Here is a 72,089-nt window from a genome sequence, read left to right as displayed (position 1 = left end):
GGGGCTTTTCGGTTCCCCATATGCGCCAGTTCTGTTTATTGACAAAGCCGTCCAGGTAAAAATAAGCTTCGTCAGTAAACCAAATGCTGCCCACATGCATATCGCCGTCATCAGTCCTGTGCACTATATCGTTAGCGAATGTCTCTCGTGCAGCAATGGTAGCGGCGCTGAGGGGTTGCCGCGTTTGAATTTTGTATGGATAGAGGTGTAAATTCTGGCGCATGAGACGATACGTGGACGTTGGCGTCATTTGGACCGCAGCTGCAACACGGCGAACGGAAACCCGTGGTCTCTGTTGGATCACCTGCTGCACTAGCTGCGCCTTGCCCTCTGTGGTTGCCGTACGCGGTCGCCCTACCTTTCCAGCACGTTCATCCATCACGTTCCCAGTCCGTTGAAATTTTTCAAACAAATCCTTTATTGTATCACTTTTCGGTCCTTTGGTTACATTAAACCTCCGTTGAAAACTTCGTCTTGTTGCAACAACACTGTGTTCTAGGCGGTGGAATTCCAACACCAGAAAAATCCTCTGTTCTAAGGAATAAACCATGTTGTCCACAGCACACTTGCACGTTGTGAACAGCACACGCTTACAGCAGAAAGACGACGTACAGAATGGCGCACACACAGACTGCGTTGTCTTCTATATCTTTCACATCACTTGCAGCGCCATCTGTTGTTGAAAATTGTAACTACTGTAATTTGGAAAGTTTGTCCGCCTGAAAATGTACTGTTGTCCCAAGCATATTGCAACAAACGGTTTATTTCTATCGCTGCTCGTTTAGCTTTTATTGCCGTTTCAAATAAACCGGTCATTTTTGAAACACCCTGTACTTTGTTAATTAAACGACTGTGGTGAACTGTATCGAACGCCTTGAGGAAGTCAAGAAACACGGCATCTACCTGGGAACCCGTGTCTATGGCTCTCTGAGTCTCGTGGACGAATATCGCGAGCTGGGTTTCACACGACCGTCTTTTTCGAAACCCATGCTGATTCCTATAGAGTAGATTTCTGGTCTTCAGAAAACCGGTACACCGCTGCAAGAAGGGGGGCAAGTTCTTTCGCGTACTCTGTGTAAAATCGAACTGGTATCCCATCAGGTCCAGCGGCCTTTCCTCTATTGAGTGATTTTAATTGTTTCTCTATCCCTCTGTCGTCTATTTCGATATCTACCATTTTGTCATCTGTGCGACAATCTAGAGAAGGAACTACAGTGCAGTCTTCCTCTGTGAAACAGCTTTGGAAAAACACATTTAGTATTTCGGCCAGTGCAGTCTTCCTCTGTGAAACAGCTTTGGAAAAATACATTTAGTATTTCGGCCTTTAGTCTGTCATCCTCTGTTTCAGTGCCATTTTGGTCACTGAATGTCTGGACATTTTGTTTTGATCCACCTACCGCTTTGACATAAGACCAAAATTTCTTAGGATTTTCTGCCAAGTCAGTACATAGAACTTTACTTTCGAATTCATTGAACGCCTCTCGCATAGTCCTCCTCACACTACATTTCGCTTCGCGTAATTTTTATTTGTTTGCAAGGCTTTGACTACGTTTATGTTTGCTGGGAAGTTCCCTTTGCTTCCGTAGCAGTTTCCTAACTCGGTTGTTGTACCACGGTGGCTCTTTTCCATCTCTTACGATCTTGTTTGGCACATACTCATCTAACGCATATTTTACGATGGTTTTGAACTTTGTCCACTGATCCTCAACACTATCTGTACTTGAAACAAAACTTTTGTGTTGAGCCGTCAGGTACTCTGTAATCTGCTCTTTGTCACTTTTGCTAAACAGAAAAATCTTCCTGCCTTTTTTAATATTTCTATTTACGGCTGAAATCATCGATGCAGTAACCGATTTATGATCGCTGATTCCCTGTTCGGCGTTAACTGTTCAAATTGTTCGGGTTTGTTTTTCACCAGAAGGTCTAATATGTTATCTCCACGAGATGGTTCTCTGTTTAACTGCTCAAGGTAGTTTTCAGATACAGCGCTTAAAAAAAAAGTGCACCAGCGGAAATTTCTGCCTTGTGGCCGTTAGTGTTCTGGTTACTTGCACTGCCGTTAACGTAGTTTTTAGGCAGTGTCTTTTCCTCACCTGTTGTTGCTGCCCAACGTGGTGTGTAGTTTTGGCAGCTCAGTTCACATAAGCGTTTGTTTGTTTGTTTGTTTGTGGTACTGATACTTGTAAGTTTTTTTTTTTGTTTTGGAAGGGGGGGGGGGTGGGTGGGCTTGAATTCTCGTGTACTCCGTCGTGGCAAGCAAGCGGTTGGTCGGTCGGTCCGTGACTGTGCCGTTGTTGGGTTCGCACGAATTAAGTGGAGTTGGACTCACCGCGTGTCTCGCCTAAGTGAACGAGGGCAGACCGATCCACTGGAGACTCCTAAGTGCCGTTGTCTTCATTATACTTTTAGCAGTGTTAATGTTGTAATTTAGCTGTATTTTATATTTTTAATTTGGCAATTTTAGTTGTGGGCCTTCATCCCTGGAAACATCAGAGTTTCCTTCAAGTCCAAACATTATCGCTGTCTGCTCTTGAAAGGTCATTGTAATTCCTCTGAATGATTTTACATGTTATTGTGGGTCTTCTGCCGTTGGTGTTGCAGAAAGGAAATTTAAAAAAATGTTCAAATGTGTGTGAAATCTTATGGGACTTAACTGCTAAGGTCGTCAATCCCTAAGCTTACACACTACTTAACCTAAATTATGCTAAGGACAAACACACACACCCACGCCCGAGGGAGGACTCGAACCTCCGCCGGGACCAGCCGCACAGCCCATGACTTCAGTCCTTTCACCGCTCGGCTAATCCTGCGCGGGAAGGAAATTTTAAACTTAATGTATTGTTTTACCGATTGTTGCAATACATATTTCCTTAATTTGCAGAATTTAACTTTGCGGCCTTCATCCATCTTATTTCGTTAGTTTATCTCCTTCTGTGCACCTTGTGGGCCACAACTCTGTTAGTATCTTAAAACATTATGGCCTTCTGCCTTCAGTAATGATCATAGTATATTTGGAATTTTGAAGATTTAATCAGCCGGCCTTCAGCCGTTCCGCATGCTGATCTCATATATGTATTAGATTTATCATATTCGTAAATTTAACTGTGTGTCATGTCTTTTCAACTTATTCTAAAGCATCTGTTTAGAGGCTTCAGCCGCGAAGCAAATTTAATTCTTTCAAAAGTGTATTTGTGAACTAAATCATAATAAATTACAATTGTGAAATGAATCCGACCGCAACTTACTTGGCCCTTTCCACAATCCTAATTACCTGTTAGCCCTACGTGGTTTAGTGGGCGGTTCATTGTCTATATTGCACATCCCCAGGTTCACGCAACAGGAGGTAGCGAAAAATAAAGGCCGAAGAAGCATAAACACCATTCGATGCTTCGGATCAAGTTCAAAGTTCGTCGAATGGTTTTGAACGGTCCTCGTGGTTCCACTTTGTGGTCGCACTACATTCCAAAGCAGTCTGATCACGTTCAGTGGGCTTGCAGCCCCGTGGTGTCCGCCCCTATAGCTGAGTGATTTATGCCGACACGGTAGCTCAGCGTGTTCGGTCAGAGAGCCGGGTGGCCTCTGTAATAACAAAACTGAGTGGAAGGATCGACCACCGAACTTGAACAGGATGTCTTGCGACGTCCGCAACGAGCAAACACAACGATAAAAAAAAGTGGTCAGCGCGAAGGAATGCCATGCAAAGGGGCCCGGGTTCGATTCCCTGCTGGGTCGGATATTTTCTGTTCTCAGGGGCTGGATGTTGTGTTGTCTTCATCTCGTCCCCATCGACTCGCAAGTTGTCGAAGTGGTGTCAACTAAAAAGACGTGCACCAGGCGACCGGTCTATTGGGCATGAGGTCCTCGACACACGACATTTCAGCCCCACGGTGTCCTTAAGAGTCTATTGAATCATGCGGGGTATATCAGCAGTGTCGAACGTTATCAGGGACTTCATCGTGTTTCGTTAATAGCACTGTGAACTGTCGTCTTCGTCAGCGGGATGTGTGGTAATCAACAATCGAAGGGAAAGAGTGATTTTATTGGCACCCGTTATGCCACATCCTGACGGTTTTTCGTTTCGTGCGGTGGTGGTCCTAATCCTGGGTCACCCGTAAGAAAGTCGCGTGATTTCAAAACCGGCTGTCGCGCTTCTGACTTCCATCGCAGGGGCGTCAAAACAAAGGGATAAACGTAATGTGTTCACGGTAGCATCGTGCAGAATTGGGGTGAACTTTGGTGCGAATGTGATTTCATTAACCCACCTTACTTCTCACATAAACTTATGAGCTGAGGCCTGTTTTTCGCATGTGCCAACACTTGCTGTTTGGAACGTCACCGTTTCCCATGGTGGCGTCGCGGGCGCCATGCTTTCGCACGATTACAGAGAGCACTTGTAGCAGGCACCTTTCAGCAAAATTTCAAACTCATGCGTAGCAATGGGTGGAGGGGGGGGGGGGTGATTACCGGGTTTCTAGAGTCCCGGATGGCTGTATGAGGAGGTAAAAGGCAGTGTGGGGAAGGATGCTTCTCAGCCTCTCCTTCTCAAGTGCCCTTACCTGCCTTCTTGAGGTGGAGCTGTTAAGCCTTCGGGCAACTGAAAGGTATGGGCGCGACAGTGTGCTGTACAACTTGTACACTGGTTCTGATGGCTGCATTTGCTGTGGTGGGATCCTGCCCCAAGTGGGCGAAGGCCATTCGCCTTGTCTTGGACTCCAAGGCATGCTCTGCCAAGCCGTGGCGTGGTGACATGTCCTCGGTCAGGTTAGATGGGTCCAGACCCCCGAACGTCTGGGGGACCGGCCCGGCACCTGAGTAGGACCGGGTCCCTGGCCTTTGGTGGGAACCTGGCCTAGTAGGGGGCGAAGGACGGAGAGTGAATCCGCTCTCCCGGAATGCGGGTGGCATTCGCCGATAAGGGAGCGGGTGAAAACTGCGGTGGTGTGGCTGTTGAGGAGGACTAGTGCGCTGTACCCACGGCGTGCTAAACCTGGCAGCTCAGTTACTGATAGCTCTTGGTCAAGGGGCGGGACCGGTGAGCGGGCTGCATATAGCCTCCCCCCATGCCAGAGAGGCCGGTCCGGGGTAAGAGACGGGCCTCCACTTTTTCACTCTCTAAATCTTCAATTATGGCTGAAACTATGGAGAGTGTTAATGCGTTGGTTACTGGCGTAATTTCGAGCCTAGATAATGTATCTGTCGCTGAGCGCCACGCGAAATTTCTTCGTTTACTGGATAACAGCATAAAAAATGGCAAAATAGGCAATTATGCTATAAATAATATTAGGGACTTTGTAGCCAACTGGGCAATCGCCCACTCTCAGTTAGAGGGTAGGGTAACTGAGTGAGAGAAAGAAAATCAAAGACTCAGAGGTCAACCGGTCCGGACTTATGCTGCGGTTGCAAGAGCCCCAGTGGCCAAAGCACCGACTATACAGGACAATATCAAAAAAGTTACTCCCACAGTATTCCTAAAACCTAAACCAGGCAATGACATTAAAGCTGTTAAGTCAGTCTTTGAGAAGTGCATTGATCCTAAGAAGGATAAGATAAAAATTAACAATGTACGTACAGCAAAGAATGTACTGATAATAGAAACAGCCTCACAAGAGGACTGTCAAAAGATCTTAAGAAATGAACAACTAAGTAATAAAGTGAAGTGTGAACCTCCTCGCAAGCGTCGACCTTTGATGTGTCTGTATGATGTGCCTACATTCATGACAACAGACAGTCTGGTGGACGCAGTATATACACAAAACTTTGAGGGAGAAATGTCAAGGGGAGAATTCGATGAACCCTTCAAGCTGCGATTGAAAGTAGGACCACGTGAGAAGTTGACAGTACACCACGTGGTAGAAGTCTCGCCAGGTTTACGGAAATCACTAACGAGAATGGGTCGGTTGTATGTTGGCTACTCTGCATTGAACATAAAAGATTATCTGGCGGTGCCACGATGCACCAAATGCCAGGATATAAACCACACTAATAAGTATTGCACTGAACCAGAAGTCATATGCGGCCATTGTGGCCTATCCGGACATGTTAAGACAGGTTGCCCTAATAAGGACAAAGCAGGAGTATGCGTACCGTGCAGAAGACGAGGCCGTAAGTGCGGTGGAACCAAAGATTGTCCAACCCACAAGATGTTCTTAGACAGACTTATTCAAAGAACAGATTACGGCGATGTATAAGGTTTTACAAGTAAACGCAATGCGCAGCCAGATGGTTGCGCATGAGCTGAGGAAATTAGCGGAAGAAGATGGAATAGATGTTCTTCTGATACAAGAACCGAACTCCTGTGCGAGTCGAGTCCCTGGCTTTCCTGCAACAGCATAAGTGGTTTCCTCGGGTGGGAACCCTATGAGCGCAATTATAATATTGAACAAAACAATAAAAACTACGATATTAAGCCAATTCTGTACCGAGCATATTACAGTTGTACAACTTAATTTGTTGTCTTACAGTATGTACGTTGTTAACGTCTACTGTCAATTCAGACATGACATAGAGATCTATCTTGATCAGTTGCATTGGATACTAAGAGTTTTAGCTGCGCAGGCTATAATTGTAGCTCTGGATGCCAATGCTAAATCTCCACTCTGGCACTGTGATGTACAGGACGGTAGGGGTGCGCAGCTTGTTGATCTGATAATGGAAACGCACATGCATGTGCTAAACTTGCCTGGGTACCCCCCGACCTATTCAGGGAGGGCGGGTGCAACATCAAATATTGATGTCACACTTGCAAGCGAGAGGGCAGCACCCTACGTCCATAACTGGCAAGTAAGGGAACACCTAACTGTCAGTGATCATAACTGTATCACATCTGAAATAGCGACAACCATCACGGATGTGCCAGGCTAGTGGGTGGAACGATTCAACTATGCTCGGACAGACTGGGACCGCCTCGTGCAGGTGTTCGGTCCTCCAGAGTTCGGGGAGGACACAGGTAACATTGATGAAGCTGTGGAGGAGCTGGTAAGCTCCGTGCAAACAGCTATCACACTGGCTGTACCTCGGATAGCGAGATACATCTGCAGGGAGTCCACCCCATGGACCCCTGAATTGACTGTGCTTAAACGGTCGGTCAGAAGGGCGCGAAGCAACTATCAAAGAAGCTTTTCCCACGACGAACGACAATACCACCTAGGTATCTATCGTCGTCTGAAGCAGAGATACAAGGATCAGTTGGACATCACAAGACGCCAATCCTGGGAAAGATTTGTTAACGATCAGTTGGGAATAGACCCTTGGGGAGTTCCCTACAAAATCGTTCGAGGAAAAATAAGGTCGCCCATGATGTTGTCTACACTACATGCTGGGGATGGTGGCATGACCAAGAATTGGGTAGAAACAGCAAGACTTCTGTTGGATACACTACTACCAGATGACAACGACGACCAGGATACGCAAGAGCAGCGAGAAATACGTCAGGCGCTCTCGAATCCGTATCTTAACGATACGAACGTGAGCCCTTTCTCTGCAGAGGAGGTGGAAGCAACCATCTACATCTTTGCAAGGAAGAAGGCACCTGGTCCTGATGGGATCCCTGTGGAGATATTACAGGGACTCGCGCACTTGGTCGCCCCAGCACTAAGTCGTATTTACAATGTATGTTTACAGACGGGCTATTATCCACAGAGGTGGAAAACAGCAGAAGTTGTAATCATCAGGAAAGGCCCTGATAAGGATCCAACGATGCCGAAATCCTATCGGCCTAACTGTCTGCTAGATGTAATGGGCAAAGCATTTGAGAAGCTGCTGGCTGACCGACTTTTGAGGCACAGAACACTGCATGGTATGAGTGATAGGCAGTTCGGATTCCGAAAGGGTCGCTCCACTCAGGATACGGCCAATGAGGTTCGACGGATTGTTCACTCTGCGACATCGAAGTATGTCCTTGGCATAATGATAGACATCTCAGGAGCCTTCGACAACCTGTGGTGGCCGGCACTCTTCTCTCGACTAAGAGAGATTGGGTGCCCGCAGCCGCTGTATGGTTGTCTGGTGGCCTACTGTGATGCAAGAACTGCTAAAATAACGGCTCCCGGAGCCGTCGTATCAAAAAGAGTATCCCGTGGCTGTCCCCAGGGATCGGTGTGTGGTCCCATTTTCTGGGATATCACCATGGAAACATTGTTGAACGTTCTGCAGGGAGAGACTGCAGTTCTGGGTGTTGTTGCTTACGCGGACGATCTCGCAATTCTAGTGGAAGGTGACACTCGCAATGTGATCGAAGACAGATCACGACTGGCTGTTAGACTGTTAGCTGATTGGTGTGAGAAGACTAAAATGTCTATTGCACCACAAAAATCGCTATATATGCTCTTAAAAGGCAAGTTAAATAGGGACCCAACAGTCAGAATTAATGGCCAGGCGGTGTCGCGACAGAGATATGCCCGCTACCTAGGGGTATATCTAGATGAGAATTGGAGCTTCATTCCGCATATTGAACAAATAGCGACAAAGTCCTTAGCCCTGTTCAACAAGATAATATCGATAGGACAAAGAAGGTTTCATCTGCCGTCAAAGCCAATAAACATTTACCATAACAGTATATTGGCACCTGTAGTAGGGCACGCATCCAGTGTGTGGGCCCACAGGCTAGCTCTGGTGAAGCCTGCGGCTGCTGTCAGGCGAATACAGAGGAATGTTCTGTTGAGATGCATTGGTGCATTCAACACAAGTCCAACAGATTCACTGTTGGTTACTATGGGTCTATGTCCACTAGACCTGTTAATAAGACAGCACGCAGCCTCCTACTGGCTGCGCAAACAAAATATTGACATGGTGGAAAATATAATGGGTACTCCTCTGGCTAGCGTTAAATCCATCCGAGATAAAATGCTCGACATTTGGCAGGACGAATGGGATGGGTCCAGTACAGGCCGTAGAGTCCATGGGTTTCTACCCACAGTAAGGGAAAGACTAAGGAACAAGATAATGAAGCCCTCACAGGGCCTAGTCCACTTCCTCACAGGCCACGGCCCCTACCCCACGTACCTGCATAAAATAGGTAAAAGGCTAACACCAGAATGTGACTGTGGTGCCCACATAGGATCGCCAGAACACACAATGTTTGAGTGTCCAATATATGAACAGGCTGTCTCAGTTGAGAGACAGCTTCTCCAGACAAGAGACATAAATGTTATACTAACGAATGGCGAATTATTTAGAAATTTCGCAAAGTTAGTGAATAAAATCTCAAAGGAGGCCCAGCGAGCCTACCTTGGGAGAGTGTAACGCGCTTCAGATCTAATGCGCAATTGTAAATATGTAAATACTACGTTTTTAAGTCATGAGTTTTAGTAGCTAGTAGTTGTAGTTAGCTCAGTATGGTGGTGGGGGGAATAAAAGAGTAGCACAATGGAGTGGTTTCTTCTAGTAGTAGCGGCCCGCCTCCACGTGGCTAGGGACGGGCAACTCTCTGGCAAAAAACCAGAGAGGCTAAGAGGCCGACTTTTCATATATAGTTTGCAAAGTAGCAGAATAAACAGTTTCCATGCATGTATAAACCACTTCTGTAGCGCTAATACCAGAGATAGTTAGTCTTAAAACACCCACTCAAAAGTGTCAGAAAGTGGGTTACGTAGGTTGCAAAATTTGGGAAAAAAAAATTTGTATGAGGAGGAACTTCAAGTAAAGACTAGGAAGACTAGGGTGCTACTCGATTTCATAAACCGGGAATTTCTTGTGAATATCGGGAAATTAGCCTTATTCGTTTTGGTTTCGAGAGTTTTTGTATTCCGCCCGTACCCAGAATTGACCTGCGAATTGAACATTAGTCTTTCAATTTTTATGCGAGAAAAACTAACGCAGACTATTCTAGCTTATGAGTAATGAAGACAGAAACAGCAGTTCGCGGAACTTTGACAGAATTACGAATCTGAACTGTACCACGTGCTGAAGAAAGCTTATTTATAAGAGATCAAAAAGAGCTATGAATATATAAATTTTTTGGAACTATTGGTTCACAATTGTATTTCGAGTTTCCTTATTACACTACCTTATTATGTATGAGATATTTCATCTTGGAATGTCAGCAAAAGGAATGCAGACGAGGGGTAACTCGTTACGTCTGTTCTCAGTAAGTACATCAATAGTATTTAGATACTTGTTGCGTTGATACATTAAATTAAATTTGCACTAATCAACATGTTGAATCATCCTGCGGCCTCATAGTAGAGTCGCTAAGTGGTCATAGAAGAACGAAATAATACACTACACCAAATTTGTCTCCCGAAACTGTCTCATTAACGAAGAGCTGTTCCTCTTTTCATCTATTAAACGAATGTCAAAGTAACAGGTATAAACTGAGGAACAGAAAGAAAATCGCTGAACTAAAGAAATACTAACGTATCGGATGATACCAAGACGGGATTTCTTTGGCCTCTGATAACAGTAGTTAATATTAGGATCCTGGAAAAGTAAAGAGCTCTAAGCCTCTTGCTTTTACAAAGGGTGACCTTTATGGAGACAGGAAATCGCTTGTGTAAGCAACAAGATGGAATGATGTTTCTTTTACAACCCGTCTCACACTGTTCTTCTATGAGATCTACACACATCAAAAATGTTTTGCATCACCTCAGTTCAAAGAGTTCCGGGATCTGCACAGAAAAATTGGAATATAGATCAACATAAACATCATTTCCGCCCTTTTTATTGCTCATGAAAACCACACATTGCATATTGTACCACCATAGAGCGATGTTTTCAGAGGTGGTGGTCCAGATTGCTGTACACACCTGTACTTCTGATACCCAGTAGCACGACCTCTTGCATTGATGCATGCCTGTATTCGTCATGGCATACTATCCATACGTTCATCAAAGCACAGATAATCCACATTGTTCCACTCGTCAACGGCTATTCGGCGTAGATCCCTCTGAGTGGTTGGTGGCAGCTAAAATACCTACTTGGGCATCATCATTTGGTGCAGGTCGTGGTTGACGTTTCACATGGGGCTGAACACTTCCTGTTTCCTTAAATAACGTAACTATCCGGCGAACGGTCCACACACTTGGATGATGTCGTCCAGGATACCGAGCAGCATACATAGCACACACCCGTTGGGCATTTTGATCTCAATAGCCATACATCAACACAATATCGACTTTTTCCGCAATTGGTAAACGGTCCATTTTAACACCGGTAGTGTACAACACAACAAATACCGTCCGCACTGGCGGAATGTTACTTGATACCACGTACTTATACGTTTGTGACTATTACAGTGGCATCTATCACAAAGCGAAAAAAGTGGTTCAACTAAAACATTCATATTTCTTTACGTACTACACGAATACGTAATAAAAAAGGGGGTTCCTATTTTTTTTAAAAAACGCAGTTGATATCCGTTTGACCTATGGCAGCGCCATCAAGCGTGCCAACCATAGCGCCATCTGGTTTCCCCCTTCAAGCTAGACGAGTTGCGTTCTTTGTAGTTTTTCCGTTTGACGCTTATTTCGTGAGATATTTGGCCCGGTCACGATCAATGGACCACCCTGTATACATCGAAGAAACAATGACATACATAAAAGAAACTATGAAGGGTGGGATAAAAATTCAACGTGAAAGGATACCAAAGAGAAGATTCGCGACGACATTGCTATCTTGAGGGAATGTGAATAAAAATATTACAGCATCTGTTGAATGACATAGACAGTCTAATGAGTACAGAATATGGATTGAGGGTAAATCGAAGAGAGACAAAAGTACTGAGAAATAGCGGAAATGAGAACAGTAATAAACTTACCATCAGATGTGGGGATAACAAGGCGGAGTTAAGGAATTCTGCTATCTAGGAAGCAAAGTAGCCTCTGACGAATGGAGCGAGGAGGACTTAAAAGCAGATTAGTACTGGCGGAAAGGGCATGCCTGGGTAAGAGAAGTCTAGTAGTATCAAACATAGGCCTTAATTTGAGGAAGAAATTTCTGAGAATGTATATTTGGACCACAGCACCGTATGCTACGAACCATGGACTGAGTGAAAATCTGACCGGAAGAGAATATAAGCATTCGAAGTTTGGTGCTACAGAAGAATGTTGAAAATTGTGTGGACTGATAAGATAAGGAGTCAGAAGGTTCTCCACAGAATCGGTGAGGAATGGAACATATGAAAATTACTGACAAGAAGAAGAGACAGGATGATAAGATAGGACATCTCTTAACATATCAGGTAATAACTTCCATCCTACCAAAGGGAGCTGTAGCGGGTAAAGATTGGGGAAGACAGACATCTGATTACGTGCAGCAGATAATTGAGGATGTAGGTAGCAAGTGCTACTCTGACATGAAGAGGTTGGTACAGGAGAGGAAATCGTGACGGGCCACGTCAAACCAATCAGAGGGGAAAAAAGGGACATTCGAATCAAAGTTCGTCAGGCAGTAGAAAAAGGTTGTGTTTATAAAGTATGTGTTTCGGTTCCGACATGTCTAAAGGAGATGCCTATGTCCAGTGGTAAGGTAGGCTCGGATTTGGCATGGAATACTGTGATAGCAAAGAGTATGCCAGTCATAAGAATGGTAGAGGTATTCCTATTTCCAGAGCCTTCAGCAGGGTGTATTTCGGTGTAAACCGTTCGGTCGAGTGCTTCTTCGTATTTGACTTCTTTATCTGATTGAGAGGAGATCGATTGTGTTGCGTCCATCTAGCTGGTGGAAGACACGTTTGTCGGTTGTCTGGATAAGAGAAAGACGTTATTTGACTTTGTAAATTATAGGTCATGATTTGGAATCTGCTAAATCACAGTGATCTGTATTCATGATTGGAAATATCGGTTTGGATGTAAATGTGTTTGCAGAGGTGATAAGTTTCTAAGTCGAAAGTGAAAACCTATATAGATTTTTGCTCATAAAACTGGACTTTGTCTATTTTCGTGAAAAATAGGACATTTATTGTGATCAGAAATAGTTTGCTTTATCATAGGAGCGAAGCTGATGTTAAATAAATAGTAATCGAACGCTGGGTCTCGTCCGGCCCCGCTCGAGCCAATCAAAGTCTGTGAACGTGAGGCGTTGTGGGGCTCTGACAGCGGTGCTTCGTAGCGATTAGTGTCTGTACACTTTCAGAGGAACAGTATGCATCTGAGGGAAAGCGGGACTTTCCCGGCGAGGCATTTCGGCGAGCCAGGTGCCCGCGAGATTGTTGGTGTAGTAGCTCGATCTCGTAATTTGTGATTAAATATGGCTGAGAAAGCAGTCTTTTAGGACGAGGATTTACCCTGGATTCGGTAGGGGGATTTTTTAGTAGATGTGTAGTGAACTCTGAGATCAAACGGGGATAGATGGTATATGCTTGGAGCTAATTGACTTTTTTAAACTCATCTCTGTTCAACAGCAGGATCTAGTGAGTTGCAAGTTTTCCCCTGTAGCTTGTAGATGTAGGGTAACGTTTGAGCGTTTCTGTCGATGGTTTCGAGTGGTATAATTTTTTTCCGAAAGAGGATAACACGAGTTGTCAGTTTTTGCCGAGTATTGCCGTTCTTGTGCAGTGCTATTCATATAGTTGTGTAATTAAAGCAGGATAAGGTGAGTCGTATAGTTACTTTTTGAGATTTTAAGCCATCCTTATGCAAAGCAATGCATATTGTTGTGTAATTAGGACCGATCTTTGTGATTAAATATGTAATTACGATGGATATTTGGGTCAGCTTCCCGAGCAAAATAAATACAGTACGCTAACATAACCTTTCTCTCCTGCTACTGGAGAGTTTCCATGCGTTAGGGGGAATGCACTTAGGCTTTCCATCCAGCAGAATCAGGGTTCGAGTGGTTCATAAGTTGGGCTTTTTACTTGGAGCAGGTGTTGGTGCATTGAATTATTTTCGGGTGATCAAGCGTTGTGAGAGTGTTTGCATGCATTATTTCGGTGACCTATGGGTACTTTGCACGTCTGCATAGTATGTAATGGATAATTTAGGTAATTTAGGAGTTGGGTTGTTTGAGGGAGGAGACCAGACAGCGAGGTCATCGGTCTCATCGGATTAGGGAAGGACGGGGAAGGAAGTCGGCCGTGCCCTTTCAAAGAAACCATCCCGGCATTTGCCTGGAGCGATTTAGGGAAATCACGGAAAACCTAAATCAGGTTAGGGCCGAACGCGGGACTGAACCATCGTCCTCCTGAATGCGACTCCAGTGCGTTAGCCATTGCGTGACTTTGTGATTTACGAGTTGTTTACGCCTCGTCACATCACTGTAAAGCACTATTATTTAGGAGTAGTTTCGAGGTCTGTAAACTGTATATAGTGACTCTAAACACGTTACGGTAAGTGTTTTGCATCAGCGTAATAAAATAAATTAAGTGAAATGCGTAGCTAAATAAATTGTTAAAAAAAGTATAGTCGCTCTTCTCTCCAGCAGCTCAGAACAGGCTGATTTCTTTTTTCATATCAATTTTCTTCCCCTTCAGACCGTTGGCATGCCGAGTGTCTTGTATCAGTGTAATAACCTAGTTGAGATACGTAATTCGGTGTATGTAGGAAATGTGGTTGGATGACCTTGAAAAGTAGTTGGAACTAGGTATTTGGAAGTGGTGCGAACACCATTTCATGCCTATATGAATGAGCAGCCTCTAGTGGGGGCAACACCATACTAAGGTCCCTCAGCAAAATTCATGCACATTTACCGAGAGGATGGCAAACAAATTTGGTGGCGCTAGTGGGTCTAATTGTTTAAATAAAGACTTATGTCCAGAGCTGAATGAATGCATGTAATACAGCTATCAAAACACTGAGAAACGGATACCTACGCCTCTTGCGGCGGTAACATGAAACTAATGTTGCAGATAATAAATTTAAATAAATTATGTTCGAATTGAGTGGAAAGACCATACTAGCCCCACGCCCTCCATTTCAGCTGCAGGAGTAAGCTCTTAGAGTAAAATTGGCGACCATTTTCTGAGATAATGGTGAGCATACTTGATGATGGTACTGCATATGATTCTTTGAATAAAGACGTATGTCCAGCGCATGTAATACAGTCGATATCTCAACCTCCTGTGGTGGTAAGAAAAAAATGATAGAAATTATATTGGAATTAAATGTAAGCTCTTAGAACAAAAAATTCGAAATTCGAAGAGGATGGCGAACACATTTGATGATGGTACTGCTTGTAATTGTTTAAATAAAGACTTATGTCCAGAGCTGAATGAGTTCATGTAATAATGATATTAAAAGACTGAGAAACTGATATCTCAGCCCCTTTGGCCGGTAACACAACGATAATGCTGTAGGTAGGTCACAAATTTAAACAAATTTAAATAAATTTAAACAAATATATAGACATTTAAAGAAATTTATATAAATTTAAACATGTTTATAGAAATTATATTCGAATTAAATGAGCAGCCTCTAGTGGAGAAGACACCATACCAACTCGGCTCAGCACACACTTGGTGGTGATACTGCCTCTAATTGTTTAAATAAAGACTTTTGTCCAGCGCTGAATTTAAACAAATTTAACCAAATTTAAAGAAATTTATAAAAATTCTGTTTTAACTGAACGACAATACCATACTAACTTTCCTCAGCAGCAGGAGTAAGCTCTTAGAGCAAAATCCGACATTCGAAGAGGTTGGCGAACACACTTGGTGGTGGTACTGCCTCTAATTGTTTAACGAACGACTTATGCCCAGTTCCCAGGAAGAGGTGAGTTAGGTTACTGGAGGTACCCCTTTCTTTCCTCCATTTTCTTAGGTTAGTAGAGGTAGCGCAATTGAGCTATCTTCCCTCCAAAAGCCGCCATCTTGGATGACGATACTCGCGTCATCAGCTGACGTCAATTGCGTCATCAGATGACGTCACGTGACGTCACGTACTTGCGTCATGGCCACCATCTTGGAAAACGGTACTTTGGTGTGACGCCGGCCCTGGGGCGACCTACTTCGGGTTCAAATGGCTCTGAGCACTATGGGACTTAACATCTGCTGTCATCAGTCCCCTAGAACTTAGAACTACTTAAACCTAACTAACCTAAGGACATCACACACATCCATGCCCGAGACAGGATTCGAACCTGCGACCGTAGCAGTCGCGCGTTTCCGGACTGAGCGCCTAGAACCGCGAGACCACCGCGGCCGGCCCTACTTTGGGGCGACGCCCTGGTTGCCGTACTACTCACGCACCCTGGATGATCTACATTGCCACGTAGCGTGACCTCTGCACAATACCTATCCGTGTCCTCCATGCTCACTAATTTTAGATTCCTGCTGGAGGTCTAACGTAAGATTGCGTCTGCACTGAAAGTTGTGGATTCATTGCTCATCGAGGTGAATCGATTATATGAATGCGTGGTGTCGTTCTTTCAGACATGTCCAAAAGAAGATACATCACGCACTGATAGAATTTAATACACTAAATAAAGTAGTAAAGTAAGAAACAATGTCCATATCTTGAGGCTGTGTAGCTCGTAGCGCGCAAATTGCCCAGGCTGCATTCATCCAATGTATAAGAATGAGAGCACTTAGCGAGATCCAAGAACCTTCACAAGTATTTCACATATCTTCTAAATTTTTCATAGGTTACAGACCAACAGTTTATCGCTGTTTCAAACATAGAAGTTGGTTTCTTTAAATAACTGGGGGTGGGTGTAGGGAATTAGAGGTTGGAGATAAATCGCTCTGAACAGTAACAATCGCAAAATGTCTAGGAACATTCGTTTGGATAAATAAAAAGTGGAAAGACCATGTAAAAATTACTGTGTTTCAGAAGACGTCAAACGGTTGCTCGGTGCAGCACACGGTGTTTTACTGTTTAAATTCCAAGAGCGTAAACAAGCACAGTCCAGTAAAATGTCACTTATTCTTAAATACGGACGAACAATGATGAGAAAACCTTGGGCTTACACAGGCTGCTAATCATAGTTCGTTTTTCCCCATAAACCATTTTAAAACGTAACCCCCAAGTACCCAAGCCGCATCCCATACAAGGCCTTGCCGAGTTCATACGCAGATGTAGAGAGTTCGGGGCAGCACCTGAGGTGATGTCTTTTTTTTCTCTACAGATGGCCCCGCTCTGGGTCCGGATCCTATGTCCCTGCAGGTCTGGGGCAGAAGAGGACGAAGAGCGGCGCAGCGATCAGGTGAGTGGTCGTCCACAAGTCAGTCTGCTCTAGATGTACGTGAGTGTAAGGCGCCACGGTAATGCGTAGGAATATCCAGATTCTCTTTGCTCAGGTTATTACGTCATTTTGTAAGGGAATGATCCGCGTCAGGATTTTAGCTGCAAAGACATTTTAAGGGTATTTAAAAAAAAAAACGATGAAAATTTTCAAATTCTTAGCTCGCCAGGCGGCTGGAGAATTGCGACTCCCTATCTGAGCTGCTGCGGACTGTGCATGCGCAATATGGCAGACATAGATCCTTGGTTAATGGAGTATCGGTAACCAGATAACATGACTCTGCGCGACTGTAATTTTCAAAGCGAATCACACTTTTCACTGATAGTTTCTCTGGAACAGTTGTCTGCAGTTACTGTTGGCACAAATTTGTAACTCTTTTAATATCCGTAATAATTACGAGTTGGTTTTGCCACAGTGTGAAGTGTCAGCAGTGGAGATAAATCTGAATTAATATTTTTTGTGTTTAATGCTCTGATTAAGCAGTGTGCAAACCGGGTTTTCCTTCGTAAAACCTGATGATGAGGAACTACATAAATGGAAGAAAGACCAACACGAAAAAATCAATAAGCGCCAGAATGGAACTCACAAAACTGTGAAAGGAAAGCTCACTATCCGAAGGATTTACAGTACAGGGTGGCTACAAAGTCACGTTACCTCTCATTGATAACCAACATAAACCCTTAAACTGGAATAAATAAGACGAACAATAGTTATTCAGAAGACTCTTCTTGAGATATGGATCGTGTAGTGATGCTCGTGAGAGACTGTGCAATGTTACTGATGGATACAAAGGACACTGGGCCCTCCGAACCGCAAATGAGACGAACTTTGCTCATTTCAAGTCTTCTTAGACCTGGCTAAGCAGATTCAAGAAATCATACTGTGTAGGAACTGTAAGTGTAGATGAGATGCCATTAATACGTAGCTGACTTGAAGACGAAGCTTGCTGTTATTCCCCTCTTTGCTGTGTCTAGCGTCGATCAGAACTTTTTCTTGAAAGAACTATGAAAGAAACCCCATTTTATCATTTCGAGGCGAAAAAAAAACAGTCTGCTCTGCAATCGATTGCTGCTACGAGACATTCGTATACAACGACGGCAAACAAATTTAACCAAATTTAAATAAATTAATAAAATTATATATTTACTGAACGACAATACCATACTAACAATCCTGAAAGCTTTGATCCATTAAAAGGCGCTCCTAATTAAGGGGAAAACTTCTTTGTGAAGACTTAGCATTTAAGTGACAGTCATTCGATTTTTAACATTTCTAATTTAATATTTGTTGAAGTAATGCGCAATTTAAATTCCTTTGCAGCTTTATATCTGTCTTCAGGGACATCAAGGCATATTCGGATGAAAAACAAAATAGGACTGTTTAGCGGCCAAAATCTTATAATCGACCTATCAGAATGTATAGGAAAGAATAGTAATTGAAATTTCGGTTTCTGACCGGAAGCAGAAATTAATTCATTGATTTTGTGGGACTCTTTGGCTGACTTTCAACAGGACGGTGAGAAGACTTACTATAATACAGATTTCGTCCGGAAGAATCCAAATGTGAATAAAGAATTCACTCGTCCGTGGAAAATATGTTAAAGGAAATTATCGGACGATACAATTTCTGATAGCTCCAAATTGAGTTTATCCGGAGGACAGTGTTCTTAAATTTCAGTCATTTCTGCATTATCAGTCTGCATCGACAAATTTACGAATTGCTTTAAGTATGCTCTGTATGCAGCACAATGAGCAGAGCACTGACCAGGACCATTTCTTAATCCACCGCAATTCAGTGTAAATACGAGAAGCGTGTACTGAAACACTTTATTTATTTAGTTATTTATTTTATGTAAGCAGGTTGGTTTTGTTCAAGATTGCAATACGCCGTATTCCTCACTCTTTCTGCTACAAAAAAAAAAAAAACTGTTTTTCAACGTAATCTCCGTTTAACGCGACAGCCTTACGAGCCTCCCTACAGGTAGGGCCTCTACGCCCATGGCCGGACGGTGTGGTCGAGCTGTACTAGGTCCTTCAGTCTGGAACCGCGCCACCGCTACGGTCGCAGGTTCGAATCCTGCCTCGAACATGGATGTGTATGATGTCCCTAGGTTAGTTAGGTTTAAGTAGTTATAAGTTCTAGGGGATTGATGACCTCAGACCCATTTGAACCATTTGTACGCCCACGTGGTACCACTCTACTGGTCGACATCGGAGTCAACGTATTGCTGCACCAATAACGTCCCCATCACCCACGTAATGCTGACAGCAGTGTCCAGACTTCATTAGGCCAAACAGATGGAATTCGGAAGGTGCGATATCCGGGCTGTAAGATGGATGAGGAAGAACTGTCCAGTGAAATTTTGTGAGCTCCTCTCTGTGTGGGCAGACTTGTGTGAGGCTTTGCGTTGTCATGGTGAAGGAGAAGTTCGTTTACACCTATGTGGCGACGGGAACGCAGAATTCATTTCTTCAAATTCCTGAGGGTAGCACGCTATACTTCATAGTTGATCATTACACCTTGAGGGAGGACACCAAACAGAACAACCCCTCCAGAGTCCCAGAAGACTATCGCTACGACTTTATCAGGTGACGGTGCGGCTTACATCTACATCTACATAGGTACTCTGCAAGTCAAATTTCAGTGCCTGGTAGAGGAATCATCGAATAACTTTCACAATTCTCTATCATTCCAATCCCGTATAGCGCGCGGAGAGAACGAACACCTACATCTTTCCGTAAGAGCTCTGATTTCCCTTATTTTACCGTGGTGATCGTTTCTTCCTCTGTAGGTGGGCGTCAACAAAATATTTACTCATTCGGAGGAGAAAATTTGTGATTGGAAATTAGTGAGAAGATTCCTTCGCAACGAAAAACACCTTCATTTTAATTATGGCCAGCCCAAATCCTGTATCATTTCAGTAACACTCTCTCCCATATTTCGCGATAATACAAAACGTGCTGCCCTTCTTTGAACTTTTTCGGTGTACTCTGTCAGTCCTATCTGATAAGGATCCCACACCGCGCATCAATATTCTAAAAGAGGACGGACAAGCGTAGTGTAGGCAGTCTCCTTAGTAGATCTGCTACATTTTCTAAGTGTCCAGCCAATAAAACGCAGTCTTTTGCTATCTTTCCCCACAAAATTTGCTATGTGTTCCTTCCAATTTAATTAGTTTGTAATTGCAATTCCTAGGTATATAGTTGAATTTACGGCCTTTAGATTTGACTGATTTTTCGTGTATCCGAAGTTTAAGGAATTCCTTTTAGCACTCATGTGGATGACCTCACACTTTTCGTTATTTAGGGTCAACTGCCGATTTTCACACCGTTGAGATATCTTTTGTTAATCGTTATGTAAAAAAAAATGGCTCTTAGCACTATGGGACTTAAGATCTGGGGTCATCAGATACCTAGAACTCAGAACTACTTAAACCTTACTAACCTAAGGACATGACACACATCCATGCCCGAGGCAGGATTCGAACCTGCGACCGTTGCGGTCACGTGGTTCCAGACTAAAGCGCCTAGAACCGCTCGGCCACTCTGGCCGGCTAAACCGTTTTGTAGTTTGTTTTGATCTTCCGATGACTTTATTAGTCAATAAACGACAGCGTCATCTGCAAATATCCTAAGAGGGCTACTTACATTGTCTCCCAAATCGTTTATATAGATAAGGAGCAGCAAAGGGCCTATAACACTGTCTTGGGGAACTCCAGAAGTCACTTCTTTTTACTATGTGACTTTCCGTCAATAACTACGAACTGTGACCTCTCTGACACGAAAAGACGATGTTCCATAAGTACGCAATTACACTGCAAACCGCTTGTGTAGCACAATGTCAAAAGCCTTCTGGAAATCCAGAAATACGGAATCAATTTGAAATCCTTTGTCAATAGCACTCAACACATTTTGTGTGAGCAAAGAGCTAGTTGTGTTTCACAAGAACGATGTTTTCTGCATACATGTTGATTGTGTGTCAATAGAGCGTTTTCTTCGAGGTAATTCATAATGTTCCAAAATCCTGCTGCATATCGACGTTAATGATATGGGTCTGTAATTAAGTGGATTACTCCAACTAACTTTCTTGAATATTGGTGTGACCTGTTCAACTTTCCAGTCTTTGGGTACGGATCTTTCATCGAGAGAACAGTTGTATATGATTGATAAGAATGGATGTAATGCATCAGCATACTCTGAAAGGAACCTAATTGGTATACAGTCTGCACCAGAAGACTTGCTTTTAGTATATAAGTATAGCTATCACACCCGGCAGACAAGAATTAACTGGTGAAATTGTAAACGATGTTTTTCAGAAAATCATTAAGTGGTTCTCTGCAAAAGGGCTCTCATTAAAATTTGACAAAATACAGTATATACAGTTCCACACAGCAAATGGAATGACCTCATTAATAAATATAGATTTCGATCAGAAATCGGTAGCTAAGGTAGAATATTCAAAATTTCCAGGTTTATGCATTGATAAGGGGTTGAACTGGAAAAAACACACTGAGGGCCTGCTGAAACGCTTGAGTTCAGCTACTTATGCTATTAGGGCCATTGCAAAGTTTGGCGATATACATCTGAGTAAATTAGCTTACCACGCCTATTTTCATTCTCTGCTTTCATATGACATCATATTCTGGGGTAACTCATCACTGAGTAAAAGAGTGTTCATTGCACAAAAGCGTGTAATCAGAATAATTGCTGTAGCTTATCCAAGATCATCCTGCAGACACTTATTTAAAGAGCTAGAAATCTTCGCTGTAGCCTCACAATATATATATTCACTTATGAAATTTGTTATTAACAATCCGAACGAATTCAAAAGTAATAGAAGTGTACATGGATACAACACTAGGAGAAAGGATGATCTTCACTACTCAAGGTTAAATCTAACTTTGGCTCAGAAGGGGGTAAATTGTGCTGCCACAAAAGTCTTTGGTAACTTACCTAATAGCATCAAAAGTCTGACATATAGCCATATAGCATTTAAAAGGAAATTAAAAGAATTTCTTAATGGCAACTCCTTCTACTCGTTAGATGAATTTATGAATATAGTAAGTGGGTAAATTCCCAACCCCCACAAAAAAAATATTGAGTGTCATGTAATATTCTGTCTAATGTAATATCTTGTATAGGCACCTTTTGTTAACCTGACACGTTCCACATCATTACGAAGTGTCGTATTCATGATCTATGGATCAAATACTAATCTAATCTAATAAGTGATTTAAGTTGCTTCACTAATCCGAGTATATTTACTTCTAAGTCACTCATGTTGGCAGCTGTTCTTGATTCGAATTCCTGAATATTTACTTCGTTTTTTTGTGAAGGCGTTTCGGAACTCCCTGTTTAGTAACTCTGCTTTCGCAGCACTGTCTTGAATCGTATCTCCATTGCTATCGCGCGGAGAAGGCATTGATTGTTTCCTGCCGCTAACATAATTCACTTACGACCAGAATCTTTTTGGATTTTTGCCAGGTTTCGAGACAAAGTTCCACTGTGGAAACTATTGTAAGCATCTCGCATTGAAGTCCGCGCAAAATTTCGAGCTTCTGTAAAAAGTCCCCCAATATTGGGGATTTTGCGTCTGTTTAAACTTGGCATGTTGGTTTTCTTGTTTGTGCAACAGTTTTTCTGACCCTTTTCGTGTAGCAAGGAGGATCAGTTCCGTCGTTTGTTGATTTATTTGGTATAAATATCTTAATTGCTGCCGATACTATTTCTTTCTACTCAAGCCACATCTTCTCTGCACTTATATTATTAATTTGGTTGGAGTGGAGATTGTCTCTCAGGAAGGCGTCAAGTGAACTTTTATCTACTGTTTTGAATAGGTATATTTTTCGTTTGTTTTCGGAGGATTTGAGGGTTGCAATATTCAATCTCGCTTCGACAATCCTGTGTTCACTAATCCCTGTATCCGTTTTGATGCTCGTTAGTAACTCAGAATTATTTTTTGCTAAGGGATCAAGAGTGTTTTCGTAACTGTTTACCATTCGCATGGGATCATGAACTAACTACTAGAAATAATTTTCAGAGAATGCATCGCGCGTAAATTAAAGTCACCACTAACTATAATTGTGTGAGTCGGGTACGTTTTTGAAATCGATCTCAAGTTTTCTTTGAAGCTTTCAGCAATTGTATCATCTCGGTAGGGAGGTCGGTAAAAGGATCCAGTTATTATTTTATTCCGGTTGCCAACAATGACCTCTGCCCATATTAACTAACAAGAGCTATCTACTTCAATTTCGCGACAAGATAGCTACTTCTGACAGAAACAAACATGCCACTGCCAACCGTGCTTAGTCTATCCTTTCGGAACACCGTTAGGTTCTTCGCAAAAATTTCGGCTGAGCTTATCTCCGGTTTTAGGCAACTTCCAATGGCTACAACGATTTGAGCATCAGTGCTTTCTATTAGCGCTTGGAGCTGTGGTACTTTCCCAACGCAGCTACGACAATTTACAACTGTTACACCGATGGTTCCTGTATCTACGTTCTTCCTGTGTTCCGCCTGCATTCTTTGTGACTGAAGCCCTTCTTGTGTTTACCCGAGGCCCTCTAACCTAATAAACCGCCCAGTCCACACTATCCGTGTAGCCGCCTCCTGCGTATAGTGGACACCTGTGCTATTCAGCGGAATCCGAAACCCAACCACCCTTTGGCGCAAGTCGAGGAATCTGCAGCCTACCCGGTCGCAGAATTGTCTGAGCCTCTGATTCAGACCCCCCACTTGGCTCTGTACCAGAGGTCAGCAATAGGTCCTGTCGACTATGCTGCAAATGGTCAGCTCTGAGTTCATCTTGCAAGCAAGACTGTCAGCCTTTACCACTTCTGTTAGCCGCTCGAAATCAGAGAGAATCTCTTCTGATCCAAAGTGACACATATCATTGCTACCGACGTGAGCAATCACCTTTGATCTTTTTCCTCGAAAGAGAGGTAATGTGGAGACACCATTGTGATTTCCGTTTCGTTTCCGATTCGAAGTGATGAACCCATGTTTCATCACCTGTGACGATGTTCGACAAAAAATTGTCGCTGTCAGTCTCGTAACGTGCAAGCAATTCCGCAAAGCTGGTGTTCTTTACGGTAATCTGTAAGGCGGCGAGCAAATTAGCGGGCCCGCACCTTTGATTACCCCAACCGCTGAACTAGTGTGTCAGCACTACCAACAGAGATGTTCAGTTGTGAGGCGAGGTACTTGATTGCGATCCGTTTATCACCTCGTTTGAGAGTGTCAGCAGCGTTTCAACGTTGCAGGAGTCACACCTGTATGCGGCCGGCCATGATGCAGAAGAACGGACAGGTTTGCGGGACCTTGTTGCGATGATGACAGACACCTCACCCACCAACACGACTCACCGTGCCGTTGTTCACTGCCAGGTCTCCACAGACATTCTGTAAGCACCTATGAATATCTGAGGTGCTCTTGTTTTCCTCAGAAAGAAACTCAATGACAGCTCTCTGCTTGGAACACAACCCCGCTACAGACACCATTTTGAAGGCTTCGTATAGCGCCGCCATTTATCTGAACTTGGTGAAACTGTAGAACCTGAAGGGGGATGTGCCACAACAAAATCGTATACCAGTTGTTTTCGTGTTTTACATGACATTTCGCTTTATTATAACGACTGTATGGAATAGACGGGGAACAGTTTCATCATCGTAAGAACCGTGCTACAGGGATCTATTATAAAATAGTGTATGTGTAAGAAATGTTTCATTTCAATAAATTAAAGTGACCGTTGATAGATGTCGTCTTTAGTGTAACATCAATCCTTGCCTTTGTTTAATTTCGACTGCTAGTCACCTTTGTAAGAATTACATATGCAGCAATTTACCTGTCGATACGAACTGCCCCTTATTCAAAACATTAATGACAGTGACATTTCTTGTATTGTTTAGGTGCTTCAGATTCGTTTTTATCACTCTGGATATTAGAACTACACGGCGCTAACCTCTCTTCTAACGTACGATCGCGCGCTAGCGAGGAAGGGCTTTAAAATTTTCTGTTGTAATCGGCTCTTCATATGACAAAAACGAGTCAGTTTAACAACTTTTAAAATATATTTTGAGCGTGTATTTACGGAAAATGCACCATCGACTTGCTGCTAACCATTCACGCAGCCTGAATTGTATCGATATCTGATTCAGGTGGTGATGCCAAACGTATTTTGTGCTAATACAGGTTAACGAGGAAGTTCGCTCAGCTGATCCGAGTTAATATATTACACAATTGAGTGGAGTCCTGAGCAGAGTGCAATATCTGAACTGACGTCAAAACTGAACTCCAGTCGATTATGTTTATACAATTACTCGTACGAAATATTGCTTCGCCATAAAATAGCGTAGCTTATACCTCACAGCAAATGGCGGATTCGGAACACATTGACTGAATCCAAGTGTACCTTCACCATTCTGTGCTAAACTACAATCTGGAATTTATTAACGCAGATTCTGAATTTTTCAGGAACGATGTTTTCGGAACTGTACTTGTATATCCCATATTTTCCTCAACAATGCTTCTGAGAATAATTTCATACGTGTACTGCCTCCAAGGTGCATACAGTTTCTCAGCTGATGTGACGCAATTTCTGCTCTTTCTCGGTTGTCACTTCCCTCACAGATTATGTGGCACTTTCATATACAGTTAATATTCATTCTTGCAAATTGTAAAAGTAAAATTTTGATATAGATAGCAGTTTGTTTCTCTCATTTTATGTGAGTGATAGACCAGGTAATACATTTTGCCACGCACACAAACACAAGGTGAGGGCATTGCACTTGTTATACCTCTTGCCTTCCTCTGAAAGTGAAACACGAGTGGGATGGTCTTAATTGTGCCGTGTAAAGGGACTCTTATCTATTTATAGGTGTCACTATCTCGTCATGTCCCTGGACCATTGTAGACTATGATTTCGAAACGAATTCAGTAAAAAAGACTAAAGTAAACAATCAGCCTATATTAGGTAACGAATGAATTAGTTATGCATAAGTAATATTTTTCAAAGTCCACAAGTTTATTATTTTCTGGATTTCCCAGCACTGATATCCAAGAGATAACACTTTCCCTTACCAGAATGTGAGAAAATTTCACATAACTTAGTTTTACATGAAATGCTGATATGGAGGGGCATGTGGTCAGCACACAACTCTCCCGGCCGTATTTCAGTTTGCAAGGCCGCAGCCGCTACGTCTCAATTAAGTAGCTCCTCAGTTTTGCATCACAAGTGCTGAGCGCATTCCGCTGGCTTAAAGCGCTCGGCAATGCTAGCACTGCCCGAAAGCCCTTACCTTCGGTAATTTGACACGAACGGGTGTTACTACTGCGATAAGGTCATTGGTAACTGGGACACAGTAGTAGAACAGTATAACAAAAGTTCCGTGTGTAACAGCGGCCATTCTTTGTACCTTCCCACGGATGTGCTTTATAATCATATACAAAGGATATGTTGGCCGAGTCACGTATCCAAGTGTACATGTGTGATTGTGGCTACATAAAATCTACCGGTGCGTCTCAAAATTAATGTTCTCTTTAAAGCCACAAATTTTAATCCAAAAAATAATAGTTGTATGTTGATGGCTAGAAAGTTATACTACTGGGCACATGTCTACAGAGAATCTTCGTTCATCGTTTCAAATACGACAGCCACGTAAATATTACGTAGAACTCTCGCTGCTGCTATTATAACGTTTTATCTCAGGACACGACTTTATACACAGTTCTGATACAATAGAAACGGCATTGGAAATCAACGCCCAGTAAACAGAAAAACAATTAATACTATTAAAAGCGAACAACGAAATGTCATTTCTCAGAATCCCAGTCACAGTTTATGTTGAATCAACGCACCATAAAACTTGCAGTTGTAGGGTGTTTTGTGTCCCTCATTTACATATAAACGCAACAATGTTGGAGGCGAACCTATGGAGATGGACAAAATAATAGATATTCCCCGATGGGGTCAGACTTGTCACTAATAACTGAGGAATCAGTACAGAATATCATATGATCGGAATAAAAATTATGCAAGGCAATGTGTTAAGGCTGTGACTATCTGATAATTATCTAAATGTTCACAGGCTGCGGAGACTGAAGACGCCGCCGGCGATGTCAATAGAAGCGGATGTCATAAGAAGATTACCAAACAGTACAGCGTCACGAAGGTCCCCCCACCAGATGACGACACTGGTGATGGTGGCAGTGCCTTTTATGTCAGTGAAACATATGATGCGACTACTGTGATTGACAGTTCCATGCACAGCTATGATGCAAAACAGAATGAAACTGAGAGTAGCAGTGTACTTGATGTCAGTGAACCAGATGATGACACAACTGTGATTGACAGTACCATGCACAGCTATGATGTAAAACAGAATGACACTGATAGTGGCAGAATATTTGATGTCAGTGAACCAGATGATGACACAAGTGTGATTGACAGTAACATGTACAGCTATGATGCAATACAGAATGACACTGATAGTGGCAGAATATTTGATGTCAGTGAACCACATGATGGGACTACAGTGATTGACAGTAACATGTACAGCTATGATGAAAAACAGAATGACACTGATAGCGGCAGTATATTTTATGTCAGTGAACCAGATGATGACACAACTGTGATTGACAGTAACATGTACAGCTATGATGCAAAACAGAATGACACTGATAGTGGCAGTATATTTTATGTCAGTGAATCACATGATGAGACTACAGTGATTGACAGTAACATGTACAGATATGATGCAAAACAGAATGACACTGAGGGTAGCAGTGTACATGATGCCAGTGAACCAGATGATGAGACTACTGTGATTGACAGTACCATGTACAGCTATGATGCAAAACAGAGTGACACTGTTAGTGGCAGTATATTTGATGTCAGTGAACCAGATGATGAGACTGCAGTGATTGACACTACCAAGCATAGCTATGATGCAAAACAGAATGACACTGATAGTGGCAGTATATTTGATGTCAGTGAACTAGATGATGACACAACTGTGATTGACAGTAACATGCACAGCTATGATGCAAAACAGAATGACACTGATAGTGGCAGTAGATTTGATGTCAGTGAACCAGATGATGAGACTGCAGTGATTGACAGTACCAAGCACAGCTATGATGCAAAACAGAATGACACTGATAGTGGCAGTATATTTTAATGTGGTTCATTTTAATTGTCCAGGTCTCCGTTCCATACAGAACCACACTCTCTAATACGGGTTTGTATATTAATTTTTTAGTTCTGCTCATTACATTACTGCTGAGTTAAGCATCCCAATGACCCTCCGTCCGCTACTAATTCTTTTATTGATTTCTGACTCTGATTTTCCCTCGATTTCTAAAATGGATCCCAAATAGCAGAAAGTGTTTATCTTTTTGACTTTCTTTCCTTCAATGTACAGCTCATCTGAATCATTAGTCAAGAATTCTGTTTTTTGGTAATTAATCTTCAAACCCAAGCTTTGTATGCTGCTGCTAGTTGATTGCACATATTGTTAGCATCCCTCCCATCTTGTGCTACGACTACTTGATCATCAGCAAATAATGAATGATGTAGGTAAACTCTATCTCTTATTTCTAATCCCATACTATTACATTTACGAGACCATGTTCTACAGCTAATATCTACATAGATTTTAAATAATGATGGTGACATGGGATAGCCCTGTAAAAGGCCTTTGCTTGTTATAAATTTCTGTGAAAGTTTATTACCAACTTTCACTTGGATAATGTTATCTTTATACATTTGTAGTATTATTTTAATCAAGGAAGGGTTTATTTTTGCCATATGTAGTGCTCTCCAAAGTAATTTTCTTGGAACAGTATCATACGCTTTTTCTAGCTCTATGAACATTAATCCTATATTTTTTGATTTTTCCCCATGTTTCTCCAAAATCTGTCATAATGTGAAAATATGGTCTACACATGATCTCCCAGCTGTGAATCCACATTGTTCTTCTTGGGTTCTAATTTTTTTCCATTTGTTTTTAATTACTTTAGCAAAAATTCTCATTAATGTGTTTGTAACACAAATTCCTCAATAGTTTGAACAAATTTTGCGATCCCTTTTCTTAAATACTGTATTAATGTAACGTAGCTTCATCTCATTGGGTATTGAATCTCCATGTATCTTTTTGTTGAAGAGCTGTGTTATCAGTTTCACAATTTTGTCACCACCATATTTGAGACACTTCAGATTGATATTGCCTGGTCCTGGTGATTTACCATTCTTTCCTGTTCTCAACGCCTGTAGTACTTCACTTTCTAAAATCTGGATCTCATTATCTTCATGTCCTTTTTCTTCCCCTGTTCATTCTTCTAGATATTCTTCTCTGTCCTCATTTTATAATTTTTGGAAATACTCTTCCCATTCCTTTGGTGTTATTAGTTGGAGATTAATTTTGCTTTTTGTATCTTGTCGAAGCCCTTTCAATACCGACCATGCTTCTTTTGCTCTCCCAAATCCTAATTTGCTATTCACCTTGGCACATGTTCTTTCCCATGCTTCATTTTTTGCCATCCTTATTTTTTTTCATCACTTCATTCTTCTGTTTTAAGTCTGAATACTTGGGTTTTCCCAACTTATAATTGTGCCAGTGTAAATCTTTTTTTGTAACGATGACATATCCTGAGATAGTTGTAAATAATATTTCCATAGTACTTGTTCTTCTTCAACAACATTGGAAATATCCCTCATCCCTCATCTCACATTTCTTCTTGATCTAATTCCTCAGGAAGTCTAAATAGGCGTCTGCGATCTGATTATCCCTTCCCTTCATATATTTCTGTTTGAAACCTATACTCCTGCAGTGCCATTGTCCAGCTTAACAGCTGGAAGAAACTAAAGGCTCGATAATCACAGTATACTACTGCCTGTACTCTATATAAAAAAATAATGGAACATCTTAATGGAAAAAACAATTGCTAAAACCTCAAGTTCGGTAGTCGTATACGCCCTTTCACAACTTGATAACACCCTGCTTAAAAAGCCAATATCACAGAGATTTGGTTGTCCCTCAACTGTCTTAATTTGATACGAAGCAGACATGTTCCTAATCCTAGATTCAAGGAATTGGTCATCGTGTGAAATTCAATCTCCATATCCGTGTGATATAATAATTTTGCGTTTACCAAAGTATATTAAATCGTCTCAGATGCATTATGGCATTCAGTTGTCCATTGCCAAGCAAAATTCTTTCTCAACAATTTGATTAATGGCTCGGCATTCATAACTTGGTGTTCTATAAACCAATGGAAAAATGAAGCCAAGACTAAAAGTTCTTTGAGCTATTTCTTATTCCTGGGATGGGAAAATTCTTAATAGCGCTTATATTCATGCTGTCAGATAAAATTCCTTTTTTGTCTATCATGTGACCCAAAAATCTTATCCTTCTCATTCCAAAATGCGGTTTTTGTAAATTAGCTGTTATTCCACATCTTCAAAAAGCTTCCAACAACTGGACTAACAAGCTCACCTGCTCTTCTAATACCACTGCAGCTATTAATATGTCATCTACAAACAGCGTGGGCTGTCTTCACAGTTCCAGCTCCAAAACCACATCCAGCGCCATTATAAATATCCCCACACTTACTCTCAGCCCAAAAGGCATTACTTTAAACTGATAGCTTCTTCTGGCTTATACTAAAACTGTAAATTTCCTGGATTGTTGGTGTAATTGGATCTGCCAGTATGAGGCACACAGATCTTTACTTGTGAAATTCTTTCACCCACGAAACTTTTCTATCAGTTGGTCGACATTCTCTAGGTGTGTTCTCTATGGTACAATAATTGTATTTGTGACCTATGTGTCCAGTACCAATCTTACTTTCGGTCCTAGTTTAGGTACAGCTAATAATGGACTACAACAAGGGCTTCTCATTGGTTCGAATACGTCTCAATTTGTCATTCTATTTATTTCTTCATGTACCGATTTCTTCAGTTTCCATGGAAGTGGATACTATTGTTACAATATTGCATGTGCGGAAGCACCTCCAAGTGGCTTGTAAATCCACAGAAAATTCCACTGGACTATATTTTTCCACAATTGTTGACAGCTGTTCCCTTTGTCTGGTCTCAATTCAATCAACTTCCTCTGCCTTCTCTTCTACCTTTTCATATATCCCAAGTACTTTTCTTTAATGTCCTCCTTCTGGACATTTCCAACACCTTTCCTCTCTGGTAAGTATTCCAGAATTCGAATCAATATCAGCTGCCAGCATGTATAACTTAGAAATAAATATCCTCGGAGTAGTGAAGCACCCAGAGACTGGAAAGTTGCACAGATCACACCAATATTCAGGAAAGGTAGTATGAGTAATCCACTTAGTTACAGGCCCATATCATTAACGTCGATATGCAGCTGGATTCTGGAACATACACTCCTGGAAATGGAAAAAAGAACACATTGACACCGGTGTGTCAGACCCACCATACTTGCTCCGGACACTGCGAGAGGGCTCTACAAGCAATGGTCACACGCACGGCACAGCGGACACACCAGCAACCGCGGTGTTAGCAGTCGAATGGCGCTAGCTGCGTAGCATTTGTGCACCGCCGCCGTCAGTGTCAGCCAGTTTACCGTGGCATACGGAACTCCATCGCAGTCTTTAACACTGGTAGCATGCCGCGACAGTGTGGACGTGAACTGTATGTGCAGTTGACGAACTTTGAGCGAGGGCGTATAGTGGGCATGCGGGAGGCCGGGTGGACGTACCGCCGAATTGCTCAACACGTGGGGCGTGAGGTCTCCACAGTACATCGATGTTGTCGCCAGTGGTCGGCGGAAGGTGCACGTGCCCGTCGACCTGGGACCGGACCACAGCGACGCACAGATGCACGCCAAGACCGTAGGATCCTACGCAGTGCCGTAGGGGACCGCACCGCCACTTCCACCAAATTAGGGACACTGTTGCTCCTGGGGTATCGGCGAGGACCATTCGCAACGGTCTCCATGAAGCTGGGCTACGGTCCCGCACACCGTTAGGCCATCTTCCGCTCACGCCCCAACATCGTGCAGCCCGCCTCCAGTGGTGTCGCGACAGGCGTGAATGGAGGGACGAATGGAGACGTGTCGTCTTCAGCGATGAGAGTCGCTTCTGCCTTGGTGCCAATGATGGTCGTATGCGTGTTTGGCGCCGTGCAGGTGAACGCCACAATAAGGACTGCATACGACCGAGGCACACAGAGCCAACACCCGGCATCATGGTGTGGGGAGTGATCTCCTACACTGGCCGTACACCTCTGGTGATCGTCGAGGGGACACTGAATAGTGCACGGTACATCCAAACCGTCATCGAACCCATCGTTCTACCATTCCTAGACCGGCAATGGAACTTACTATTCCAACAGGACAATGCACGTCCGCATGTATGCTGTGCCACCCAACGTGCTCTAGAAGGTGTAAGTCAACTACCCTGGCCAGCAAGATCTCCGGATCTGTCCCCCATTGAGCATGTTTGGGACTGGATGAAGTGTCGTCTCACGCGGTCTGCACGTCCAGCACGAACGCTGGTCCAACTGAGGCGCCAGGTGGAAATGGCATGGCAAGCCGTTCCACAGGACTACATCCAGCATCTCTACGATCGTCTCCATGGGAGAATAGCAGCCTGCATTGCTGCGAAAGGTGGATATACACTGTACTAGTGCCGACATTGTGCATGCTCTGTTGCCTGTGTCTATGTGCCTGTGGTTCTGTCAGTGTGATCATGTGATGTATCTGTCCCCAGGAATGTGTCAATAAAGTTTCCCCTTCCTGGGACAATGAATTCACGGTGTTCTTATTTCAATTTCCAGGAGTGTATATTGTGTTAGAACATTATGAATTACCACAACGAAAACGCTCTATTGACACACAGTCAACATGGTTTAGAAAACATCGTTCTTGTGAAACACAACTAGCCATTTACTTGCTAGAAGTGTTGAGTGCCAGTTATAACACGCCTGTCTGTCTGCTACTGCTGCACCATAACCTTACAGTTGGAAGCAGGTCGTGAAATAAAAGCAGTTATGGTATAAAGAAACAGAGCAGTGTTACCCTCTGAGAGGAATTTTGTTATGTTGGCCGTGTTGTACCTAACGGAGGTGGCTTATCGGAAATGAAAGTCAGAATTACGTTAATATTTGAACAGTAACAAATAAAATTTTGCCTATCTGCACCGTTCAATGGATAAAGAAAACGGTCGCCAGCTTAACTAGGCAAGAGAATGATTAACATTCTCGTTCAAGAATATAGTTATTAATAACTTTAATGGATAAACACAACCTGTACTTTGTCACACGCGAGTGCAGTAAACTCTTGACACATACATATGTTCACAGTAAGATTGAAACTAACAGTTAGAGCAGCACAAACTATTTGCAAAATTATAACAGATACCGAAACACACTATTACTTTCAGGGCTTACACAAAATGAATGGTGTTTATAACGTTATTATTACTATTCACTGCAGAATCATTAATTGCATATAGGTTAAGTCTCCCTCAGTTAAATACTTTACTATTTAAAATGAAAGTTAATTGGAATCCACTAACAGGTTGCTCCTCACTATCATTTGAATAAAGAAATAATGTGTTTCATAATTAGTGGTTTTCCCATTACTTGTTACCTAGCATTAACACAGTAGACAAACTGTGGATCCTGTTATATTATTAATATCCACTTCTAATACACAAGAGAGATAAACACTTAGCAAACATGAGCATATAACGTTTCACACTGCAGTTTTCCACCTTTACTACATTGAGAGACAAAATTAACATATATGTAAGATACTGACTCACCTTCTGCGATTTTCAACAGGCAGTAATGTGATCATTTACTAAGCAAAACTTTATAAGCCTGTCTTACGAACTCTTAATTTGAAGTTGGCAACAACACATTAATAAGCAGTTTTACTAGGAAAATTATTTTCAGCAAGTATCATTAACTGTAACTCACTCTCTTGCCACATTAACTTTAACTTTCTTTTTACTATGTTCAAGAGATATCAATTAGCAAAACACTGGGCTTTAATGTTGCTTCAGTAAGGACACTCGGAAATCACTTTAGTTCAAACGGAGAGGAACCTGAGAGGTTCTATGATAAGGAGAAAAATCAAGGTAGGTACATAAATTCAGTTGTAAATTAGCTTCTATTTGAGCACACTGACACATCCATTTAGCTGATCCATCACTGTATATTATTATAGTACTCCTTTACAGTGACTGCGCAATGTGCTGGCTACTGAAAGTTGGTAGGCGGATTTGCTGGACTCAGGCCTTTCTTGGTGGCGATGATGAATACCAATTCCAGAGTAGTTCCAGCTATTTATCCATCCATCCGTGGCATTGGAAAGTAGCAGAAGAAACCTCTCTCGGAACCAGCACAATATGCAACATTTACATGGCAGTGCACAGTTTGGTAGCTCGTCCCCGACTCGTAACTCGTCCCCGACTGACTCTTGTTCCACCTTTTCTACCTAGGCCAACCACAATTTGCGCGCGCTACACAGTTCCGTTCCCGAGGGGAACCACAACGCCTTTTACATACAAACTAACTAAGAACCCTAAGTGCGGATCAGCAGTTTACATAACAGCAACCAAATCCATTCAGTAAAACAGAATATTTGCACATATTGACATTTCTACAAAAAATTATTCTCACAGAAATTACAATTATATACAATAAGTTTTGTTCCCTCCAAAAGGCACAAAGAATTTAAATGACAGATACACTAAATTGCATAGAATCATACGTATCATGACATCGAAGTTCTTACAAAGAAAGGAGTATAGAATTTTATGTTATCGATTCAAACAAACACATTTATAGAAGCTCAATGATGTAACATTAAATAAAACAAAAGCAAACTAAATCAGTAAAAGCACTAGATGTATGGTGTTACACAGTGACAAAAGATTTCAGATCGATTCAGTATTTCTGGATTTCTAGAAGGTTTTTGACACTGTATCACACAAGCGGCTCCTAGTAAAATTTATTGCTTATGGAATATCGTCTCAGTTATGTGACTGGATTTGTGACTTTCTGTCAAAGGCCACAGATCGTAGTAATTGATGGAAAGTCATCGAGTTCAACAGAAGTGATTTCTGGCGTTTCCCAAGGTAGTGTTATAGGCCCTTTGTTGTTCTTTATCTATATAAACCATTTGGGAGACAATGTGAGTAGCCCTCTTAGGTTATTTGCAGATGACACTGTAGTTTATCGACTAATAAAATTATCAGACGATCAAAACAAACTGCAAAATGATTTATAAAAGGTGTCTGAATGGTGCGAAAAGTTTGTGGTCAACACATGAGTGCTAAAAGGAACTCGTTAAACTTCGGTTACACGATAAATCAGTGAAATATAAAGGCCATAAATTCAACTGTATACTTTAGCACTTACTTATTATCTACTCGTCGGTAAGGAAATCCTCAAAACTTCGAAGACAGATGTACTACACGATGCCAGGGAATCGAAGTTTTCATTAAGTCTTTGTATATTAGGTATATTACAATACCTAGGAATTACAACTATGAACAACATAAATTGGAAGGAACACATAGAAAATGTTGTGGGGAAGGCTAACCAAAAATTGCGTTTTATTGACAGGACACTTAGAAAAAGTAACAGATCTATTACGAAGATTGCCTAGACTACACTTGTCTGCCCTCTTTTAGAATACTGCTGGACGGTGTGGAATCCTTACCAGACAGGGCTGACAGATTAAATCGAAAAAGTTCAAAGAAGGGCAGCATGTTTTGTATCATATGCGAGAGAGTGTCACTGAAATGATACAGGATTTGGGATGGACACCATTAAAAGAAAGGAATTTTTCGTTGCGACGGAATCTTCTCACGAAATTCCAATCAGATGTAGATGTAAGTTCATTTCCACGCTCAGAACCGTACTTCCCTTATTTCTCCCTGACAAGATCCACTTTTGCTCCTTTCCTCTGGTCGCAATAACTGACCTTACCCTCTGAGAAGTCTATTTTCAAGTCCTCCTCTCTTATTGTCTCCAATTCAATGATGCAGTCTTCATTTCATTTCTGAATCGCCATGAACATGCACAAAACAACAGCATTTCCCGCTTTCATTTATGACATAGTCTGCATCCAGACGGTTGGCGAGTGGGTACCTACAGATCCAGTTGTGTGCTATAAATGTCGATTGCTCTGTTTCTAGAATAATCTTTTAAACCAATTATGGGTTACGGCTTTTAATGAAGCTCCAGTATACATTAGTACGTTAATAGGGAACGTCAAGATATCTGCACACATAGCTGAGAACAGTACTGTATGACAACCTGGCTCATTTGGATACACATCCTCAGTTAACTCTTCTATCACAGTCATATCATCGCTGCACCTAAAATAATTTACAAGTTGTTGTTCACCTCTCGTAATTTCTTCATTGACTGAAAGTCCGGGGCGTGACCCTGTTGTATTCAGTTTAAACTTTTGTATCTATCTGGGCCGTTGTCACTTTCTTCTTCGGCTGTTGTAGGGGTTTGCTCTCTAATTGATTGGTTATCTGCTGGTCTTGGCTCTGGCAAATTTTGGTTACGTTATGTCTGATTATGGTTAACATTATATACAAGATTATATTGTACTTTCTCTGTCTGTTTCTAGTGGATCTGAAACTGTTGTTGTCACTTTGGTGTTTTCGGCTGTTATTCAGTCCTTTAATACAACCATTATTATTGTTGACCCTATTACCATTATTCTCCTTCCTTCCGTTGTTTCTTCCACTACTACCGTTATAATTGACTCCTCTTTTCTCTTGTGGCTGAAAGCCATTATAGTTTATCTTCCCTATCTGATCTTCTTGTAACAAATCTGTTGAATGCACCACCGACATAAAGTCCTCCAAATTGTCCTCAGAAACATGTAATAATTTCTCCCGTATGTCCATCGGAGGCTTGGACTTAATGATTACTATTGCACTTTTGCCATCAATCGGTTCGTCCCAGTATCGTGCCTTGTTCAAATACTTCTCAAAATATCTTCTTATGTTGCTATTTGTATACGAGAATGGCTCTGGATTATGAACTTTCTTTTCGAACACCTCTTGAGTCCCTCTTGACCAATAACAATTTAAGAACGCTTCTCAAATTCTTCAAATGTTCGACATTTGTCTATCACGTTCATTACCCATGAACTCCCGTCTCCTTGGATATATCATCGTACTCAGTCTTTTGTCGGTCTGACCATGTTCTTGGTAACACTCTATTAAATCTCCTTACAAATGACATCGTATTTAGAGTCCTTATCTAAGGGGAAAATGTCTGAAATTGCCTGTGTTTCAACATCTTTTCCTCCAAGATTGATTTTGCGTAATCATTAGATGGTTACATATTTCCGGAATTATCTTCGTTCGCGTTAATACATGGGTACTGCTCTGCACCTGTATAGTCACATACAGATCCGTGATAAAGCCTCGCTGACCCCAGGTCCCGAGTTTGAGTCTCGGTCCGGCACACAGTTTTAATCTGCCAGAAAGTTTCATAACAGCGCACATTCCGCAGCAGAGAGAAAATTTCGTTCTGGAAACATCCTCAAGCTGTGGCTAAGCCATGTCTCCGCAATATCCTTTCTTCCAGAAATGCAACTTACACGTTCGCAGGAGAGCTCCTGGGACGTTTTGTAGGTAGAAGACGAGGTACTGGCGGAAGGAAAGCTGTGAGGACAGGTCATGAGCTTTGCTGGGGTAGCTCAGATGTTAGAGCACTTGCCCAAGAAAGGCAAAGGTCCCGAGTTCGAGTACGACTCACAGCTTTAATCTGCCACGAAGTTTCAGATGAACATCTGGCGGTGGGAAATTCAGGACAGTGTGGCGGACGCTGGAACACCTCCCACCCAAATTCGGCGATTTACTCTCGAAGAATGGAGCAACATGAGGGCGAGCATCGTATGACACAGTCGGCATTAATGCTTTTTCTGTTATCACGAAGGGCACGACGCATGTTCTAATGTAGGCTGTAGCATTCAGAGTGGTTCCGTGTTCAGCAGAGAGCACTAATAATGTACCATCCATACGCCAGAACACTATCACAAGCACTTTCTCAGCAGACTGAGTCACTCTGAATTTTTTGCCCTCTAGGGAAACAGCAATAGCCATAGAGGCCTGTTTTGTTTCCAACGTGTAGTGATACGCCCAAGAATCATCACCAGTGACGATTCCTATCAGAAAGTCATGCCCTGCTGCGGAGGAACGCTTTAAGTGATCCAGGCTTGTCACAAGTCTCTGGCATTTGTGTTTATCTGTCAGGTTCTTAGGCACCCAGCGGCCACTACCTTTACGAAATTTCGGCGTGTCGTGAACATATCGTACACTAGATCGTAGGAAATGCTGAACTGCTGTGATAAGGTTCGCAGATGCACACGCCTGTCATTCAAAACTTCTGCCTCGATGGGTCCAACATTCTGCGGGGTTGCAGCAGTTACTGGCCGGTTGGAGCGTGGCTAATCACTAAGGTTCACACGGCCTTCTCGGAAGAATGCACACCACATGGACACTTTTTCTTAATCAGTCATTAACGTTGTTGCTTCTATTTACCCCTAAACCACAAGCCTATATATGCCTTTCCATATCTTCTGCATAGAGGATGGAGTTCACTCCCAAGTTTACACACGGTAACTTAAAACACAACAATTGGAATAAACTCACAGTACTAAAATTTAACTTAGCTCTAATCGTAACTTGCATATGTAACTGAGATTTCCTATGACAATGTAAATTCTTTGTACTATTTCCACACTGTTCATTAACCCTTTCGGTCACGAATTACTTTTTTTCTGAAAAAAGAATCATGGTTTTGCCATCGAGTTCTTCGAATTCACTTACGGTTTTTCAGATGTATAAAATATTCCGAGGTGCCCCCTCCAAGGGGAGAGACAACACGTCCCCAAAAGAGGACATTGTGTTCAAGTGGGTGCAGTGTAGGTTGAAAAGTCAAAGTATTTTATTTGATTTTGTTTCCCGCACATACATAAATTACACAAAACTCACTTATTGATTACATACATAAACTATGGTTTTACACCTGCGAAGAATGATAATCAAAGAAACAATTTTTTCTATCTATTTTACATTTTACACAATAAAATTTTGTTTCGCCTTTGCAACCCGATTTCCTGTACCTGTCAAATCATTTCTTATCACTGACCACTGGAGGATGCCCAACGTTGTCCAAACGAACATCTGATTCTGGACGAAGTTCCGCATTGGCTCGTTTTGAAGATCTTAGAGATGGTGTTGGACTCTCACAAGTGGGACGCCCCCTTTTCCTGGCAGCTGGCAGATCTATTTTTGTCTGTACTCCGGCCATACTTGCCCTAGAGGGAAGTAAATCAAGGGCCTTATTTTTAGGAACATCTAATTGTGATGCGTTTTTCTTGTACTCAATCCATGGATTTACACATGTGATATCAACTGCATGAGCAAACATGCGACGCTTTGAGTTTCACGATCTGATGAATGTGCGATACGTTATGATCAGAAAAACCATATTGTCGACCCCTCGCATATGTTCACTGTAAACTTGAATAACTCCTGGCCGGTAAATTTCAACATATTTCTTTTCAGCTTTATCCCATCTTTTGCTCACTTTTTTGTTTCCAATTCCCACAAAATGCGGCTCCATTTCCACTGGCTTACTGTCATATCATTTTTTTGCTATAACTTCTGCATCTTCACTTAACAATTCCTCAGCAGAGGCTCTACCATGTCTTGGTAACTCGATAATCGTGGGTTCTTGAAGGGATTTTGGCCCATCGTACATATTGAGTACATCTTCTTATTTCTGAAGTACTGCAGGAGAATGTATTTGAGAAGTAATTATCCAAAATGATAAGCACATTTGTTTCATTGACTTTTGATGCTAATTTCACCACTGCTGTTCCACCAAGACTAAACATTTTTAACATTGCTAGATCAAGTTCTGTCGTCGAGCCTTGGTATATTATACAATTAAACATTTGGCCGCTTGTTCCACAGAGTCCAAATATTTTTATTCCCCATGGTTTTGGAATGCCCTGACATTATGTTTTAGATTCAATGATATCTTGAAAGGCACAATTTGCTTAACGACTTTAAGTTCTATTGGTATACTCAGCAACCATTTTCTTATGAAATTGTGCATTGGCGCAACTTTCCAAAACCGATCATTTTTATCAGGTTCACTTGTTATGTCAACACAGTGGAACTTCTGTCTCAGCTTTAGGAAACGGTTAAGTGACATAGTATCTGCTATTTGGGAAATACGTAGCAGTAACATCTAATCCTGGGATATCTCGAATTTACCTTCAGAATGTGAATCCCTATAAGTGAAAGAATTTTTTTGTGGTAGGAGCAAAATTGCCTACACTTCTGTAAACTGTATAAATATTTGTGAGTTCCACACATTTCTGCACAAGAATATAAATGAAATATTTTTTAAAAAATTGGGAGGAAATCTCAAGGTCATCCACTAGCTCAGAAAAACATTTGTACCATTCGATAAAAGGAGATATATAAGTGAGTCCTCTTTTCCTCCAACGTATATCTTTTTTAGGTGTTAATTGTCCAAAATTATGATACCACTCTACATCAACAATGTTAATCACGTCAGTTTCAGGCACAATATCTATTTCAGGATGGTGTTATTCATTGTCTTCATTCTTTCACGCTCCGATGATCAGGGGACCTCAGACACCTATGGTAAAAATGCTATTACAAAAAGAAAAAAACTCATAAAAATGTACATCTGAATAATCCAAATGGAAAAATCACTAAATTCATGTAATGTCGATTTTGAGGCGGGTGCACGGCCGTATGGATTTTTTATGCTCCTACATAATGGAATAAGTTAATGTTTCAAAACCGGCTATAAACTGTCGTAAATGGCTGCCGAAAACGGTCTTCGGTTTCAAATACAGCTAACTGTATGTTTGTCTTCGGGTGCAAAGCCCACTAAATGTCCAATAGGCGTGGCTGTCGCCCTGCCATGTCCGGAACAGACATCAGAATTACCAATCTGGACATTCAAAGCTACCTTTCTGTCTATTACGATTAGAATGGATATTTTTCTTATTCAGTTTTGGGTTGGCTGCGCTGTAACAAATGGCTGAAATGGCTCTGAGCACTGTGGGACTTAACAGCTGAGGTCAGCAGTCCCCTAGAACAAAGAACTACTTAACCTAACTAACCTAAGGACATCACATAGGATTCGAACCTGCGACCGTAGCGGTCGCGCGATTCCATACTGAAGAGCCTAGAACCTCTCGGCCCCACCGGCCGCCTGCGCTGTAACAAATTCGTACCCAACAATAACATTCTTGCAGCCAATGCATTGTCGTGTGGATGGGACGAGCGTTTCGTGATTATCTCAGTGTCACTTATCATGCAATTTGCGGGCTTTGCGTCTAGGCTACTCAGCTTTCAATAAACAGCATAATATAAAGCGTCTGACATTACCTCCATCATTGCCCTCTTGTTCAAAATTATCGCCAGGATCATCGCCTAGATCGTCACTTTCAGATGAATTTAGGAGCTCTATAACTTCTTCATCTGTAAGTGGGCTTCGTCTGTCTTGTTCTCGGGGCACTGTAAAATTCTAGCGAAATAATGTCCTTAATTTCTATGCTATTACAGTCTTTCAACAACAATGTCCTCATTTAGAGACATGTATAAAATTATAAATATGTCACTTACCTTTAGTTCTGAAAGGCACCTTTGGTTTTCACTTTCAACAATGGAACTTTCTACAAACAAATCCTTTTTTTACCTAAACTCAGAAGATGTTAACCGGCTGATGGGTGGTGCAAAGATTACTGGGAAGTGTCCATCTGACTGTACACATTCAGTTTTGTTTTGTGGTGCCACAGATTGACAGGAGATGACGACACTGTTCTCAAATAAACTCTCTGCTTGTGACAATATGAGGACAACGGTCGCAAATGGTAAAATGCAACGAATTTTAATACACTAAACATTTATGTCGTATGTCCTTCTATGAGGAGGCCATTACCGAAAGGGTTAATTTCACGTGATACGTTGTTGGATTCTTAACGTTTGTATGGTACACAGAGATTTCTACTTAGTTCCAGTACTGCAGATATATATATCTTACTTTAAACTCGAAATGTTCCTTTCATCGCATGCACATCTAAAATTTGTCCATACGTGTTGTCCACTACCTAACTGGGATAAGCACATGGTTTTCTCCATTCAATTCTTACAATTAAGATCTATTTGCATATTCTCACTGTACATATTTACAAAAACAAAGAAATACACTTTTAACTACACTTATTCTAAACCATTATAATTTTTATCAGTAACAACTAATTAAAATATTTCTTTGAAGTATTATGGATACTGCCGGCTTTCAAAACGACTACGCACCCAGAGACTGAGAGTTTCCATATTAAAAGTTTTTGCTGGGTTCGTTGTCGAGGGGCTGGGATACGTAGTTGCCGCATTACAGGCCAATACTGCTGAGTCTACGGTATACGATGAGAATACTCACATGAATTGAATAGTCGAAGGTTTCTATCACTTGGCAATTGAGAATTATGAAAGTAACATATAAATCTATAAATTGAAGATTGCAATTAAATAAAATCTGCAGGTACTATCTTAACGAGCTTAAATGATGTGTACGATAGTATGCGGTATATTTCTGCAAAACACTTGCTGGTGTCTTTGGTCCAGCAATTAAATAAATTATAAGTTGAATAACAGGGAAACACTAGATTCCTACTGAACATAATTAGTTATGAACAACTGGACAGCTCGCGACATACTCACTTCTAAACGCTCTAACACACATTATTAAATACATAAACAAATAAAATAAACATATATCAAAGGAATAGAACAAAAGGTAGGCCAGTAACCTAATGACTCTGCGCTTTCTAAACCACAGTAAACATTTAACCAATTTCTTCACCAACAGCATATGTCGGATATTAACAAAGATAGGGATGAGTCAATATATTTATATGCATGCTGCTACCGTTTTTTCGTGTAACTGTGAAGTACTTATGGCCTGACTCGATTGATGGTAATAGGCAACTTTGAACTCCAATAACTCATGTACTATATAAGTTACATGCCAGTAATTCATGGCAATTTAGGTTTACACTAATTGCTTTCTAAAGATACGGTGATAGACAAAATCGAATAAGGCGTTTGTATTTTGGAAATTCGTTGCTGGGTGTTACTTGTATACACTCCTGGAAATGGAAAAAAGGACACATTGACACCGGTGTGTCACACCCACCATACTTGCTCCGGACACTTCGAGAGGGCTGTACAAGCAATGATCACACGCACGGCACAGCGGACACACCAGGAACCGCGGTGTTGGCCTTCGAATGGCGCTAGCTGAGCAGCATTTGTGCACCGCCGCCGTCAGTGTCAGCCAGTTTGCCGTGGCATACGGAGCTCCATCGCAGTCTTTAACACTGGTAGCATGCCGCGACAGCGTGGACGTGAACTGTATGTGCAGTTGACGGACTTTGAGCGAGGGCGTATAGTGAGCATGCGGGAGGCCGGGTGGACGTACCGCCGAATTGCTCAACACGTGGGGCGTGAGGTCCCCACAGTACATCGATGTTGTCGCCAGTGGTCGGCGGAAGGTGCACGTACTCGTCGACCTGGGACCGGACCGCAGCGACGCACGGATGCACGCCAAGACCGTAGGATCCTACGCAGTGCCGTAGGGGACCGCACCGCCACTTCCCAGCAAATTAGGGACACTGTTGCTCCTGGGGTATCGGCGAGGACCATTCGCAACCGTCTCCATGAAGCTGGGCTACGGTCCCGCACACCGTTAGGCCGTCTTCCGCTCACGCCGCAACATCGTGCAGCCCGCCTCCAGTGGTGTCGCGACAGGCGTGAATGGAGGGACGAATGGAGACGTGTCGTCTTCAGCGATGAGAGTCGCTTCTGCCTTGGTGCCAATGATGGTCGTATGCGTGTTTGGCGCCGTGCAGGTGAGCGCCACAATCAGGACTGCATACGACCGAGGCACACAGGGCCAACACCCGGCATCATGGTGTGTGGAGCGATCTCCTACACTGGCCGTACACTTCTGGTGATCCTCGAAGGGACACTGAATAGTGCACGGTACATCCAAACCGTCATCGAACCCATCGTTCTACCATTCCTAGACCGGCGAGGGAACTTGCTGTTACAACAGGACAATGCACGTCCGCATGTATCCTGTGCCACCCAACGTGCTCTAGAAGGTGTAAGTCAACTACCCTGGCCAGCAAGATCTCCGGATCTGTCCCCCATTGAGCATGTTTGGGACTGGATGAAGCGTCGTCTCATGCGGTCTGCACGTCCAGCACGAACGCTGGTCCAACTGAGGCGCCAGGTTGAAATGGCATGGCAAGCCGTTCCACAGGACTACATCCAGCATCTCTACGATCGTCTCCATGGGAGAATAGCAGCCGGCATTGCTGCGAAAGGTGGATATACACTGTACTAGTGCCTACATTGTGCATGCTCTGTTGCCTGTGTCTATGTGCCTGTGGTTCTGTCAGTGTGATCATGTGATGTATCTGACCCCAGGAATGTGTCAATAAAGTTTCCCCTTCCTGGGACAATGAATTCACGGTGTTCTTATTTCAATTTCCAGGAGTGTAATTTACCGTCAGATACCGAACTTTAAATTAATAAAGATATTGAAAATCTGATTACACCATCAGAATTGACGTGCAAATGATAGTAATGTACATGTTTCTTTTTGAGGTATCATGATTCATCTGGCTACTATTAATTGCTATGTCAACTGTAAAATGTCTGCTATTATGGTTTCACGAAGTGCGCCATCTTTGGCACTCCCGGCATAGACATCACCTTCACCGACACAAAGCACGGTCATCGTCAGAGCGGAATTCCCAGCCACGTGGCAGGACCATGCGTTGGGGCCACCCCTCTCACCCGGCAATCGTTCGCCACCACGAGTTTGCTGCCGGTCCCCGACTGGCCGAACGACCCCTGTGGCCACGCCAGCTTAGAATATTTTCAGGGCGCAACAGTTCGCCCGTTGTCTCACACACCTCCACTTATTAACATTCTGGCTTGCCAGAATATTCAGATGTAGGACCCTTCAGTTCATACTAGTACATATAAACAAATTTCAAAGAACAGAATTTTATGATTATACGTAAGGCCAATACTGTTTACCAAATTTTTGTAGTGGTGTGGGAGCAGCATGAATTTCGAAATAGTTTAAACTAACACAAATTATGAACGAAACGGGATGTTAAATAAATGCCTGCATTACAGTTCTGCACAAATAATTTTTTGGACAAGAAATAAAATTTTTAAATGCACTTTTACTTACGTGCGAATTTTTAAGCACTTCTTGTGACACTCATTCATCGCTAAGGCGCTTTCTTGCGCTAATTTTTTCCGTCGCGCTACACACGTCCACTCGGATTTTAGCACAAAGTATTGATCAACTCACATCAGTCTATTGACCAAGTGACTCGCAGAAATCGTGTCTGCCTCTGAATTGAGAGTTTATCGTGACAAATCGATCTACAACTAAAACCAAAAATAGAAACCCCTCAACAAAACATTTCCCAAACATTCAGGATGCTCTCTAAAGATCCTTACAGTGGAAAACGATACTTTAGGAACTATGTCACAAGGCAAACGACTGAATCACATTAGGCTCAAATTCCCATAAGTTCTGTTTAATTGATTTTAATCAATTCTTCCTACCTCCATGCACCAAACTGACGTGCACATACAATTAAAATTTTAATGCCCTTCAAATTGACCAGTGAATTGTTTGCCACACTCTTATGCAAAGCATAAATCAATATATATTTTATTAAAATCCACAATGTCACTGACCTCCACGCACCCTCAGTGCCTAAACTTCCCCCTCTTGCACACGTACAGAGCCACAATAAACTAAAAAATTACTAATGCAAATGATTCAGGGATTGGGATATGATATGAATGCAATGGCAAATAATATCAGTACAATTCAAACTGTTACGGATACAATGCGGATTGATATTGCTACAATGTGAACTGAAATATGTTCCGCTGTGAAAGAGGAAGTTGAAAATATTGATGTAATTCATGAATGTGTAATGAATGAGTGTGATAATGCTGATAAATGGAAAGATTCAGTCGTTCAAAAATAAGTTGAAGAGGAGATGAATTTTATGAAAGCAAATTGTGTGGAGAGTTCTGAAGAGGTGTTAGGAAATAGTAGCAATTGCAGTAAGGAAGGAGTTGTAGCAGAATGTATTTGTGAGTCGGCGAAAAGTGTCGACGTTAGTGAAGGCGGCGTAGCTCTGGTCTCTCCAGCTGCAAGTGAAGGCAATGCTGTTTTGGCGGAAAGCGTCAATGTTACAAAGGGAGGCTTAGCGTTGAACCGCCAACAGTTGAAGTTAAAAACGTATCAGCGGAGGTAGCTGATTTCTGTTTAAAGGAACAGAGTAATGGCAATTTATGTAATGATGGAAAAGCTACTGGTGTTGATACTTCGGAGGAAGTAATTTACGCGTTTCTAGTCACGAATGAAGGCGAAACGAAACTTACTGATGAAGGTGTGAATCTAAAACGTTTGTCGGAGTGTGAAAGTGAGAATGTATGTAAAATAGGATTGGGGGTTAATCTCGAAGAAAGGTGTGTAGAAATGGCAGTGTGTGCTGAATTTTGTCCGATCACAGCAGAATAGAAGTCCCAAAATTGTATGACAAGGTAGCAGCAATTTGTATAATGTAGCGGTTGAGGATAAAGTTGTGTACGATTCATGTAAAGTTAATTTGTCGATGGAGGAAAGTAAGGATTCTGATATGAATTTTAGTAGTGATTTAAATAGTGTATCAGCAGATAAGGTTGCTGAGATGAATATTTATGGTGATGATGGCTTAGGAATCGTAGTATTATTTCAGGAAAATAAAGTGTTTAACAGTGAATTGATGTGTAATTTTGTTGAAGTTGCAAGTGTCGGTATTTTGGAGGGGAAAAACAGTAAAGTTGTGCATGCTGTTGGTAGTGAATCGGCGAAATGTGTGGAAGAACTAACAGAAAATCTAGAGAGGGCTGAAGTAACTAGTATGGATGGAGATAGTTTATGTAATGATGTTCATAAAAATTCGTATACGAAGGAGGAGTGTGATTCTTGTGAGACTGATTGGCATTGGTACGGTAGAACTTTACAGTAGTTGCCGCCGTATATGTGGAAACGAGAGAAGTTTAAAATTGCTAAGGATATATAGAGAAAGGGCAGAAGTCAAAAGCTGTTCTAATCTATAACTGGTGGTAGTGATTTTGGAGGGATAATTTTGAATATGAACTGTTGAGTTTTTCCTTTTATCTGCAGTCATTAGCTACTTCCACTCATTGTAAAACTTGCCTGCTGGTTGCCTTTTGGCCATGACAGCCGCCAGTTTTATTTGTGTGCTTATCTTGTATTTTGGGGGACTGCATGTTTATTGAAGGGCTATTGTCAATGTTTCTGCTGGTGTGTACTAGCTGGGAGTCACAATGTAAAGTGAATGCCTTTCCAGCTTTGCTTGTATTTTGGGAGACTGTATTTTATTGCTTAAGACATTTTATTAAGGCTTTTGGCTTTCCAGCAGCCAGTCAATGGCCTGAATTTGTATCCTTTCTGTATTTTCGGTGGGCTTTGTCTGTTTGTTTAACGTGTTGTCCATGCTTGGTAATTATTAATGTATTTAGTGGCACTCATTTGTAATTCGTTTTACTTGTAAAACTAAGTTTGTTGAACCCGCTTGCAGTCACATCTAGTTTGTGTGACTTCTTACTTGTACTTGGGGACTCTACATACCTAGTTTCAAGCCCTGTTCTTAACGGTCAGTTTGCTATTAAAGAATTTATCTTGTTCAAGCTTTTTAAATTATTGTGGGCGATGTTATTCTTTTAGCAGGGTTTTGAATTTGTAATTATAATAATTGTTGTTAAGCAATAAAGTGTATTCCTTGACACAACAAACGACTAAATATGTGGGTCCAACATCGGTGTGTTTTTCCTTAAAATTATTCCAAACGCTTTTGTAAGGTATCACTGACATTTACTGCTGTCAGAGATACCTTTGGTATCGTCAATTGCAATATTTTGCAATTGAATGTGAATAACCCATATGTTGCTGCCATTTTGATTGTGCACGCCCGTCGGTATGAAGATACTCTATAGCCGTCTTCTGGTTTATACAACTGGAGGTAATCAGCGTACATGTGGTATTTGCAGCAGGAAAAAGTTGATGACACTTCATTTACATACAATGAAAAGAGTATCACCAAATTCAAGGGGACTCCTGATTCTGTCTGCCTCCTTTGTGACTTTATGATGCCGGATATGGCGCGTTGTGGGCTGGCGAGAGTCCAGGTATGTGCAAAAACATTGCACTGTACTTGGGGAGAAATCTAGGCAAATAAAATGTCATAGTCGACAGTATCAAAGGCACTGCTGAAGTCTAAGAAGAATGTGATAGTTGCTTCGTGTGCATACACCGCGCTCTTCAGGTCATCTGTTACCTTTATTAAAGGGGATTTGCTGCGATGTTTACCAGATTGGCATTCGTGTTATAGGTTGTTTGTGCTTCGGTAGTTTGTTAGCTGGTCTTGGACTATATATTCTATGGCTTTGGACAGTGTAGGAAGAATGTCAATAGGTCGGTAATCAATAAGTGCTTTACAACGTCCTTTGTAGGTAGTGACTTAACTAGTCCATGTTTCCAGACCTCAGGGAAAACACCTGTGATTAAGGAGTGTTGAAAGTACCTGTTTTAGTCGGCACTAGTGAGTCAAAAATGAGGGTTAACATTTGGAGTGCGATATCATCATGTCCAATTCGTGGCTAAAGTCGTTTACCCACGAAGTAATCAATGAGTTTCTGTTTCGTTTGTTGTTCGTGGTAATCTGATGTACCGATTCAGTGCTACAGCTAGGATAATGGAATCAGCTGCATATTTTAGTTTGCCTATACCAATACCACTGGAGTTTTTCCGTAGGACAGCGGGTCTTTATTTGTTGTCAGTTAGTATATGGGCTTGCTGATTTTTGCATTTCTCACAGCTTGACTGACTCAGTTTCGCTTGTGCTTTTAAGCAATATGATGCTCTGATACGGTAAGTACCTGTAAATAATGTAAATACCTGCAACTGTAAATAGTAACAGATGGGAATTCACATACTTGTTACCCATTACCTTGAAGCTAATTCAGTGACTCTCGATAACTGGTCAGATATTGAAAAACATTGAATATAAAACTTTGTAAGTAAAGGAATTGTAAATATATTGTACATAAAAACATTGTTCATTTTATTTCTCCTTCCCAGTCCCTCTGTATATGGTTCACACAATGCAGCATCAGCGAGTTCGAGTTGACGTTTGTTTCTCTCTCTCTCTCTCTCTCTCTCTCTCTCTTTCTTATCAGACCCAGCAGGACTGTATGTTATTGGGACTCTTTGAGATGTGTGGAGATAACTCAGACGTGGGCCTGCACTATGCATAATGTGGGCTTCTGAGTGTGTGTGTATGTGTGTTTGTGTTTCCCAGCGCTAAAGCTTGAGTATTTGTGATCAGTGGTAACTGTTAATGGTTTCTTTCTAATATTTTAAGGACACATATGAAAGATAACATTCAATGCTGAAATAGAGATGGAAAGTTATGAAATTTACTGCTGTGTGTTAATCACACAAATATGGAAATATTTTGTACATACACACACATGTGAGCTGAAATTTAGTGGAAAGGTAGAGATGGAAAGAGAAACAGGAAAAATAGTTTGTGTCATGAAATTTAAATGACGAGGACGTGCAGTATTTACAGAGATATATGCAGTGTGTCTGTATTATTTCCCCACCAAACAGCATCACAGTTCTTATCCTGTTAACAGACCATCATTCTGCACTGACCACCTTTGTCCACTGACAATTATTTACCACTGGTTATCATCGTGGGACTATTTTTTACGAATTAATATAATATAACAATGTATGAAACAATTGTCTAAAATTTTGCTTGACGCTTTTCTGCAATTGATTATAAAATGGTGGACAATTTGTTACAATTCATTACAGTTTTGGGACAAATTAGCTACATTTTGCAGTAACACTGAGGGCAATTTTTTGTAGGTTTGAAGGAAATTTATTACAATTTTTATGTGCCATGGACGACAATTTGTTACAGTTTTCTTGTAACAGAACCAATATGTTACAATTTCTCTGTAACACAGAGGGCAATTTGTTACAGTTTTTCTGTAACAAGGAAAATTTGTTACAAGGAGGGGCAATTATTATAAGTTTTCTTTAACATAGTGGGTAATTTGTTAAAGGTCTGCTGTAATATGGAGAGCGATTTGTCACAGTTTTGTATCTGCTTTCTACAAAGTCAGACAGTCCAGAGTTGACAGTCGCTGTTAGTCATGTGCAGAAGTGTGTGTGTGTGTGTGTGTGTGTATGCGTCTGCGCGTGCTTCTGCAATTCAGAGGTGACAAAAATAAGGCGGCTTGAAGTGTACGCAAATATCTTCTACTTTCACAGAAATAATGTATATCGTCTCTTTCAAGTGAACGTTAAATAATTTTTAATGCATAATTTTGAGCTCCGTTTAATTCTTATCCGATTATTATAATTATATATGATTATAACACTATATATGATTATAGTACTAAGCTATGACTAGCTGAAAGGAGAGAGGGAGGGGATACAAACCAAAAATGGTTTGGATAGTTTTCCCACAACCATTTTCTTTCATTTTGATTGGCTGGAGAGGTGAGAGGAAGGTGATATGTGGGGTGGCTTGATGAGATCATTGATAAGAATGATATCACTGATGAATAATGCGGGATTTGTGATATCGTGAGTGTTCACATGATATGCATGTGTTCATGTCATGACCATCAGCAGACATCTGAAGGCGAAAGGGTGTAGAGACACTACTATACCATTTTCTATTTGTGGGCCTCATAGCCAATGAAAATTTCGAAATACAGGTCTTTTTCCTCCACTGGCTGTTCTGTCTGAAATAAACACTTCATTATTTCGCGCTCTTGGACAATATAAAGCTACATTGTAAATCAGATTGTTATGCTTACAATATGTGATAAAACTGGTTCAAATGGCTCTGAGCACTCTGGGACTTAACTTATAAGGTCATCAGTCCCCTAGAACTTAGAACTAATTAAACCTAACTAACATAAGGACATCACACACATCCATGCCCGAGGCAGGATTCGAATCTGCGACCGTAGCGGTGGCGCGGGCCAAACTGTAGCGCCTAGAACCGCTCGGCCACTTCGGCCGGCAATATGTGATATTCCACACATCAGTGTGGAGAAAAAGTAATGTATACTGGAGTTCCTAACAAGCCTTTTGAACAATTATCGGAGATCTGCAGTCCGAAAAATGACTATTAATCTATTAAAGTGAAAACACACATGGCAGGCTCTACGTCTTAAAGTCAAATAGGATGCATGTCAACCTTGTGTTGCTAAGTTGTTTGACTCCTCATAAGGGCTGCTGTCTTTCCATTTCACACATTAACTTCACATCTTTGATAGTTGTACAGATATGTGTTATGGATGTGTGAAAGTCGTATACAGACGCCGTCATATATTACCAGATTAAAAAGTGGAGTACCCAGGAGACATGTTGACACTGTATGTCAATGCACCTTTCTACACATACACATCAATTATTAGAGTTGCAGTTCTTTTTTATACGTACAACAGCCAAAAGAGTGCATAAATATTGTTTTGCTTAATGATGTTAACAGGCCTGGTATGGTAAATCTAGACATCGAGTGACCTGTGTGAACGACACAGAAATGCCGCATTACTCTTATGATACAGCTTCATCAGCACATAACAGAGTCTGGATGGGACCCCGTTGTGGGAGCCCATCTGGTGGTTGAATTATGCTGTATCCAGATTTATGGTGCATTCGGAAGTGACAGTGAGCTGATTTTGAACTGCTTGGGAATGGGAGGGAAGGCTTAAGGTTCTTGTAGACCGCATCTGACCAACACGAGGTAGGATCGCTGTACCGAGCACCAAACGCATCTTAATCCATCCACATGTGCACCTGCCATCAGAGAAGAAACAGTGGACACCCCCATAACACCCTGTATCATCCCACACCGTTGTTTGAAGGCTAGCAGCAGCCGGACTTGCAAATTACCGTCCGATGGGCAGGGTGCCGTTAATACCACAGGACGAACGACTGTTGGCTTGGTACAAAGGTAGGAGAGCATGGTGTGCTGATGAATGCCCCGAATTGTGTTCCGTGATGAAACGTGGTTGTGCAGTACCTCGGATGACCATCGTTAGTAAGTTTGGCGGCGACCTGGAGAGTGGTCCCATTCTCATAGCGTTTTGGAGAAGCTCAGTGGTACCACTCTTGGCGCCATAGCATGGGGAGCCATTGGGTATGACTTCAGGCCATGGCTGGTCCTGATTTAGAGAGCTCTGATGACACTATGGTATATCACGGATATTATGCCCACTCATGTGTTGCCTCTCCTGCAACAGATCGTGGTGCGGTGTTCCAACAGGACAACTCTTGTCCACACAGCACGTCTGTTAATAGTCTGCGTGATGTTGATGTACTGTGACCTAGCTGGATAATGTTGATGAGAACGAAAGAGTCTAATTCTTAAATAACGCAATAAAATGTTCCTTTCAAAGTAACTGATAAATGGGCTCACACTGCCAATTTCTTTGTATATCTGACTTGGGATTGTAATCATTGAAAGAAAGTCCCAATCCATGTGCTGTGTGGAATATAATATGCTGTACGTGTGACAATTTGTACTATGACCTAGCTGGATAATGTTGATGAGAATAAAAGTACCTATTTCTTAAATAACGCAATAAAATGTTCTTTTCTAAGTAACTGATAAATGGGCTAACACTGCCAATTTATTTTTATATCTGAGTTGGGATTGTAATCATTTAAAGAAAGTCGCAATCCATGTGATGTATGGAATATAATATGCTGTACGTGTGACAGTTTGTACTGTGACCTAGCTGGATAATGTTGATGAGAATGAAAGTACCTAATTCTTAAATATCGGAATAAAATGTTCCTTTCAAAATAACTGTCCATGCAGAGTAATAATTTCCTTTAAACAATATGATTAAGCTGAGTAGGTGTTGCCAAAAAAGCAATATTGTCTAACTTATTTTTAACAAACTAATGAATCTGTGGCATGGGACGAGGCATTAATGACGATAGCGGAACAACAACAATATTCCCAACAAATTGTAGTTTAACTCTCAAATTTCAGACACTATTGTCAAATACCAGTAGCTCCTTTGGAAACGCGAATGTATCTGCGTCAGGTCTCTCTACATTTTGGTACCTTGACAATAAACTCTGAGGCCAACGCACGGTGTAGAACGATTAAGGTCCCACGGGTTGTGAAGGACTGCGCGCAGGTCGCTTCTCCAGCTTCAGCAAGCCTTTACTAGCGAAACTTCTTGCCAGAGTTTGTAAGTTTAAACTGCATTGTTTCTCCGAGTATTTCTGCAAGGCAAGGGAAACTAGAGAACAGAGAAAGTTATTCGTAAGCAAGTCAGGAGGGAGCTGTTCGTCTGTAAATGGAAGGCTGGGGATTGCTGTCCCTCTGCGCTGCAACTGTTTTCCGTTGTACGAGGAGAGGAGAAGGAAGTTCAGAAACAGGTCGCGGCCCGAACTTAGATGCTGCTTAGGCGCTACAAAAAATCTGTGTTTCGAAAATGTCTACCTAGTTAGCTACTGAAGAAGTAAGCAACGGTCGCTCAAAGTTGAAAAAAGATGATGAGAGAACAAGCTGCTCGCAACGTCTTAATACTTCTGTGGTTATCACCGTTGTTATTGTTATTAGATGCCTTTCGGTTTACTTGTGGAAATATTGTCACTGGTGTTGTATGGCAATTCCTTACAAATGATCAATTTCACAATTATACACTGAGGTGCCAAAAGTCACGGGATATCGTTATGCATATGTACAGGTGGTGGCAGAATCGAGTGCACAAGGTATAAAAGGGCAGTGCAGTGACGGTGCTGTCATTTGTACTCAGGTGATTCATGTGGAAAGACGTCCGACATGATTATGGCAGCACGACGGAATTCAGACTTTGAACGCGGAATAACAGATGGAACTAGACATACGGTACATTACATTTCGTAAATCGTTAGGGTAGTCAATATTCCGAGATCCACAGTGTAAAGAGAGTGCCGAGAATAACAAAAAACGAAGTAATGGCCGCTATCAACAGGGGATCTCAAGTTGATTCCGTATTTCTGGATTTCCGGAAAGCTTTTGACACCGTTCCTCACAAGCGACTTCCAATCAAGCTGCGGGCCTATGGAGTATCGTCTCAGTTGTGCGACTGGATTCATGATTTCCTGTCAGGAAGGTCGCAGTTCGCAGTAATAGACAGCAAATCATCGAGTAAAACTGAAGTGATATCGGGTGTTCCCCAGGGAAGCGTCCTGGGACCTCTGCTGTTCCTGGTCTATATAAATGACCTAGGTGACAATCTGAGCAGTTCTCTTAGGTTGTTCGCAGATGATGCTGCAATTTACCGTCTAGTAAGGTCATCCGAAGACCAGTATCAGTTGCAAAGTGGTTTAGAAAAAATTGCTGTATGGTGTGGCAGGTGGCAGTTGACGCTAAATAACGAAAAGTGTGAGGTGATCCACATGAGTTCCAAAATAAAACCGTTGGAATTCGATTACTCGATAAACAGTACAATTCTCAAGGCTGTCAATTCAACTAAGTACTTGGGTGTTAAAATTACGAACAACTTCAGTTGGAAAGACCACATATATAATACTGTGGGGAAGGCGAGCCAAAGGTTGCGTTTCATGGGCAGGACACTTAGAAGATGCAACAAGTCCGCTAAAGAGACAGCTTACACTACACTCGTTCGTCCTCTGTTAGAATGTTGCTGCGCGGTGTGGGATCCTTACCAGGTGGGATTGACGGAAGACATCGAAAGGGTGCAAAAAAGGGCAGCTCGTTTTGTATTATCACGTAATAGGGGAGAGAGTGTGGCAGATATGATCTATTCCCGAAATTTCATTCACCAACTTTCTCTTCCGAATGCGAAAATATTTTGTTAAGTCCAACCTACATAGTTAGGAATGATCATCAAAATAAAATAAGAGAAATCAGAGCTCGAACAGAACGGTTTAGGTGTTCGTTTTTCCCGCGCGCTGTTCGGGAGTGGAATGGTAGAGAGATAGTATGATTGTGGTTCGATGAACCCCCTGCCAAGCACTTAAATGTGAATTGCAGAGTAATCATGTGGATGTAGAATTACCTCACACCATGGCTAACACAGTGGCCATGGCCTTCACTTAACGACGGAAAGAAGCGGCGCATTTGTAGAGCTGTCAGTGAAGGTAGTCAAGCAACAGTGCGTGAAATAAACGCAGAAATCGATGTGGGGGAACGACGAACGTACCCTTCAGGACAGTTGGCGACATTTTGCGTTAATGGGCTGTGGCAGCAGACGACCGAAGCGAGTGCCTTTGCTGACAGCACGAAATCGTCTGCAGCCCCTTTCCTGGGCTCGCGACAGTGTCGTTGAATCCTAGACGACTGGAAAACTGTGTCCTGGTCAGATGGATCCCGATTTCAGTTGATAACAGCTGATGATAAGGTTCGAGTGTGGCGCAGATCCCACGAAGTCAAGGGCCCAAACTGTCGACAAGGCATTGTGGAGCCGCGCCTTGTGGCCGTGCGGTATGAGGCGCCATGTCACGGATTGCGCGGTCCCTCCAGCCGGAGGTTCGACTCCTCCACGGGCATGGGTGTGTGTGTTGTTCTTAGCATAAGTTAGTTTCAGTTGTGTGTAAGGCTAGGGACCGATGACCTTAGCAGTTTGGTCCCTTAGGCACTCACACACATTTCAACATTTTTTGGCACTGTACAAGCTTATGGCCCTGTAATGACTGCACATGCTTATGTTCGGCTTCTTCTAGACCATTTGAAGCCATTGATGGACTTCATATTCCCAGACAACGAGGGAATATTTGCGGATGATAATGCGCCATGTCATTGGGCCACAGTTGTTCGCGATTAGTTTGGTGAAAGTTCTGGACAATTCGAGCACCCGACATGAGTCCCATCGAACAATTATGGGACATAATTGAGGGATACGTTTATCCACAAAACCGTGTACTGGCAACACTTTCTGAATTACGGGCGGCTATAGAGGCAGTATCACTCAAAATCTCTACGGGGAACTTTCAACGACTTGTCGAGCTTATGCGACGTCGAGGTGCTGCACTACACCGGGATATTAGGATATTAAGGATATTAGGAAGCATCCCGTGACTTTTGTCACCTCAGTGTATGTTGTTGATGATAGAGAACTTCTCGGGTTGTATGTGAGCAGTTTATCAGTTGCTTTTTGATGGTTGTCCTTTTACTGTCTCACGTCTGCCACTGCTTCCACAAGAGCAGTGACGAGTACGTACTCAGTATTATCATTTACCCTCAGTTTGTGGCGGTCAACGCTTAGCATCTACAGATTTATGCGTGAACTTCGCTTTCGGTGGATTCGAGTTTTAATTCTGTATCCTCGAGTGTATTACGCCTGTATTAGTCTGTGTGTGTTTTTGCTTATGAAAGGAGTGCCTGAGTTGTGGTTCAAATGGCTCTGAGCACTATGGAACTTAACTTCTGAGGTCATCAGTTTCCTAGAACGTAGAACTACTTAAACCTAACTGAGCTAAGGACATCATACACATCCATGCCCGAGGCAGGATTGAAACCTGCGACCGTAGTGGTCACGCGTGAGTTGTGTATTCATGGTATATGGTCTATTCCGTCTGTATGTTGATACTTACGCTGATGGAGATGGGAAGTGCTGCAGCATGAACACCTTGGCGGAACGCTACTAAAATGATGCTCCAGCATTTCCATGCCTGTAGGATATATTGACTGATTTTTGATAGTTTTGCGAGTTTGTTTTTAGTACTAGCTGACAAACCCGACATTCTCGGTTATTTATTTTGCCCATTTTCTTTTAGAAATCAAAACAAGAAATGAACTGTTTTTGTAGTGAAACATATATAAAAAACAATTTCCATATAGTCATGAAAACACCTTTGAAATTATGAAACTCTCCTAGAAAGAAATTGTGTATAATGTACCGATGTATATGTACAGTATCAAAAATATTAAATGTGATCCCGGACAGTTTCTGTGCGTTGAATGCTGCTGCTTACCATGTCTACAACCCGATTTTTTAAGCTCTATAGACTGCTACTGTTATCGCCTACAGCCATTTCGCTTCGCAATTGAAAGCAGTCTAAAACACTGCCAAGTTTCAGGGATTTACTTAATTTGACTGAACTTTATGAGTGCATTATTAGTAAAGGATAAATGTCTTAAAACATTAAGCATGATGAGGCAGTACTCCATGCACCTAAGTGTTTATGAAGTCGTATCTCTTGTCTGTGTGTCGTACAATGATGTATTTGTGTAGGTACATTCAGTGGTACATAAAGATACAGTGTGCAAAACTTGTTGAGAATAGAATTGGTTGAAAAGAAGTAACAAAATTAAAAGTCATACACAGTGCGACAGTATTTCGTGCATCACAGTCGTATCTGCTGAACTATGTGTGGAACCGCGATACACTTCTGTAGATGCATTCAGCGGTAGATACTTGTGGATACCGTCTGTGAAATTTATTGCTGATGCAGTTTGTAGTATAGAAGTAATGCATTTAGATGTCGTGCATGATGTGGCAGGTTTTCACGCATCTATTAGTTTTTGATGTCGTATGTCCTGAACTATGTCTATGTTAGGTTGTTGGTTCTTATCCTCACACCGATTGTGGCCTGACAGTAAAAGATAACCCCCCCCCCACACACACACACACACTAGTACATTTTCATAATACTGTCTATATGGAGTTCAGAACACAAAAAGCCATTCCTGCGGATAAAAATGGTTCAAATGATTCTGAGCACTATGGGACTTAACTTCTGAGGTCATCAGTCCCCTAGAACTTAGAACTACTTAAACCTAACTAACCTGAGGACGCAACATACATCCATGCCCGAGGCAGGATTCGAACCTGCGACCGTAGCGGTCGCGCGGTTCCAGACTGTAGCACCTAGAATCGCTTCTTTTTTTTATCTCATTTTGTTCGTTTTTTTTTTTTCGTTGTATCTGCTCGGGGCGGAGGTCGTAAGACATCCGATTAAGTTAATTGATGATCGATTAACTCATTTTTTTTTATTACAGAGGGTACGTAACTTTCTGACCGAACAGGCTGAGCTACCGTGCCGGGCGTCGGGCACCCCGGCCGACGTAACAGAAGGACTCATATGGTTATTGTTCAAGATAGGTTGAATGCCCGCCTGTATATGCCAAGAATCATAAAGCCTCTTGTTATGATCTTCATGATCAGGATACCAAATGCCAATTTCCAGCAGGGTAAAACAAGACCCATACTACTTTCACGGGCCCTAAGAGGATATATGAAGCAAAGAAATGAAAATAATATAATTGAAACACTCAGCTGCCGACAGGTGGGAGCGAGTAATGAGTGGATGGGCAATGTCTATTAGGAACAATATGTATGTAGATTGTGGATAGTTGGGAATGTGGGTCTAACGGGAAGCGTGCAAGGGATAAGTCCCTGCAGTCGCGCTGTTCATCTGTGTCCTCGGTGGCTCAGATTAATAGAGTGTCTGCCATGTAAGCAGGTGATCCCGGGTTCGAAGCCCGGTCGGGGCACTCATTTACAGCTGTCCTCATCTAGCTATATTAACAAACACCTGTCGGCAGCTGAGGATTTAAATTAATTATCATTTATTCTAGAGAAGCTGCACGGTCATCAATGGTACCTGTTCTTTCGAGAACAGTTACTATTTTCATATGTAATTCGATAAGGAAAATAAGGAAAAATAGGAGAACATGTATTGGAGGAAAGAAAGAAAGAAGGAAGGGAAACTGTGTCATAGAATTTTGCGCAGAGTACAATTTTATCACTGCTAATACTAGGTTTAAGAATCAGGAAAGTAGTTTTTATACGTTGAAGAGGCCTGGAGAGGGCTTCAGTGGTGTGAAGGAAGTCTAGACGAACTGTCTATCAACAGCTGATCTCCCTGCTCAGGTAAACTTCTGCGTATGGTTCACTCAGCAATGTGCAAGCCCCAACCTTAGTGCAAGTGCGCTGTTCACACATGAGGCTTCCTTCAAAATGATGATGGAAATACAATGTTTCCGGATCCACGTCCATATAACATATTTCTTTCCTGTACGCGTGTTTTCTGAAAGTTTGCCCGTACCGTTTTGTTACACCCTGAGTGGGTGAACTATGCGCAGACATCTGATGCCACACACTTCGGAAAACCTGCCAAGGAATTGATGGATCCATGTCACGAGATTCGCTCCTGTTCTGCATTCCTACAGACGGACGGCTACGATATTAAGCAGGACGTTAGAACGTCTTGACTAATTAGTGTAAAAACAATTTTTATCAGAGAAGAAACTAAAAGAGAAGAGGAAGTAGACGAAAAAGAAGTGGGAGATGTGATGCTACAAGGAGAATGTGACACAGTGTTGAAGTCAAAATAACGCCAGTGAGTAGACGGTATTCACTGAGGTTTGTTGAGACAGTCAGACATGACAAATTATTCTACGTGGTATGCAAAATACACATGACACGCGAAATAGACTTAAAGAAGAACGTGACAATTCTTGTTCAAAAGAAAGCAGATGTTGACAGGTGCGAATGTTACCGAAGTATCAGTTTTATAGTGGTTATAAATTACTGATATGAATTTCTTACAGAAGAATGGAGAAACTCGTGGAAGCCGACCTCAGGGAAGATAAGTGTGAGTTCTAGAGCAATGTAGGAACACGCGAGATTAAAGAAAGACTAACGTACGTTTATATCATTTGTAGGTTCGCAGAAAGCTTTTGGCACCGTTGACTGGAGTACACAGTTTGAAGTTATGAAGACAACTGGGATAAAATTCAGAGACTGAAAGGTTACCTACAACTTGTACAGAAATCAGACTGAATTTACAAGAGTGAAAGGACACTTAAGGGTTGTAATGTTTGAGAAAAATAAACAGAATCTGAGAAGAGAGAAGGCTGTAACCTCTGACCGACATAAGCTAATCTTTACTTTGAGTAAATAATAAAAACTCTCAAGGTTTGTCAATGACAATGAAATCTTGCCAGGGACGAGAAACAATAAGAATATCGGTTGAACAGAACGAATAATGTCTCGAGAAGAGATTATAAGATGAACACCAACAAAAGTAAAATGGGGGTGATGCAATATATTAGAATTGCATCAGAATTAGATTAGGTGATGAGACACTGAAAGTACTTAATGAGTTGTTTTATTTGGGCAGCAAAATTGCCAACGATAGCGCAAACAGAGAGAATACAAAGTACAGGTTGATAACAGAAATGGGTTCATGAAAAAGAGAGTATTGTTAAAACTGAATATAAATTTAAGTGTCAGGAAGTCTTTTTTTCTTACGTTATTTGTACAGTGCGTAGCCTTTATCGGAGGTTATACGTGGTTGATAAACAGTGCAGACAAGAAGAGAGTAATAAAAGTTTTTAAATGAGATGCCTCAGAAGAATTTCGAAGATTAATTGTGGTGTGATGTGGCGCTCGCTTCCGCCTCATTCCACGTTACTGCATATATAATCTGTTTGAAAATATACTTAGGGAGATGAATGATAATACAGAAGAATTTTTTTATTGAATAATTAGTTACATGGGTTACTTTGAGCCCGAATTATGCACTAAAGGAGTGACTTAAGTAAAATACTGAGAGCCAACACTGCCGATCTTATGGCACGTCTTGCTGGATAGGTGTAGTTAGCGAGATCTCTGGCTGGTTATAATTCGGGTTCTGTGTCTGGAAGCTTCTAGAACACTGACACTTTGATATCTTCGTCTAACCCTTAATTTACGGAACGGTTTCCTTACGAACACACTCCTTCACTGCAATAATGAGATCCTCCGTTTACCTGAGCGAAGGGGAGACGCGAAATACTTTGCAGCTTCTTAACTATTTTTCAGGCACTCCACTGAGTACTGGAGAACAGGACGAATGGAAAGGTACATCATGAACTGTAAACCTTTTTATGAGAAATTGATAATTATGAATTAATACGTAAGAGTCGCAAGGCAAAATAGGAAGCACTTTTGGAAAGGTACATGCCCAGCATTATTAAGATCGGTTTGACTGTCTCTGCATTGATGCCAGGCACAAGTATAATTCATGAAGTACTTTGTTCTTTACGCACAGCCAGCCGGGTGGCCAAACGGTTCTAGACGCTACAGTCTGGAACAGCGCTACCGCTACGGTCGCAGATTCTGCCTCAGGCATGCATGTGTGTGATGCCCTTAGGTTAGTTAGATTTAAGTAGTTCAAAGTTCTAGTGGACTGATGACCTCAGAAGTTAAGTCCCATAGTGCTCAGAGCCATTTGAACCATTTTTTTGTGCACACTTTTAGAAATCCATCATGCTACTAAGTTACTTCTATATCCTTTTAAATGATAGTTCCATTCTGATTGGCAACCGACGTAAATACTTTCCCCAATTAAAATACTCGATTGTCTTTGTTGATATGTGCAATAGAGAGAGCGTCACGGGTGCTCATTTTTATAATGAGCAACAAGCAGCAAATGTTACAGAGCGAAGCGATACTCAGTGTTAAGGTGAATGCGTTTAGGAGGAGTGCCATTTCCGCACTAGCTGGACACAAGCAAAAAGGTGGGCGTAGACGTCTACTTCAATCGGGCTGCCACATGGTCAGAAGCATACTGCAGCGTAAAGTAGATCACGTTCGTTATGAGTAAGTATTGAATCTAACTCCTTAAGAAATCACTTTCGACACTACTTGAATTTAGAAGGTATCGGTTAATAGGGTACACCCTGAGGCGTCAAGGAATCGTTTGTTTCGTAATGCAGGGAAGTGTGTGTGTGTATGTGTGTGTGTGTGTGTGTGTGTGTGTGTGTGTGTGTGTCTGTGGGAGGGGTTAAAATGGATATAGTGTGCAGTCATTACATAGAGAAGCAAATGCTTCCACAGAATGGACTAACGAGGAGAGCTGTATAATCCAGTTTTTAGACTGACGATAACGACAATACAAAGTGTGTCATGACTTACAAGATACCACGTCTTCGATCTAGGGTGCCAAACTGAACTGAAATCTGAATTTGGTAAATGCTGAAGGCAAAAGGTATTATGATTCGTTTGAAAAATGTACGCATGATTTCTTCTCCTACCTGGTCTAGTCCGTTCCTAAAGAACCCGTTGGCGATGGGAGGGGCCCGCATAATCGAGTACAAATACAGGGCTATTAGAAATGATTGAAGCGATTTCATAAATTCGCTGCAGCTCCATTCATTGACATATCGTCACGACACACTAAAATATACGTAGAAAAACTCATTAAGTTTTGTTCGGCTGAAGCCGCACTTCAGCGCTCGAGAGCGCAGTGAGACAAAATGGCGACAGGAGCCGAGAAAGCGTATGTCGTGCTTGAAATGCACTCACATCATAACAGTGCAACGACACTTCAAGACGAAGTTCAACAAAGATCCACCAACTGCTAACTCCGGTCGGCGATGGTATGCGCAGTTTAAAGCTTCTGGATGCCTCTGTAAGGGGAAATCAGCGGGTCGGCCTGCAGTGAGCAAAGAAACGGTTGAACATGTGCGGGCAAGTTTCACGCGTAGCCCGCGGAAGTCGACGAATAAAGCAAGCAGGGAGCTAAACGTACCACAGACGACGGTTTGGAAAATCTTGCCTAAAAGACTAAAGCAGAAGCCTTACCGTTTACAATTGCTACAAGCCCTGACACCCGATGACAAAGTCAAACGCTTTGAATTTTCGGTGCGGTTGCAACAGCTCATGGAAGAGGATGCGTTCAGTGCGAAACTTGTTTTCAGTGATGAAGCAACATTTTTTCTTAATGGTGAACTGACCATACACAATGTGCGAATCTGGGCGGTAGAGAATCCTCACGCATTCGTGCAGCAAATTGGCAATTCACCAAAAGTTAACGTGTTTTGTGCAATCTCACTGTTTAAAGTTTACGGCCCCTTTTCCTTCAGCGAAAAAAACGTTACAGGACACCTGTATCTGGACATGCTGGAAAATTGGCTCATGCCACAACTGGAGAACGACAGCGCCGACTTCATCGTTCGACAGGATGGTGCTCCACCGCACTTCCATCATGATGTTCGGCATTTCTTAAACAGGAGATTCGAAAACCGATGGATCGGTCGTGGGGGAGTTCATGATTAGCAATTCATGTCATGGCCTCCACGCTCTCCCGACTTAACCCCATGCGATTTCTTTCTGTCGGGTTATGTGAAAGATTCAGTGTTTAAACCTCAACCTCCTCTACCAAGAAACGTGCCAGAACTGCGAGCTCGCGTCAACGATGCTCTCGAACTCATTGATGGGGACATGCTGCGCCGAGTGTGGGAGGAACTTGATTAACGGCTTGATGTCTGCCGAATCACTAAAGGGGCACATATCGAACATTTGTGAATGCCTAAAAAAACTTTTTGAGTTTTTGTATGTGTGTGCAAAGCATTGTGAAAATATCTCAAATAATAAAGTTATTGTAAAGCTGTGAAATCGCTTCAGTCATTTGTAATAACCCTGTAAATATGTATAACTATTATGAAGATTCAAATTTCTACGTTGGTGGTATTTAGCATGTGTCTATAAACGTGTCAGAACTGGTCAAGAGCGTGTCAAAGTGTAGACGGCAGACTTCGGTGAAGTATCGAAGGAAAGGGAAATTTTTTGGTTAGTAAAAATGTGTAAAATTGTGCAATTAGTTTAAATGCTCGGAAAAAAATAAGTGTAAGCCATATGGAAAGACAGGTGGTACACAGCACGGACAAAAGCCAAATGGGAACGAAGTTCTGCGATTAATATGGTGTAAGAGAGGGATGCAGTATTTCCCCCCAACTGTTAAATCTATACATCGAAGAACCAATGATGGAAATAAAAGAAAGGCTAAGGAATGGGATTAAAATTGATGATGAATGGATATCAAAAATCTCTGATGACATTTGCTATCCTCAGTGAAAGTGAAGAGAAATTACAGAATCTGAACTGAATGAACATTCTAATGTGTACAGAATATGGATGTAGGGTGATCGGAAAAAGACATAAGTGTTGAGAAATAGGAGAAATGAGTTTAATAAAGCTAACATCAAAATTGGTGACCACGAAGTGGATGAACTGAAAGAATTCTACTAGCTAGCAAACGAGGTCATAAGAAGAAGGGTAACAAAGAGGACATTTATGGCCAAAAGAGGTCTACTAATAACAAATATCTGTCTTAATTAGAAGATGAAATTTCTGAGATTTAACCATTGGAGCAGAGCATCATATGTAAATGGGAAGAATGGAGACGTAGTGAATCTAAGCGACTAACATGTGGTGCAGAACAGATGTTGAGAATTAAGGGCGCTACCGTGTAAGGGTGACATTGTGCAATAAGCGGCAATTCCTGCCGAGTCTTCGTTATTTGCGGACATGCATACAATTGATACAGTAACTCCATATGAATAAGAATACATCAGTACAGACAGACGAAAGGAATATACTTTTGAAGTGCGCCCAGGGGAGTAATTTTATTATATCTTTAATACCTATCCAGTAATTAGCGGTAAAAACATTCGACAAAACTTATTAGGTACGGAGAAGTAACTACAACTGCTTCATTGGTTCTTTTTCATAAGTTTGAACAATTTATTGCAGAAGTATGTAACAGCACTACATACCGGTCCTCTGCGATAATGTACCTGCTCTTGTCGGGTTTATAAACGAATTCCTGCAGTGTAGAAAGTGAAATCTGATGAGTATATATACAGTATTTTATCTGTGTATGTAAGGTACAGCAAAGTTCACCAATTCGGTGAAAAATTCGTCGTTTATCCTTAAAAAATTCCGATAGTCCTCTCCCTCTGAAGCAAGTTCTCTTAGCTTGGTAATACGATAATACGCCATCAAAGACGCTTCTTCACTCATCACTGCTTCCTCCTGCTTTTCTTTTTGCTGCAAGTAGGAAATGCAATCGCAATATATGCAAGTCTTTACAATCTCGAGCGCTGGCATGTTCGCTGAGTAGCCAGTAATTGACACGTGCTGGGCATAAATACTCCGAAATAATATTCTGCCTTGCTTGACCTCGCACTTTCAAGCAACATACAGGGTGTCCCAGAAAAGCGTTTACACTGTTTGAACTTTAATAACTCGAAAAGAATAAGAAAAGCTATAAAACTTTTAAGTCACGTTGATGGTCACGACATTGCTAATGGGTTTTTGTTCCTGGAAGGTGTTCAAACTGTCCTCCATCCGTTGCAATACAACGTCTGCAGCACAGATCAACGCACACGTTGTAAAAGGTCCGTGACTAAGGAATTTGTTGCTAGCGCACTCGACCAGATGTAATCTCGATGGATTGCTCATGCGCTGCCTGCGATATGTAGAGCTATAAGAGAGTCTCAGACCAGAGAGCAGTGTTGTCAGCAATAGGAACTGTGTAGCAGTTGGAGTAAGTAGTAGCTAGCAGTCGTGTGTATGGAGTTGGCTGGACCGGTCCTGAGTAGCGATGGCGGTGCCTGAGGTATGTAGTATAAGGTAAAAGCAGCCTCGTGCATATGTACTATTGTTATATATCAAGTTCCACGTAAATGTTTTTAAAAAAACCTCTTAATTATAATCCTTCTTATAAAAATTAACTTTTGACAATCATTGATCTCAATTTAAAGAACTTACTAATTTCTCCAATCCATGGTCATCCCGATTACTGTAGAGAAAACTCAGTTGTTTCTTTTTATACATGACAAATTTATCGGCCAGCATTGTACTGGGTAGTGCCAGAAAAATTTCTAATAGGAGCAGATATATACGCGTTATCCAGTGACTTCATTGAGGTAAGGATTTTCAAGTTATGCAGAATGATCTTTCAGGGCCATGACGCAGCACTGCTGACGTCCAAAATTTGCCAGTTTAAATTCACAGTCAATTATTGAAAGGTTATAAGTGAGCCACAGTTTTATTGAGAGATTAGCCACATTGTATTATTAGTAGGTTTCGGAAATTTTTATTGGGAGGTTACGCTGAATGTGAATGATATAATTATATTTTTTACTGTTGGGAGGTTACATTGAATGTTATATACATAACCAATTTTTTGTTGGGAGGTTACAACGTTTAATGGTTGCCATTGGAATGGGTTCACTGGCAACTACATGTGCCTCTCTCATACCGTACAATGTACCTGTCCTTGCGGCATAGACGGTGTCCTTCACAGTTCCCACAGAAGGAAGTCTAACAGAGTTAGATCGGGAGATCTGGATGGAAACTCGACAATTCCTCGTAGCCCTATCTATTTCTCAATAATATTTCATGCAGGACCTACAGCCCAGCACGACTGTAACGTTGCAGTGCACCGTATTGTTGAAATAAATAAATAAAAAAATTAAATAAATACATAAACAAATGGTAAGGTGCTTTAACCTGTCGCTGTCCCTTCAAAAGAAGAGTGTCTCTACAAACCCTCTGACTGATATACCACACCACACTGTAATGTGTCAGGCAAATCCAACACCTACCATGAAAACCCTGACATGATAAGCAAATCCAGTAGTATGTCACATAGCTCCGAATAAATCGTGACATTAAATTAACCAAAGTAATACGAGTAACGAGTGAGTAAATGAAATGCCACGGACTAACACAAGAATGCCTAAACGCGTGTCATACCTTCCCACCGTGAGACAGACGCAGTTCCGAGGGGAGAAACGAGAACAGAAGCCGAGAGCAGAACCGTGTTAAGCTGGAAGGCCCTACGATAAGGGATAGACGGACACCCACGTCGCCAACTAACCGCTAAGACCACACCACCTGCAAGTTTTAGTGTGGGACTTTTTCGTGTCTCTATTATGTCAAGGACCACGCCCAGCCCATGTTAAAAGCTAGAGCCCTCCAGAAAAACAGTATAGATCTTACGATAACACAAAAAGGGCCACACCACCCACAAGTTTTAGCGTGAGACTTTTTCGCGTCTCTGTTACGTTGCAAACTTTAAAAACATTGCCCCACCACAAAAAGTATAACGTTTCTCATTGGATAGACAGAATTTTTGTAAACGGAGATTAAGGTTAACATTGAGACCCTGATTGGTCAGATGAAAACACAGCCAGATAGTTTTTTTTAACCAACTTCGGTAAATGGTAGTCAGAGAAGTTAGGAGAAGGAGTTAGTTACGAATCGACGAGGTGAGCGGAGCTGTGCTACCCGCGGCCCCCTGACGAACACCGAAAAGGTAATGAACGCACGCGATGCCGCATAACAGCGCATAAAGCTTCACTCAGAACTGCAGAAGTCTCATCTGTTACACCCTCTTTTTGTGTAATACTAGTGTCGATCGTCAATTAAAGCTCATGGTGTTCACATTTGCCACTTGAAGTAAAAATCAGAAACGCGATGATTTTTCTGTTGTATAGTTATGGAGAAGCCACATCAGCCACTGTAATTTACGACAAGTTAGATAAGTAATTAAAGACAATTGAGGGACACTGTAGATCATTTTGATAGTTTTCTCTTTTGTGAAACTTAATTTAAACCTATAGATGTGATATGACATAGGTCATCCTTCGATCCATTGTAGAACTTGGAAACCCATTCAGGGAATATTCGTTCACCTTTTTGTTGAACGCAGTTGGTTTTTACCATCCTGTATTAAAACACTTCCTTTTATCAATAGTGCAATTTATAAACAATGTTTTGTGAGTAGAATAAAATTTCCAGTAGTATACTTAACTGCTATTTCGACGTTATTTTACCAGCTAACTAAAAATAGGAAAGCCTTGAACCCCTTCCACTAAATTTAGTTAGTATTACGATTCTTTTACAGCGAGTGCAGTGGAGCTGACGCTGAAATCATTAAGAATTTCGTTATGTCATCGCTAGTCTCACTGAACTCTTCTGAATTCTACATGTCATGTGTGGTCTGGCGTCTTCTTACCAGCAACAGGTCTCAGGTTCAAACTAGTCAATTCCTTAAAAAACACGTTCAGAGCGTCGTTGCGCGAAAGTGGTAGGGAGACACGATATAGAACAAACAGACACCACCCTGAATGTTAGAACACTGATAACCCTGGAGATTGCTACCTTGTTCTTCCGTATCATGGGGATTATATCTGGTCCAGGACACACCTATGGTTCCATTAAATTCAAACGTCACCTTATCAGACCAAACAATGACATCAATTAACTGTGAACTATTGCAAATCCGTTGACAAATTTCGAAGCTCCTACCCCGATTGTCCTCGTTCACCTCATGAGGTAACCTGGGACTGTAGGGTTTCAACTTGCTTTAAAATGCAGTGAATACTTGACGTGTTTACAACTGATTCAGGTACTTTGAAAGATTTTGCCATTGCGACCACCACTTATTCGTCCGACATTGATTTCTTCCTCTCAGACTGTCTTTCTTCAGAACACGTACACTTCGTTCGCTCTCAAATCGGTCGCGTAATTTCATAACTGACACACGTGATGGTGGACCAGTAAGAAACAGTATTCGCCATCAGCTCTGCACTTCTTTCGTATTTTTCACATTTCCAATAACATTTTAAAATCACCTTTTCTTGCTTCAAGGACAAGTTTCCAGCCATCTTGTTACTTAAATGTAGCTACTTTGAACAGAAAATAAACAAACTGAAAACATGAGAGCACCATATAAACACATCTGGATCAGGTTATTAGCAGTACCTCCTAAACTACTGAAGTTCAGACATTGTAAACCCTTTCTGGGGCGTGCTGTATTAACACAATACTACTGCGAAGTAAATATTGAGCGTTTTATGGGCCGCTTTATGTGGCCCGATAGGAAATGAAAAAGTTCTCCACAAAATCGACGGGAAAAGGAACAAATGGAGTACACTGTCGAGAAGAAGGGACAAAGCGATGGGACACATGCTAAGACATCAACGAGTAGGTTTTATTATTTCAAAGGGAGCTGTGAGGCAAAAACTGTGCACTGCTCCTTCGGACATTCCTGCATATCCGAAGGAACATTGAATCGTACTTCGCCGGCCGGAGTGGCGGAGCGGTTCTAGGCGCTACAGTCGCAGGTTCGAATCCTGCCTCGGACATGGATGTGTGTGATGTCCTTAGGTTAGTTAGGTTTAAGTAGTTTTAAGTTCTAGGTGACTGATGACCTCAGCAGTTAAGTCCCATAGTACTCCGAGCCATTTTTGAATCGTACTTCATAATAACAGAGGCACTGATATTTAGTATTTATTCGACAGTAGCAGGCCCTTGACTATCAATAACTATGTCCTTCCCGGACAAGATTGTATGTACCGTACGAAGTACACACGAAAGTTTGGATCTGGCCGTAATTTGTGGAGTGATACCGAAGCGCTTAAGGCGACCGCTCGCGAAAAGCAGAGAAACTGGGTTCGAATCCGAGTCCGGTACAAATTTTCGCTGTCGCCATTCCAATATGTAACCGATGGTGGTTCATATTTGCAGTTGCGAATTCATTTCCTGTGAATAACAGATAACCTATTACGTACGGTGGAAGTTACATTTCCTGTAAAAAAAAATTGGTGACGTGTGACAAAGGGTGCAAGTGGTATTTTGAAGTGAGATCTGTGCTAGGAAGGAAGTTGTGGCGGGCCACATCAATTTGCTGAGAAAACTGATGGCCCAGAAACAGTTTGACCAACGACTAACAGCGGGAAGGGAGCAATATTTTAGACCGAAATTATTCAGCAGGTGTGTTCCATTTGTGCTGTGGCAGGTAATTCGGAGTGAGATCCGGATAGCGAGGTTCCCCTGTAAAGTGACGGCACCAGCGGCGACGGCCAGCGCCGTGTTAAAACGCCGCCACCCCCTGTTCAGGCCGGCGGGTGCATTAGCCGGCCGCGGCAATCACAGCGAGTGAATCGCGGCGCACGCACAGCCTCGCTTCGGATTGCGTGCAGGCCCGCTGCCGGCTGGGCTCAGTTGATGGAATGGGAGGGAGGGAGGGAGAGCAGCAGAGAGGGAGAGGCGTAGATTAGCGGGTCGCGTGCCGGCTACCCTGCCTGACTCAACAGCGGTGGGCTTTCCGCCCGGAATGCGGGCCTCCACGCTGACTTTCGCTTCTGCAGCTCCGGTAGTTAGCCGTCCACGTGGAAAGGAATGCGTATTGTTCCTCTGTGAAGGTCGAGATACACTGTGGGACATTAACACTGCAGCACCAGGGAGAATAGCAAAATATAATGAAGTTCTACAGCAGGAAGAATACATGGTTAAATGAGTATCTACACTCCTGGAAATTGAAATAAGAACACCGTGAATTCATTGTCCCAGGAAGGGGAAACTTTATTGACACATTCCTGGGGCCAGATACATCACATGATCACACTGACAGAACCACAAGCACATAGGCACAGGCAACAGAGCATGCACAATGGCGGCAATAGTACAGTGTATATCCACCTTTCGCAGCAATGCAGGCTGCTATTCTCCCATGGAGACGATCGTAGAGATGCTGGATGTAGTCCTGTGGAACGGCTTGCCATGCCATTTCAACCTGGCGCCTCAGTTGGACCAGCGTTCGTGCTGGACGTGCAGACCGCGTGAGACGACGTTTCATCCAGTCCCAAACATGCTCAATGGGGGACAGATCCGGAGAACTTGCTGGCCAGGGTAGTTGACTTACACCTTCTAGAGCACATTGGGTGGCACGGGATACATGCGGACGTGCATTGTCCTGTTGGAACAGCAAGTTCCCTTGCCGGTCTAGGAATGGTAGAACGATGGGTTCGATGACGGTTTGGATGTACCGTGCACTATTCAGTGTCCCCTCGACGATCACCGGAGGTGTACGGCCAGTGTAGGAGATCGCTCCCCACACCATGATGCGGGTGTTGGCCCTGTGTGCCTCGATCGTATGCATTCCTGATTGTGGCGCTCACCTGCACGGCGCCAAACACGCATACGACCATCATTGGCACCAAGGCAGATGCGACTCTCATCGCTGAAGACGACACGTCTCCATTCGTCCCTCCATTCACGCCTGTCGCGACACCACTGGAGGCGGGCTGCACGATGTTGGGGCGTGAGAGGAAGACGGCCTAACGGTGTGCGGGACCGTAGCCCAGCTTCATGAAGACGGTTGCGAGTGGTCCTCGCCGATACCCCAGGAGCAACAGTGTCCCTAATTTGCTGGGAAGTGGCGGTGCGCTCCCCTACGGCACTGCGTAGGATCCTACGGTCTTGGCGTGCATCCGTGCGTCGCTGCGGTCCGGTCCCAGGTCGACGGGTACGTGCACCTTCCGCCGACCACTTTCGACAACATCGATGTACTGTGGAGACCTCACGCCCCACGTGTTGAGCAATTCGACGGTACGTTCATCCGGCCTCCCGCATGCCCACTATACGCCATCGCTCCAAGTCCGTCAACTGCACATACGGTTCACGTCCACGCTGTCGCGGCATGCTACCAGTGTTAAAGACTGCGATGGAGCTCCGTATGCCACGGCAAACTGGCTGACACTGACGGCGGTGGTGCACAAGTGCTGCGCAGCTAGCGTTATTCGATGGCCAACACCGCGGTTCCTGGTGTGTCCGCTGTGCCGTGCGTGTGATCATTGCTTGTACAGCCCTGTCGCAGTGTCCGGAGCACGTATGGTGGGTCTGACACACCGGTGTCAATGTGTTCTTTTTTCCATTTCCAGGAGTGTACATCTACATGACTACCCTGCAATTCACTCTAAAGTACCTGATAGGGTGGTTCAGCGAACCATTTTCACACTATTAGTCAACTGTTCCACTCTCGAACAGTACGCGGGAAAAACGAACATTTAAATCTCTTCAAGAGCTCTGACTTTCCTTATTTTATTACGAGGGGTGTTCGGTAAGTAATGTAACACATCTTTTCTGAAATCAGATTGGGTTTTTTCAGGA

The 72,089-nt window shown here is 42.2% G+C and overlaps 1 protein-coding gene across 1 annotated transcript; it reads left to right on the top strand.

The window, feature by feature from the left end:
• Positions 1 to 15,623: 15,623 nt before the first annotated feature.
• On the top strand, positions 15,624 to 28,291 carry LOC126287161 (clumping factor A-like). Its single transcript, XM_049984888.1, has 3 exons — positions 15,624 to 15,644; positions 16,999 to 17,076; positions 27,200 to 28,291. The coding sequence occupies exons 1-3, from the start codon at positions 15,624 to 15,626 to the stop codon at positions 28,289 to 28,291; spliced, it is 1,191 nt and encodes a 396-aa protein (XP_049840845.1).
• The last annotated feature ends 43,798 nt before the right edge of the window (positions 28,292 to 72,089 follow it).

Source organism: Schistocerca gregaria, chromosome 1, assembly GCF_023897955.1.
Source record: "Schistocerca gregaria isolate iqSchGreg1 chromosome 1, iqSchGreg1.2, whole genome shotgun sequence".
Classification (NCBI taxonomy): Eukaryota; Metazoa; Arthropoda; class Insecta; order Orthoptera; family Acrididae; genus Schistocerca; species Schistocerca gregaria.
The sequence above is the reverse complement of the archived record's forward strand: the minus strand, read 5'-3'. Positions and strand labels throughout refer to the sequence as shown.

Coding starts and splice junctions, on each gene's coding strand:
- LOC126287161 (XM_049984888.1), top strand. CDS start 15,624: ATGCCCAGTTCCCAGGAAGAG. Junction 15,645..16,998: donor TGCCCAGTTCCCAGGAAGAG/GTGAGTTAGGTT, acceptor TTTTCTCTACAG/ATGGCCCCGCTCTGGGTCCG. Junction 17,077..27,199: donor AAGAGCGGCGCAGCGATCAG/GTGAGTGGTCGT, acceptor AAATGTTCACAG/GCTGCGGAGACTGAAGACGC.